This window comes from Telmatherina bonti (assembly GCF_933228915.1).
Source record: "Telmatherina bonti genome assembly, chromosome: 6".
Taxonomy (NCBI): domain Eukaryota; kingdom Metazoa; phylum Chordata; class Actinopteri; order Atheriniformes; family Telmatherinidae; genus Telmatherina; species Telmatherina bonti.
The window spans coordinates 17,353,148-17,425,236 of record NC_136624.1 but is presented as its reverse complement, the minus strand read 5'-3'; the positions used below and the strand labels follow the sequence as shown (position 1 = coordinate 17,425,236).

Here is a 72,089-nt window from a genome sequence, read left to right as displayed (position 1 = left end):
CTAACTTTGACTCTAAAATTGGTGAACTTCAGTCAACATTAATTACCATAAATGGGTCAATAAGTACTCTCAGTGAGCAGGTTTCCCTCATTGAACACAGAATCAGCACTAATGAAGATAACCTCACTAACTTGGATTCACGAGTCAAGCTCCTGGAGAAGGAGAATAGCTTCCTTCGTGACAAAGTTGATGAGCTCGAAAACAGAAGCCGTTCATCAAACCTTCATTTTCTGCGGATTCCGTAGTGGGCGGAAGGCCGTGACACAGTGGATTTCATTCAGCGGCTGATTCTCCTGCTCCTCGGGGCGGATAAATTTCCAGTGCCGCCAGTCATTGAACGTGCTCATCGCAGTCCCAGATCAATGTCACCGAACTCCGAAAACGGGCCCAGGCCAATACTGGTCAAACTCTTAAATGCCCAGGATAAAGCGAAGGTCCTTTGACTGGCCCGTGAAAAGGGAGAGCTCCTGTTTGAGGGAGTGAAAGTTTTCATCTACCCGGACTACAGTGCTGCTCTTCTGGAGAAACGTCGCCAGTTTGATGCCATCAAGCATCAACTCTGTGAGAGGAATCTTCAATATTCCCTGCGTATTCCTGCCGTGCTCAGGGTCAACATTGATGGAAAGTCCACTTCATTCCGCTGTCCAAAAGACGTAGAAGTCTTTCTCCAAAGCCTCCCAGTGTGAACTGGGTACTTGGGTGATTATTCTGACTTTCTCTTTTTTCTTTGCTTTGATGATATTACCCTGATTTAATCTTCACATCAGCTCATTTGATTTTTTTGTTGATGTTTTTAAGATTAGGTGTTTGTTTTGAGTTTTGAGAAGTCTGTCATGAATACGATCCACTGCTTCCGCTTTGTTTATATTTCCCGTACTGAGTGTTGTTACAGTAACGCAGCTTTGCGCTGTTGCGCCATAGGCTGGCGGTGTTGTAAAAATGTGACGTCTAATGCTGGGCGGACACTGTGCGATTTTGAGGGGATTTCACCACGATTTTGCTGTCGCAGACGACGCTGCGTCATCGTGGAAACATCATAGCGTCGGGATGTCGTAAGCCATACAGTGTGAGAACACTCACGAGGAAGGATTAATTGCTGCTACGTTCTAACGATACTGCTGCGACCTCCCGATCAAACTTCTGGCATGTCAAAAATTTTCGCCATCGCTCGTACAGTGTGAGTGGTGTTACGTCACGATTCTACGTCCGCACCTGCGCAGAAGACACCAGTGGAGCTTTAAACAATGGCGGGCAACCCTAACTTCCGACGTGTGCGGTGGACACAGCTGCTAGAGGAGAGATTGGTAGAGCTATGGAGAGAACATGAAAATCTTTTTGATGTGACTTCTGCAGCATACCATGACAGAGGGATGAAGGACAATTCCTGGAATCAAATAGCATCTGCCCTGGAATTACCTGGTACGTATAGTTTTGATTGCAACCGAGGAAGCTAGCTATCGTTACACCTGTCATGTTTCTATGAAGACGTTTGCACAGAACTCAACTTATAATATAATGTTCTAGCCTATCTACCAATAAATGTAATATAGACTATACGGAATATTTCTTGTTATACAGATAGGCCTATAACGTTGCGTTAATAATGAGTTGAGTTCTGCTTTTCTGTGCATGTGTGCATAAATCTTTCCTAGAAGCATAATACTATGCTTTTGTGTAGCTACCTCGATTGCAAGATCACGTCTAGGATAAGTAGGGATTACATACGTTAACTTTAGAACTTCTCTGCTTATTTTATTTCAGTCAGTGAGGTGCAAATGAGAGCGGCTTCTCTTCGCACTCAGTTCGGCAAATTATTAAAAACACAACCAAGTGACAGCGGTTACAGAGGTCAAACATCAAGGCAGATATGGATCATAAACCATCTTGACTTTTTAAAACAACATGTTGTCCATCGACATTCTGAAACTAGTTTGAGAGTAAATATATACATTTTACATAATATGTTCTTATCTATATCTTTTTTATATACTGCAGTGTATTGTGTCTGTACACATCAGAACCTTTCTACAGTAATTGTGCTTTTATGTAGGCCATGTCAACAGAAGATCAACCAGAAACATCACAGACAGACACAGAAACAGAGCTTGACAGGGAGGTTGAAGAATGTACAAATATTACTTCACCTGATCCTGGCACTAGTAGGGGTGAGACAAGAATATTTTACAGAGTAGTGTATATTTCTTTTTCTGCTTTGGTATGATGAAAGTGTAGTAACATGGCAAGTTTAAGAGGGCAGGATACATTGAGAATGTGCCACCTCACTGATGTGTTGATTGTTGTGTTGTAATAAATGAGCATTGTATTGTGACATGTGTATTGTCTCACCACCAGACACAAGTGATCTGCAGTCTCAAGAGGAAACTTCCTCTAATGTCTCCAGAGCAGGCACACCCCGTCCCTCAAGCTCTGCAGAAGTGACTTCAGTCAACCTGAATGCCTCACGGGAGAAGGAGAGTGAGCAGAGAAGGAGCCAGGGACTCCAGCGTCAAGGAAAGAGGAAGGGGCCTGAGTGTAATGTAGAGTTACAAAAACTAGCTATATTAAAAGAAATGTCTTCTACTTTAAAATTAGTAGATGATGAAAAAGCTTTTGGTGAGCAGGTTGCTGCAGAATTGCAACAAATTCAAGAGCCGGTGTTCAAAATAAGGGTTAAAAGACAAATAATGGGCATATTGTATGATGCCCAGGAGTCACAACACACCAGAGATTTTACACTCTATGCAGCAGGAGGCCCAGCTCTTCATCCAGTATATGGGCACACTACACCAACACCTCACACATCCCACATGCCCCCTCAGAGTTATAACTCCCAAAGCTTCATGGGGATGCTCAATGACGACACCAGCAACACAAGTTTTTAAAAACCTGGGTCTGTAGTCCACTACAGTTTACATTGTGTAATGTTTACAAGTTTGTGATGTTAATGCAGTTCTTTGTATTGTTTATTATACTGTTTGTGTTCAGTATTTCACTGCTGTGTGTTAAAGCTTTTCTTATCAGAAGGCAATAGAGGACACACAATTTGATGTTTTAGTTATTACATTTATATTTCTCTGAAAATGTTTAAGTTTTTTAATACAGATGGAACCACACTGATGTAGGCTAGTTTAATAAAAACAACAGAATTTCAATAAAATAAAACTGGATGCCTTTTTCCTCACATTTGTCAATGTTACACAACTCAAAACATATTTACATATGACTCAAGGTAGATACAGACTGCGCTCATCTAGATGTGATCTTCCTGCCAAGACACACTGCCAGCAGGAGAAATGAAGTAGTCCCTCAGCTGCTCTCGTTGCTGCTTGGCTGCAATGGGGGGATTCCTGGCCCGTTCCATCTCTGCAGACTGCAACATTCCCTCCTGCCTCCATGTCCCATTGACCAGTCGGTGGTCCTCATCCTCCCAGTCCACATATGCAGGAAGCAGGTATGCATCAGATCTCCTTTCCCGCAGAAAGTTGTGGAGGCACAAGGATGCCATTGTGATCTTCACAACTTTCTCTGGTTCCAGGCAGATGGTTGAGTGGAAGACTCTCCAGCGGTTTGCCAGGATCCCAAAAGCATTCTCCACAGTGCGGCGTGCTCTTGACAGGTGGTAGTTAAACAGCCTCTACTCACTGTTGAGCTGACAGTGAAGGTAGGGCTTCATCAGGTCCACTCTCAGGGGTTAGGCTTCATCGACAATGAACATGTAGGGCATCTGCACATCAGTGTTCGGCAGCAGTTCAACAGAGGGGATATTGAGAAGGTTGCTGTCCATGGCGCTTCTGAGGTTAGACTCAGTGAACACACCGGCATCTGACACCCTGCCCTGGACACCTACATTCACATAAGTGAATTTGTAATGGGCGTCCACCACTGCCATAAGCAGGATGGAGAACCTGCTCTTATAGTTGTGGAACAGGCTTCCTGACTTCTTTGGTGGCTGGGTGTATATGTGTTTTCCATTGAGTGCTCCAAGGCAGTTTGGGAACTGCCACTTCTCCCAGTATTCGTGGGCTATCGCATGCCACTTTGCCTCTGATGTTGGTGTCTGAAAGACAGGATTATCACACTTTGAATATATTGAAATAGTATGTTTTCTTGTGATTGTTTAGTGGGGAGATGTAAGGATTTGTGTTGATCACCAATTCTCTTGAATGCCTATAAGTCTCTTTTGATAAAACGTCTTTTGAAATGACTAATAATTGATGGAATTGTACATACCTCCAGAAAGTTGTTTGTTAGGACCGAATGCAGGGCTTCACACGTCTCCACAACAATCCGGCTCAGTGTTGTGCTACCGATCCGGGACTGGAAACTTAAGGAGTTGAATGTCTCCCCTGAAAAATATGTTTTACATAAGTGGAAAACATTTTATAACATCACAAGCTTGTTCAATTTTTTTTATATAGGAATTAACTAATTAAAATAACTTCAGTATAGTTTCTTTTTATGATATTCAGCCATTACATGGGGCTGCACCCATGTAAAACGATAACCAAAAAACTGATTTGAAAATACATGATTAAGTTAATTAGCTGCTCAGACCTGCCTGCATACTGTATGGCTAATGCATCCTTAAAATGTATTAACTATGATTACAGAAATACATAATATCACAAAATGTCAAGTGTAGGCTATACCACAGTCAATATATGTAAGACGAGACAAAAACCTTCCTTTTTGATGCTGCGTTTGGCCAGTGAGCCCAATGTTTAGTGTTTTTGTACTTTGCTTGTACTTTCGTACTTCTTTTTACCTGTACTTGTCAGGTTTTTTTTTTTTCGGTTTTTTTTCTTTTCTCATAAAAAAAAAACAACAGAAAAACGTTTGTTGCGGTATTGGGCTATACAAAAATAAAGTGATTGATTGATTAATACCTGTTGCCAGAAACCGTAGGGTAACAGATAGTCTCTCCTTTGCAGGAATGGCCCTTCTTAGGTGGGTGTCCTGCTTGGTGATGAGTGGAGCTACTTTGTGCAGGATTATATGGAATTCTTCTACAAACATTCTTGTGAAGTCGCTGAAGTCCTTCGAATCATCATTCTAAAATCAAAAAAGAAACTCACATGACCAAAACATTACATACTGTAAAACTACAATATTCCAAATTGTTCTGTACAGCACAGCAGGCATAAAAAACTAGTCAATTAAAAAATATACAAACTATGTCCTAAAAAGCAATAGAGATTCAAGATAGTTTACACTTTTTGTAGTGATAATTAACTTGTTGTAATACCTGGTACAATAACTTAAATAACATTTTGCCATACTACAATTTTACACTGTCTTGAATCTGTATGTATGTTTAGGGTATAGTTAATGGTTTGTTTTGTTGTATATCTTTATTTATGCCAGCAGTGCTTGGTACAAACCAGTTTGAAATCTTTTTTTTTTTTTTTTTTTTTTTTTTGTCTTGTCTTGTCCAGCATTTAAGCAAGCAGACTGATGTTCTGGATGCTGTGTTCTGCTGAGCAAATTTATTTTGCCAAGGGGAACTTTTGTAGATGTAATGATCCCCTTGTATTTCTTGATTCTTATTTTATTTTTCAATTTGTTTTGGATAATAGCTTGTATTACAGAGTTTATGCTGCTGGACCCGACCGGAAAGGACAGGAAAGGGGCAGAAAGAGAACAGAAAAGAGAACATAAAAAAACAAAAAAAAACCAAAAGAAAGAGATCAATGCATACATGTATATGCACATACATACCCACCTACATATATATGTATATACACTCGCACATACATTATATATATACATATATACATACATACATACATACACATGCATACACACACATGTACACATACATGCATACATAAAGATAGATATACATACATACATATACACATACATACACACACATATATATATATATATATATATACATATATACACATATACATACTCACATACATACACATACATATACACATACACATACATACACATACACTCACACATATGCATACATATATACATATCCATACACATACATACATACACATACACATACACATAAGTACACACACATACCCACCCACACACATAAATATATACACCCACACAAGCCAACTTTAGATTCGTGGAGAACAAAACCGTTGACAATCATGAGGACCAGAAACTAGCAAGTTAAGTCAAAAAGACAGAAAGAGAGGTACCTGCTGTTAGTGAATAAACTTGCTGGATGACTCAGTGACTGTGACACATGCAGAACATTCATGCAGAACATTCAGAGTGGAACGTGTTTAGAGAAGAGTGATCATGCCAATGTGACCCCGCCCGCCTACAGCTAGAGGAAGGCCAGGAGAACCCAGAGACCCGGGTAACCGACAGTCACCCCCAGGTACAGATCCCAACCCCCCCACTCCAGAGCCAGCCATGCATCTGCCCAGGAGGTGGCGAAGGAGGTGCCCAACCAGAGTCCCCCGCAGTCAGGGGGAACAGGCCCCAGCAGGCCCAGGCCGGCAAGGGCCGATCCCGCCGGGCACCGGCCACCTAGGGCAGACAGAGCGCAGGCCCCAGGGCCCCAAGAGCCCGTGAGCAGCCCCCCGCCCCCGCAGGCAGAGGGCACAGCCCACACCGACGGAGGACCAGGATCCCCAGACCGCCACCCAGCGGCAGCCAGGTCGCACCCCAGCGCACCAGCTGCGCCCCCGGGTACAGGACACCACCCCCCCACCACCAAACCACACACACATATACATGCATACCCCCCAACCCCCAACACGCACTCCCTCACACATATACATGCATACCCCCCCCCCCCCAAACACGCACTCCCCTCTCAACCCCCATCCACACAACCCTCTGCAATCCATGCACATCATCCATCACATATACAACCCCACCCCACCTCTACTCACTCACCCATACCAAGTCACACGAACCCCAATCGCCCCCGCCCCCACACACGCTCACCCCCCCACACACACGCTCACACCCCGCCACCCCATCCCTCTACTTCTACCCAACCACACATGCCCCACCAAACACCCCTCCACCACCCATAGCCCCCCTCCAAACTTCACCCTCACTCACACATCCCATTCCGCATATACACCCCCCCCTACACACACACACACACACACACACACACACACATACCCTCACTCCTCCAACACAGGCACACCCCAATACAACCCACGCGCCAACATACCCCTCCACACACACATCTACTCATCCTCACACATCCCTATCCCCTACCCACCTATATCCCCAACCCTAATCCCCCCCCCCAGCCATCCCACCATCCATCTGTAAGCCCATACACCCACTCCCACACATCCTCACCTCACCCCTCCATCATGTCCCATGTGAGATACCTCAGAGGGGGCAGAGGACAGGATGGCCCCGATCAGGGCCCCCATAATTACCGCCCACCACTCCCAACGTCCCCCCCACCACCCCACAGATGCAGCCGACCCAGCACCCCCCCAGGGCCGGCGACAACCCTCCTACAGCCAGGCCAGCCCAGACTTAGGCCTAATGGACGGCACTCTTCCCCCACCCGTACCCCCCCCCAGTAAAGCCCCGAGAGCAGGGGCATGAGAAGACCCTATCGTCCCTGCCTCCCCCCCGCTTATGACTGATTGTGAAGTATGTATTAGTTGCAATTAAAACTGAGGGAAGTGCCACGCGGTGTTGGGAGAGGGACCACCTAAGCAGCCCCGCCCACCATACACTGCATGCTCTTCCCCCTAATCATGTGAGTCGTCAGTGTTTTGGTGTTTGGTGTCTAAGTGTAATTAACACTGGGAGGTGAGCCACCTTGATGGCCTTTCTCACCACCCAGCGCCACGTGCACACCTCCCAATACCCTGCCTGTGTGTGATGGGGAGCGGGGAGGAAGAGGGGTTGAGGGATTTAAGTCTGGAGGAAAGTGAGCTTTCCTCCAGAAGGTGAGCCGCCCGCAGCACTGGGCATGCCCCCTACTCCCAGGGCCCCCTAAGGACCAGGACAAGCCGGGGACAGCCATCCCCGTAACCAGAGCCTTCGGCGACTCTAACCAGAGAGTCATCACCGACCCAAGAGGGGACCAACTCACCACATGCAGAAGGGGGGCACGAGGACAAAGAGGAGGCGGGGCGGCAGAAGGGGAATCCCAGACCGATTGTCCACCGCCCCCTCACTCACAGAGGACACCCCCACCTGGGGACATGAAGTCCCCCCTTGTCCACACATCGGCACTTCACACTGTCTCAGCACACACCTACAGCCACACACACACACACACTTCCGGACACATTCAGGTCCACCCAGCCACCCGTTCAGCCCACCCTTAAAACCATCCTCCTGACCCCCACGTCACATCCAAATCTCCCCCACTCCCATCCATCATATCTACACTTATCCACCAACCTACCACACACATGCACCACCCACTCCCCCATACATACACCCCTGCCCCCCCCCCCCCCCACACACACACAGACAGCACGCCCCCCCCTCCCCCCCCACACACACACCCGTATACATGCACCACCGCCACTCCCCACATACACGCATCACCCCACTCCCCTACACACACGGCACTACCCCCCCCCCCACAGACACCACGACACCCCCCCCCCACACACGCATCATCACACTTCCCCACCCACACACATCCACATACCTATGTACCGCCACCAGTCCTCAACGCACACCCCCTACACACATCCCTCCATACACACTCACATCCCATCCACACTATCAAACACCCCCCACTCAACAAGTCCCAGGGTCGCAACCAGGCACCAGAGCACGTACCTGCCCGCCGCCGCAGCGGCAGGTCCAGGTCAGCCCAGCCCCCCCCCGGCACAAGCCGACCCCCCACCCCCAAGAGACAGGGGACAACCCCGGGCACCGGAGCCCGGGACCCCGCCCAGCCCACCCCACGGCGGCACAGGCGCCCGTTACGGAGTCACGCCCGCCAACCCATCCCCCGCCAGCGACCTCGCCCCGCCGCTGCGCGGCAACTCCAGCCGCTGGCCCATCCAGGTCCACAGTAGGGCTAGAAACCTAGCCACTCCAGCAATGGAGCAGTCAAAATCCCCCCCCAGGAGCCCACCACAGACCCACAGCCCCCAGAGAACCCCAACCGGCCACCAACCCCGAGCGCAATAAGGTCACATTCTCCCCCCATACTAAGTGATGGAGCTGATCACAGGGGACCAGAGGGAATAAAGTTCAGCTGACTGATCTCTTGAGGAGGCAGACATCATCTCGACACTGATGTGATCTAATAAGAGATTTCTGAACTGCTGGATACACAGACTTTGTTTGCTTTTCCAGTTTAGAAGGATAGTTTTCTTTGCGATACATAAACTGGTGAGGATTAAGTTTGCAGAATTAAATTCTATGTTAATTTCACCCAAGTAACCCAGTAGGCCCAGTTTGGGGTTTGTAGGGATGTTACATTTGAAGCAATTTGACAGATCTTTGCATACCTGAAACCAGAATTCCTGGACAGGTGGGCAAGACCACAAAGCATGGTAGTAGCTGTCAGTCGTGTTGCCAGTGCAGTGTGGACAGATGTTTGATTGTGACAGACCCATCCTGAACATCCTGTGTCCTGTATAATGAGTTCTATGCAGAATTTTAAATTGTATTAGTTGCATGTTTGAATTCTTAGTCATTGTAAATGTATTTGAACAGATTTGTGACCATTCATTTTGGTCAAAGTTACTGGATAAGTCTGCTTCCCATTTAGAAGTTGGGAGACATATGGAATCGTCTAGCTTTGATAGTAATCTATATATTTTGGATAACAGTTTTGGGGCATTGAGATTTAAGAATTCTGCAGCCCTGATAGGTAGCTGCAAGTTTAATTGATCAGGGGTGTATTTCTTACCTATAATAGATTTAAGTTGGTGGTATTCTAAGAATTTTGTGCTGCTGATTTCATATCGTGAAGTAATTGTATCAAAAGGGAGAAAGTTCCCATTTTCTATTAAATGTTCTAACTGTTTTATTCCTTTATTCTTCCACTGAGGGAAGTTTATCATTTTCCGGTTTTGCTGGATGTCGGGATTGTTCCAAATAGGTGTAAGTTTGCATGGAATAAGCAAGGATTTGGTTAGTTTAAGAAATTCCCACCAGGCCATTAGTGAGGAGCTGATATTAATGCTTTTAAAGCATTTTTGGCGTTTGACAGCTGTGCTGATAAATGGCAGGTCTGAAATTGCCATATCCTCACACATAGCTTCTTCTATATTAAGCCATGGTTCATCTAGATAGCTAGGTTTAAGCCATTTAGAGATGTATTGTAGTCTATTGCTTATAAAGTAATTTTGGAAATTAGGCAAGTCTAAGCCACCGCTATCTTTAGTCTTCTGGAGTGTTTTTAGACTAATCCGTGGTGGTTTGTCTTTCCAGAGAAATCTAGTAACATTAGAGTCCAGCGATTTAAACAGTTTGAAATCTTTTAAGGCTACAGCCATATCATATTGTCTGTTTGCACTGACTGTCGTGAAAGGAGTCGGAATTTTATTCTCCGTCTTTATCTCTATTTACTACTTAATACTAGATGTTACTTTTGGCACCACGGGGAGCTCTTTGAAATTTGCTGTGTATCTGCACTAGTATACTGGCAAGATCAATCATTCATTCATTCATTCATTAGTAACTATGTTCATCATAACGTTATCGGCTACAGATGAGGAATTCGCCAGGGCAGTATGATGTTTAACGTTACCTCTAGCTCCTGATGAAGGATGGACATCCCACACCAACCACATATCCTCAGCCATTCACGTTCATGTTCTGGGCAATTTCAATAATAACTGGCTCCGCCGTTCCTCCAATGAAAGAAATCTTCTGAATAGTGTCAATCTTACTCAACTCATAACTGAACCCACCAGAGTAGATCAGCGCTCCTCTTCTCTTTTAGACTGGATACTAGTGTCACACCCAGAAAGGATTTCTCTTTCTGGAGTTATGTCTGACTGCTTTAGTGATCACTCTGTTGTGTTTATGTTTGGAAAATTAAACTCACGAAAGTTCCTCCCAATTATATTAGCATTTGGCAAATTAAACATATGAATACTGCATTATTTATTAATGATCTTGTTAATATAAACTGGGACAGATTTCAACTCATCCCTTATGCAGAAGATGCATGGAATTTTTGTTACTCAGAAGTTGCCTATATTATTAATAAGCATGCTCCTATTAAAACTATTTTTGTGAAAGTCAGACATCTGCCCTGGGTCAACTCGCTTTGCTTGACCTATATAGAAAAAGGGACCAGGCCTGGAAAAATACAACTCTTGTAAATATCCAGTTGACTGGGAAACTTATAAATCACTTAGAAATTTTTGTAAAACGCAGACAAGGAATGCTAAATCCTACTATTATAAAGAGGGCTTTGCTCAAAATCTAAATAACCCAAAAAGATTCTGGTCCAAACTTGATCAAGTTCTAAATAAGTCTAAAAGTAAAACTAGTTATGTTGTTGTAAATAATTAATTATCTCTGATCAATCTAAAATTTCCAATGCATTTAATCATCATTTTTCCTCAATTAGTAGCAATGTTGATTCTAATTATGTGTCTGGAGGTGTATCAAACAAGCAGCTCTCTGGTCCCTCTTTCTCCTTTTCCAAAGTTCTACCTTTTGATGTTTACAATGCTTTATTAGACTTGAAAGCCAACTGTAGTGCTGGTCCTGACGGCCTTGAGACTAAATTTCTTAAAATTGCAGCACATATTCTGATGTTTCCTTTTGCTCATTTATTTAATTTGTCACTTAGTACAACATTTCCTTCCATTTGGAAGATAGCCAGAGTTACTCCACTTTTCAAAGGAGGAGAACCCCCTGATATGAATAATTATCGTCTGATTTCTAATATTTGTGCGGTAGCTAAGATCTTTGAAAAGATGAAATTCAGTCAGTTATTCAATTATTTAAATGCATTCAATATCTTATCCCGTTTTCAGTCTGGCTTTCGTTCTGGTTTCTCAACCACCACTGCCCTCCTCAAATTTACAAATGACCTGTTCACCTCATTTGATGAAAACCAATATGTGGGATCAATATTTCTAGATTTGTCTAAAGCCTTTGATCTTATGGAACATTATCTTCTTCTCGACAAACTTTATGCCATAGGTCTTGATACTAAAGCAAATCTGTGGTTCGATTCCTATTTTCATTGCAGATCACAATATGTTGTTTCTAATGGTGTACAGTCTGACAAATGTATAATTGAAAAGGTGTGCCTCAAGGGTCCATTCTCGGCCCCCTTTTGTTCAGCATATTTATTAATGATGTTCAATGTGTTATCTCAAACTGTTCTATAAATATTTAAGCTGATGATACTGTTATTTACAACTCAAACTCCGATCTTTCTGTTGTAGAAAATCAGTTGCAATTTGACTTTAATTTGGTCCAAAAATGGCTGCATGACAATCAATTAATTTTAAACATGAAAAAATCATGCTGTATACTTTTTGGTACTCATCATAAATTAAATAACTCTCCTAATCTTCAAATTAACTTCAGTGATGGATCCTTGATGCACAAAACTGATTCTATTAAGTATCTTGGTCTCTGGCTTGACTCTGAACTTAACTTCAAACCACACATTGATTATATAATCAAAAGAACATAAGCTACCTTAAGTCCTTTATATCGCTCTTTTAACTGCTTTACTTTAGACGTTAGGAAAAGAATAGTCACTTAACTAATTTTACCTATTCTTGATTATGCAGACACAATTTATCAAAACACATACGATTCATGTCTTAAATGACTTAATGTTCTTTTTAACTCTCTTTGTAGATTTATTCTTAAATGTCCATATCTAACTCATCATTGTGTGTTATTTGAAAAACTCAACTAGTTACATCCATCTAAGAGACGTGAATTTCACTGGACCCTGTTCATCTTTAAATTTATTTATTTTTACTGTCCATCTATAAAGATGTTGAAGATCATTTCAGTTCAAAGTTCCTTCAGACTGGAACCCACAACCTTAAGATCGCTTAACATGGTTTGGTTTATTTAAGTCATCTTTATCTGTTCATCTTAAAACTCCTTGTCAATGTGTCTAGTTTTATTACATTATTCTGTGTGAGATTGAATAACATACTCCTTTTTGAACTTTCATTTATTTATTATTGTATTTATTTATTTTTTGTTATCATTATTGTAATGCTGTTCATCTGTAATCCCTAGGAATGTCATTACTTTGTGTAGTGGGGAATCCAATGTAAGTAAACAAGAAGAAAGGAGAAGAAAAGGGAAGACAAAATATTAATTAATAAAAATAATAATAATAATTACTAAAAATAATGAGTAAACATAATTTATTCTTATATTGCTCTTTACATTATTGCCTTTTTTTTCTTTTTCAATTCTGTGACATGTTCAATAATCACTAATTCTGACATCCCCTGTTGTGTAATTTTTTGGCAGGAGTGTGGAGAGGTGTAGGAGTGAGTAAGTTTGTCTTGTCTTGTTTTTTCTGTATCTAATGTATTTTTTTGCGTATAATTTGTGTAATTGTTGATTATGATATATTGTTTTATGTTTTTGGACCCCCTAGAAACAGGTACATCTAAAGGGGCATTCCATAAAATAAATTTCTCAAATTATTAAAAAGCATTCACATTCATTGTTTCATCAATAGCAAATAGATGAAAACAGACTTGTGACATAAACTACAAACATTAAAAATGAACAGACTGTATTAAACCTCCCCAAACGGTTACAATGTGAGAAAAGTTCCTTCCCTGCTTCTGGCATTATGCAAGCATATTTTAATATTTACGTGTCAGCATTGTAAATACCAGTATTTCATGTTCAATATACCAGATGCATTCCTAACAGAAAGTGTTGCTAAGAAGAAAATAGAGTCATTAAAGTGCAGATATACTACTAGACAAAATGGTACAGAAGATCTATTACAAGGAATAAAATGTCTGAATCATTGTCATGAGGTTTTTAGAACATTTAACATTGGAACAGACAAGGCCATTGTTTTGACTGGTATAAAGTTTGTATATTCAATAACTTTGTCAAATAAAACCATAAAGCCCTGTTGGTTTTCTTTACTTTTTCTAAAATTGTGAATTTTCATTTAAATTAATTTTAATATTAAGTATATGAAAGACAAAAGAAGCTGCTTTAGAGAACTGGCATCAGATGTTAAAGTCCATGCTGCATAAATGCTGCACTAATATAGATAAAGACTGGGATGAAGGCCTTCCATTTGTTCTGCTTGCTGCTCAGTAGTCCACTCAAGTTTTAATGAAATCAACATACTCTGAGCTTCTTCCAAAGAGTGCAAATGGCTGTATCAGGTGCTTCACAATTGAAGGACATCAAATTTGCAAAGAGGAAAGAGAGCTGGAGTGCACTGAAAGATTTCCAGCTTTCATGTGCAATCCAAAAGGCTAACATTTCAACACTAGTTATGTCTTCATCAGTCTGTTCTGTGCTCAAACATTGCTGGGATTTAGTCTGGCAGAATTAATATTTGGACATGCATGCCGTGATCTGTTTAAGATTGCCAAAAAAAGCTTTTAGGTTACGCCACATCTTCTGAAGAAAATGTGCCACATTGTATTTATCAGTTCCACAAGCTTTTGTACTATTTATATGCATTTACCATAGTGTTCTTACATGGCTCTTAACCCTTTATGGGGCAAGTGACTATTTTTGATCATTTCGTTTTCTTTCCTATTCAGCATGAAACTTTTTTTTCTTTTGTAAATATATCAACAGAATGGAGGTCTTGGTACATACCAGAAGGACAATTTTAGGGTAAAATCTCTAATCTCAAGGTATTTCATTGAGTGCCCTATACAGGGTTCAAGGTCCAGGAAGCACCACTGTGATCGTTCTGCTGGTTTTTACCAATTCCAGATTGGTTTTGGATCTGATACCAATACCTGGTTCAGCACTGACGGCCAAACTCGCAGGTCCATATAAAATTGATAAATATCTTAGTGACACTGATTACGTGACAGATACTCCTGAAAGGAAAACTTGTGTTTAACACATCATGTTTAAACCTTATTATACCCAAGGTGTTTCCCCTCATGCTGCAAACTTATTCAAGCCATTGACATGTCATACCAGCAACTCTGCACTTACAATGACTAATGGCCCTTAATTCAATTTGGATGATAGTTTGACTTTGCGATCTGCATCCCAACAAACTCAACTGGCAAACTGAAAAGACAAAAACCCTGTCCTTGACATTTAATCATTTGACCAAACAACAGAAAACTGGAATTGTGTATTTGGTAAACAAATTCCTTGTTTAATGATGTTCCAAGTCACACCACTGCCATCCAACATGACGTTGATGTGGATTATGCAAGACCCATTAAACAGCACCTCTATAAATTGCATGATATAAAAAGGGCTTGGTGGAACATTGATTTGCAAAACTTAGCTGTCATCCTTGGAATTCCCTGTATCTCCTAGAGCACATACACATTAGCCTTTTCTAAATTTGATTTCTAGTCCGTTTGCTTCAAAAATATATTTAGTAAAACATGAATGCGCCAAACCAATTCTGATTTGGATCAAAGAAGCGGACTTGGTCGCCTGCAAATGTGTTATACCCCTGAATTGTGGTGAAAAGAATCACATTATTGATTACTACTGCTTCCCTCATGCAGTGGGTTTATTGCAATCCAAAATATTTAAAAAAAATGCAAGTGAAGTCATGAACAAACAGTAGTCAACTGCTATGTTTCCTGAAGCAAGGCATGTATTGAGGTAAAACCATTAAATCACAAAACAGCATAAAACCTCAATTTGACTTCACAAAACTAACATTATTATGTTTAAACTCTGTAAGCACCATGAAAACATTCATGTTATTCACCACTACCGCAATTAGGGTGGAAACAATTACACTAGTTATTACTACTGCTTCCCTCATGCAATGGATTTATTGCAATGAGGATACATTGCGCGATCCCCCTAGTGGTAACCAAGCGATCCCAGAGCGACAAGATTTAAGGCTTTTTAGCAGCTCACATGTGCATAATGGGTTATATTGAACAAGATGACAACAGTCCTATGAACAATATATTCATTCATTCATTTTCCTAACCGCTTCATCCGATAAAGGGTCGCGGGGAAGCTGGAGCCTATCCCAGCAGTTTTTTAGGCGAAAGGCAGGGTAGACCCTGAACAGCTCGCCAGTCCATTGCAGGGCTGAACAATATATGAAATGAGTAAATCTTTTAGCTATATCTAACTCTTAACTGAACTTACATGAACCACAACAGTGTTTTACTATTTATGACTAACCTTGTCACTTCGAAATAACTATAGAGTTACATCTTCGACTGTGGTTATGGGGAGAAAAGTAAGCCTATGTTATCTCAACCATTACAAATGCAGGTCTTGGTCCATATCAAGTGGACCAAATACAGGAAGCAGATTACAAATTTGTCACTTTCTGCATTTGACAAAGTATTGCGTTGCACACTTGACAAGGATGACTCGACTAGTGTGGGTTTTCAATGTACTTTTAGTGAAACAATGCACAGCTGTAAGCAGACATAGCACAGAGTTACATGTCTGTCTGGGTGTATATGTCCTCTAACTCACCCAGGCAGTTTACAGCGTTTTATCAGTCGTAATAACATCAAGAATCATCAACAAATAACATGTACTGTCACTTCCAACTCATATCCCCATGATAACAGATAAGCATGAATGCAACACATTCCTTATTGCGCCACAATATCCCTGTACGGTCTCTACGTTAGGTTTAGCGGCTAACCGTTAGCAATGCAGCTAATTTACACGACAACCATCATTAAACAACAGAAACAAACTAAGTATGAGTAAGCGGCCAACTCCCACATTTCTCTTGGATGTTGTGACTAATATATCACACTTAAGTGTTGCTTACGATACACGGCTTACCTGTAAGTAGACATAGCAAAGAGTTGCATGTCTGTCAGGGTGTATACATCCTCTAACTCACCCAGGCAGTTTACAGCGTTTTAACCAGCTCACCTCAGGAAACACTCCCTCTGCTGGTGAGGCATTGAAACAACGTGTGCTTGTCAGTGCTGTCTATGGGGCTGGGATTACATTTTTGAACTAACGTGTATTACAAAGAAACACAGTCACAGACCAATAAAATATTAAGTGCACCCTTAGAAACAAAGTCTGATGGCTCACCTTTGCTTAACTGACTTTGGTAAAATTAACACAGTTACAACCATTGACGCCATGCATCCAAGATTTTGTGGATCCAATTGGCACTGCAGAGAACTTCAGAAGTTTGACCTGCTAAAGGGGTACTGCCAGCTATCTCTTACTGAATAAATTTAAGAAATATCAGCCTTTGTTACCGCAGACAATTTTTTCCAGTACACAGTCATAGCTTTTGGTATGTGCAATGTGCCTGGCAGCATTCAGCATCTCATCAACTCTTTTCTAGGAAATGTCCCACAATAATGCATACCAGGATGACCTTATTGTCTACAGCTCCTCATGGGGAGAACACATCACTTACCTTAAATCTAGCAAAGTGTGACTTGGAAAGATAATGGTCACCTGCTTGGGTAGACAGAAAGATAAGCGACAAACGCATCCCGTTAAAACAAATGTTGCTGCCATCTCTGCTTTCCCTGTTCCTTTAGCCAGGAGAATTAAGCAATTGAAATTTGCACATTTTCTTGGAATGAAGTTATTATCTAAATTTCTGCTGCACATTTCCCACTGTCCCATTGTTTTATGCTATTCTGATGATCAGCTCTATTTAAAGACACACTACAGAACTTTTGCCATTTTCCTTGGACCTTCTAATCTACGGCTAATTCAGCATCCATCTTGCATCCTACCTGACCAGTTAGCTCTCTCCAGCCAACAAAAGATAATCTTACAATGACTCTTCCAGTTCCTTTTTATACAATGAAGCAAAATTTAACTGCAACGTCACATCATGTCCTGGATGTAAAAGTTGTTTAGTCCTTGTAAAGTTGTATATTCAGCCTTGGGATACTACTGGGTAGTAGCGGCTATAGAAATGGATATGATAGATGTCACTGCGTCATCCAACAATTCCAGAACGCCGAGTTTTAAGGTCAGAAAGTTATGTAATGTGTCTTTAAGCCCCATGGTTCAGCATGGTCAAGATGTTAAAATGTGAAGATAAACTACGAGTCAAAAGTTTGGACACACTTACCTATTACATCCAGTGGTAAAGTGCGTCTAAAGTTTTGACTGGTAATGTATTCATTTTCTCTTCTATTTAATAAAAACTGAGTTTATTGTAACTTCTCCATGGTGAATAATTAAGCGCAAAGCTGACATCTGCTACCTTCCTGCGAAAGAACATAAAAGCCTGTATCAAGGAAGCTTAGCGTTGGCAGACACCATGTGTGTTTTCATCTCCTCGTGCTTTGAACATTGTCTTAACTTTCTGTCTTGTTTCAACCTAAAGTCCATTAATCAGTTCCAGATACGGTCAGAGTTTAAACAGAGATTAAAGGAAGTTAGCACATTCCCTGTTATAGCCACCCTGCACTAACTCCCGGTGAATTGACTCGATTTTTACGATCTTCATGTCCCTTTGTAGCTTCTCCCTTTCCTATTTATTCTTGATACCATATGAGCTGAGCTCTAGAATGAGATTCAGAGAATTTGCAATAAACCCTCCTGAAATGCTGAATGAGCTGCCAGAGGAGATCAAGATGGTGGAGTCAGTGGCATCTTTTAAATCTCTCCTCAAAGGATGCTTTGACAGGAGAGTCATTCCTGATTTCACTCAGTTGTTGACCAAGTACTTCAGTGTTTGATTGAACCGCTGCCATGCTACTTTAAGGCATGCAGCATTAGTTTGCCTGAAATCAGATTGTCTACTTGATTTTTGCTTGTGTTTTCTCTGTTTCTCGTGTAAAATATTTTTATGTGTTAAGGAAAACACAGACATAAAGAAGAAACCAAAGAATTCAGGCCTGCATACCTATCTACCTACCTACCTAACATTTATTTGTTTTATTTCACAGCTCTTTTTTTTTTTTTTTTTTTTAGGTGGACTTTGTTCTCTTGTCATTGTTTTATAGTGGATACACCAAATCCTTTGCAGTCACTCATATGCTCACATTCTCCACCATTGTTCTGAGCCTCCATCACACTTCTACCTCCATCATAGTTCTTGGAGCTGTCAGTGCCCTCCACATCTTTTATATCTCCGTGCTCGTCCTCCCCTGTATTCAGCTCGGGCTCATCTCCGTTTTCTTCAACTCCCATGTAATATCTCCTCTTTAACCCTCTACACATCTTTTATTCTTTTTTTTTTTTTTTTATCCCATCCCTGTCATTTTCCCTGCACTTTCTACGCATAGCAGCATCTGTTTGTCGAAAATCATTCACTTTGCTTTTCATTTTCCGCCCTGTTTTCCCATCTGTCACTCCTCCTCTCCTTTGGCCTTCATCATTTTCCATCTTATTGGATCTTCTCAACCAGATTGACTATGTGGATTGAAGGAAGGTATTGCTGTGAGACAAGGACAAAGATCACTGTGCTGTTTGGTTTGCAAATCCTGCTGTGAAGGAGGCTGCATCACTGATAAAGCAGCAGTTGTTGGGTCTGCAACAGCATGATCACAGCATACTTGTTGCTATTATTAGTTTTCTTTTCTTCTTGCTCTAACGTGAAGAGCATACTCAGATTTGACTACAACTGATATTTCCCTTTCAATTAAGGGTTTTCTTGGAGTAATAAGATGAGTTGTAAGAAGTTGCAGTGTTGTTAGTCTCAATATTTCCTCCTGTTTCACAAAAAATCTTTTAATAAGGAGCGAGTGCGGCTATGGTACTTCAGTAAGTCTATCCACTGCCATTTTCTTTGTTAAATTTGTTTTATGTTGATTAAAAAATGTGGATTTTTGGTTGTGATGCCTTCACATGCTGCAGATTATTTGGCATTTGTTCTTTGAAACAGTATGCAAACTACAATGTGTGTAAAATGTAAACAAGCTGCTGGTTTTAGTGACTGTGGTTTGATAATCTTGGAATGAATTTGCTATGTTTAGCTGTAATGTGTGTCATGATTCAAAGCAAATGAAAAACACACACTAATTCCTTAACTCATTCTGGTAGCATGCATGAGTCGCGATCGTCCAGCTAATCTTTTGCCAAATAGCAGCTGTCTGTTCCCTCTCATAACTCAATCTTTTCATACAGTGAGCTTCATGTGGTCAGCAGAATAATATTTTAGCTGTTACTTTGTTCCTTTATGTATCATCTGTAACCATGAATTATAACTTTCATGTTTACACTCTCTGCCCAAAGATACAGGCAGTTATTTCTCAGTTTTACTAAGTGCACTTTATTAAATGCTGAGATATAGTGAATGCAGTTGGAGACCTCAATTAAATGAAGATATGCAAATCACAATTATTTGTATTGGGATAAAAAAGTGTCCAGAATGTCTGTACAGAACTTATGTTTTGGAAACATATGGAATTAAAAAAAGTCTCATGTCTATACATTTTGACATCTATTTATACTGATGAGTATCTTTTAACCTGGTTTTCTAATTCTGGTTCAGTCATGAGAACAAGCCGCATTTGTTACTGAGTTGGTTGATTGCAGCTGTTTTCTGTTCTCATGACTAATGCTAATTAACTTTTTTCTTTTGTTCCCTCCAGATTTCCATCTCTCTGCCGCCTTCATCCATTAGTGTGTCTCCTCCTTCATCAACCTCTCCAGCATGTCACTGAAGGTCCAGACCAGTAATGTGACAAACAAAACAGACCCAAAGTCCATCAACTCCCGGGTGTTTATTGGAAATCTGAATACAGCAGTCGTGAAGAAATCTGATGTTGAGAGCATTTTCTCCAAATATGGCCGAGTACTTGGTTGCTCTGTGCACAAAGGCTACGCTTTTGTTCAGTATGCCAGTGAAAGACATGCCCGGGGGGCCGTGATTGGTGAGAATGGCAGGGTTTTGGCTGGACAAACACTGGGTAAGTAAGTTTGATACTGCACGATTTAAATCTTTAATATTTTGTTTTTATTGTTATAACCGTTTAAAACTTATCAAAGAACTCTTTTGCTCCAAATGCTTGATGGACAATGCTCTGCTCAGGTAAATTTTAGACATGAATTTATAACTCATATGATGTTGAAAACTGTAATAATGAAGGTTTCATGTAGTTAAATTCCATCATTCAACTTCCAATTAATATCTTTACAATAACATATCAGAGGGGCAATAACAGTTTAGTTAAGTAGGTTTTAAAGCAACAAGAGAGTTTTCTTCTGTCTCTCTGATGCTCCAGAAAAGTTTGAAGAGAAGAGGCATTAGTAAGTAGACGTGAGGAAGCTGCTTCATGTCCAGTCAGAGAAAAGCTGAAATTCACTAACTATCTGTAAATATGTAAGAAAAATGACATCTTAGAATTCCTGTCTGAAAGGTGATACTTCATTATTAACTCCTGCCAACATTACCAAAAAACTAAAAAAAACAAAACAAACATATATATAAAATCACAAGCATTACCAGTGCATTGCAAGATTAGGTGACACTTTGCTGCTGGCTCTTTATGTGTGAGTGTATGTTCTCTCTCTCTCTCTCTATATATATATATATATATATATATATATATATATATATATATATATATATATATATATATATATATATATATATATAACATCCATTTTCTTTTTATGAACCACTGAACAGCTCTCTCTTCTAATGTGTTCCTCTGTGCTTGTTATCTTTACCATTTTGGGTGATTTCAGACCATTTACTTTTCTAAGGTAATACAGACATTTGCATTTTGAGACCTCGTGAAGACTTTTTCATCTCACAACACTTCCACTTTTTTGTTCTCAAACAGTAAATACAACCATTCTACCCAAAAGAAAGATAAAAACAAATATGAAATTAAAAAAAAAAAAAAAGTCCTAAATCTAACTGATACGGGTAGATGATAAGGTTTTTTTCTTTTTTTTTAAAGACAAAGTGACTTTGCAAGCCTTGAATTTAAAGCAAAAGAATTCAGATATTTTGATTCATTTTAAAATAATTGATTACTGATAAAGATCATTCGTTTGGACATTTGACTGATTAGTCATGATATAAGATGTTATCAGTATTGAAGCATGCTTTCTGCTGTGTTTTCGCGTGTAACTGTTGTAGCTGCAGGTGATAAAAGCATTTTAATAGAAATATGTATGTGCCGTTCCATCTGACAAGTCACCAACTACTGTAACTCTGACAGGATTAAATATTTTTTAGGTGAAGTAAGTGAAGTAAGGTAGAGTCAACCAACTGGACAATATCACATAGTAAAAAGAAATGTTGGTTATGCTGCGATAAGCCTGTAAAAACACAGTTTGGTAGGTAAAAATATAGATAAAATATTATGCTTGCAGATTTTTATTAGTTATATAATATCAGTGTGGACAAATTGCAGAACTTTTATTTTCTTTCTCCTTCTTATCGTTCTCATTTTTGTGGACAGTATTAAGGCTTTATTGATCAGGCGGCGGAGTGACATTTATAGTGAAGCCCGGCAGGAGTATTTCCAAATTTGTGCTTATTGTGAGGAAAGTTCTCGCATCCCACACAGCACTGCCAGTGAGATATTTTTCTGCTACTGGTTCTATGATTCAGGATCGCAGAACACAGCTGAAAGAAGGAATGTTGAATAATATCTGGTTTATGTGCCATTCTCCCAACCAAAGGAATAGAGCCCCCCAAGTAGCACTATAGGGGATGTCGTCCAGCATTTCAGTGTAATATTATACAAGTTCAAAAATTTTAAGAGCAGGTTTTGTTTGAAATAAACCATCAAATATATTTACTGAGCTGTTGTCATTTCCTTTTTTACTGAAAATGAAAAAAAACAAAAAACAATATTAATCACATAAAATATAAGAACAAATAAAGAAAAGCAATGTCAAGAAAGAGGGATGTGGGTGTATTTGCAATTACTTTCTATTCAAATGTGCGGGACGGGTGCTGGATTATACATTAACAGTCTGGGCAGATCCATATTTTGATCGGAGATGTTAGCAGGTCAGGTTTGGTCACCATCATGGATTTGGGTGGGATTGGGTCAGTAAAACTGAACTTGCTGTGCTATGCAGAACATTTGTTTTACTGAACACATTCTGTTGGCTTTGTTTTTCCTCCTACCCAAACAATAATCTACATCACTTCCTTCTTCTTAATGCTTTATTGCAGTTGGGATACGCAACTTTGTGTTTGGTTGCTGGATAGTCCATTTGCAAGTGAAGTAAGACCCCTGCCTTACAGGTGACCCATTGGCTTGTTTGGTCCACATCAGAGTGTGTTTGGTGTTCCTACTGCACAAAACAAATTGTGCAATCCTTGGAAGTGGACCGTGAGCCATTTAAAGCAAACCAAACAGCAGCAGTGTGAATGTGTCCAAAAACTAAATGTATAGTGTTGTCAATTAGATGTAGTGGAACAGAATTATATAGAAACGTGGAAGTAAAGAATAAAAACCTAAAACCTCTGTTTAAGGACAGTACTTGAATAAAGTTAATTAGGGACTTTTATAATGTCTGCAAAAAAAAAAAAAAAAAATAGGTGTTACACAAACCAGGGTGAGATTTGCATTCATTGTCTTTTTTGCAAATTTATTTTTGGATTTAAAAAAAAAAAAAAAAAAAAAAAAAAATGTCCTTAATCTAACTGCTATAGGTACATGATAAATATTTTTTTTTAATAAGACAATAAAGGATACATTTCTGTGAGGTTTTTCTAAAGATTTTGCAATCTCTGCTGTTTCGGTACAAAGTCTCCAAACTTGTTCACAGTGTGTGTTTGACTTTCAAACTTTGTCAGTTCCTGTCTCCAGTCCTGCTTTTGGTGTTCATGGACAGATTTACAAGTTGCTGTCTGGAAGAGGAAGGTGTTGGGTTTGGGAACCTTAGGGTTGTAGCCCTGGTTTTTGCAAATCATGTGTTTCTGTTGGCCTCCTCTTACCAAAGTCTTTGACAGTGTATAAGAGAAAGTTGACCCAAAACAGGCCCATCTATGTAACAGACCTAAACTGTGGTTACAGGACTTGGCTAGTTAAGGCTAGAATGAGATTTTAGAAATAAGCTTCCTTAAGAAAACTTCTATAAAGCATCATCTTCATGTACAGCTCTTTGCTTAGTTTGAGCTTAATACAACTGAGGTTTTAGATCCAGTGGTGCTGCCCGACAGTCATTTCAAATTGTGTCAGATGATCATATCTGTACAATCTTTGCTAACTCCAGTCATCTACCATAGAAACATGCCTGCAGGTCATTGCATGCCATTTTATAAAGGAGTTAAGTAGTCGGTCATATATTCGCTTGTTTACGCTTCTGATGTAAGTATCAGCTGTTGTGCTACCCTGGACTTCCAGTTTACCTGGAGATCTTTCAGGCTTTAAGTTATTGCAAGGTAATATGGCTGGTGTACAAGTTTTTTGTTTTTTGTTTTTTTTATGCACCCAAAATAAGATTATCTTTAAAGCACACTTTATGTGAATAATTGATAATAAGTGTAAATAAAAGTGTAATTTTGATTCATGTAACCTGTTACGGTTTAGGAAGCTGGAACCCAAAACTTAGCCAATAAGGAAGTTTAAACAGATTTATTGAAATAACAATGGTGTTGAAGGTGAGCTCGCTTAGTGTGATCGTCAGAAAGTCTGGAACACTAAAAATAGAGGCGAGCCAAAAACAGGGGTGAAATAATACCAGAGAGGCCTAGAAATGAATGTTTACCAGGAGATGGGAAATAGGCAGCCTCAGAGTAGGGAAATCTCCACAATCCAGACTCTCAAGGTCCAAAATCAGTCAGGGCTCCAAAAGACATGAACAAGCAGAAGAAATCCAAGGAGCAAGCAAGAGGCACTGTCAGAATCAGGATGGGTTCAGCAACAGGTGATCAGTTCATACCAATAAGGCCGTAGCGAAGACAGTGGTCAGGGACAGGTAGGGTCAAACCAGGTTTTCTCTCTGATTCAGGTACAGGAAAAGGCCTGATTGCTGTGGAAAAGAGAGATGATCTCACACCAAGTAGATCCAGGGCAGGTGTTTAAATAGAGAGCCGCACAGGTGAGGACAATCCGCAGTCAGACAAGGGAAAAATGCAGCTCAGTAAGGGCAAAGCAGAAATCATGACATTATCATTATTTCAGTTGATTTGGCATTTTTATATCTTTAAATCGTATATTGTGGTTATTTATGTGACAGAACTGTTTATTACAGTTTCATTATCTTAATGTTTCTGGTTTGCCCAGTCAAACCAAAAACAACAATACATCTTATTTTGGAAAATGCTGTGTGACTGAGAAACTGATGAGGTCAACTGTTTATATTATTTCTCCTTGAGCGAATGTTCTTATGTCTTCACTAGCAAGAGGTAAAAGTAAAGAATGAGACTAGAAATGATAATGGACATGAGACAGGATCATTCAGCGTACCTGCTAACAATGAAAGATGTATGTATAATGTAATGTAAGATGAATGTAAGAAACAGTGAAGTCAAATTACCTTTTTGTACCAAATGTCTTTTTAGCTGGGGCCATACAAGATATATGGCTCCATCAGTTTGTGTCAGACTTTCTGGCTCATAGCTATAGTTTAAGTATCCGTATTACAGGTACATCTAAAAAAAGTTAGAATATTGCGAAAAAGTTCAATATTTTTTGTCACTCATTTTAGAATGTAACACCCATATATTATATAGATTCATTACACATAGAGTGAAACATTTCAAACATTCATTTCTTGAAATTTTGATGATTGTGGCTTATAGATAATGAAAACTCAAAATGCAAGGTCTCAGAAAATTAGAATATTGTTAAAAATTTCAATTTTGGAGAGTCATGGTGTCACACCCTAATCAACTAATTAACTCAAACCACCTCCAAAGGTATCCTAAACCTTTAAATGTTCTCTCAGTCTGGGTCAGATGGCTACACAGTCATGGTGAAGACGGCTGACTTTCACAGAGTGCTGTATCTAAGCATATCAATGGAAAGTTAAGTGGAAGGAAAATGTCTGGTAGGAAAAGGTGCACCAACACCAGTGGACTGAAGCTGGACTCAGCGCATCAAGAGCCACTACGCACAGACGAATCCCAGACATGGGCTACAAATTCCTCGTGTCGAGCCACTCCTGAACCAGAGACAACGACAGAAGCATCTCACCTGGGCTAAGGAGAAAAAGGACTGGACTGTTTCTCAGATGAAAGCAAATTTTGCATGTCATTTGGAAATCAAGGTCCCAGAGTCAGGAGGAAGAGTGGAGAGGCACAGAATCCATGTTGCTGGAAGTCCAGTGTGAAGTTTCCACAGTCAGTGATGATTTGGGAGCCATGTCGTCTACTGGTGTTGGTCCACTGTGTTTTCTGAAGTACACAGTCAACACAGCCATCTACCAGGAAATTTTAGAGTGCTCCATGCTTCCCTCTGCTGGCAAGCTTTATGGAGATGCCGATTTAATTTTCCAGCAGGACTTGGCACCTGCCTACACTGCCAAAGATACCAAAAGCTGCTTCAATGACCATGGTGTGACTGTGCTTGATTGGCCAACAAACTCACCTGATCCGAACCCCAAAGAGAATCTGTGGGGTATTGTCAAGAGGAAGATGAGAGTTTTGCCATTCAATGTTCTCTTAATCTTATATAGTTGAGGATAGTAGCTAATCCTGGCGAAAGGAAAAGGTGAAATGCTGGAATTATTTCCTCAAACTTTCTTTGTTAGACTGAACATAAGTAAGTCTATTGAAGTTAATCTGAAATGGAGGGGCTGTAATGGATTCTCTACAATGCTCCCTACGAGTCAAAGGGTGCAAAGGGAAATAATGTCAATACATCCTTAAAGTCACTGTGCACATGACCTTTAGACTTTTTGCTCGAGGTGAAAACAGATCTATACAGCACCAGTGACACCTGAGTCCATCAAGACAATGTCGGCAGAGAAATGGATCACTGGTTTATTAACCGCCAACATGATCGCTTGTAATTAGAACTTCTTAACCAGAGAATAGATTAATTGTTTTTTGGACTGACTAAACAGAGTTTCCACGATGGAAGAATCAATGAAGTATTTCTTGTGTTTGTAGGTATGCTCTCTAAATAGCAGGACCCTGCAGGTAAAGTCAATGAGCCATATGAGCAGCAGGTGGCCACTGTGTGTGTGTGTGTGTGTGTGTGTTTGCACTTTTTCCTCTAGGTCATAAGGAGGAGGGTCAATAATTTTTGGTTCAATGAAGATGTGAATGTGTGTGTCCATGCAAACCAATGCACCTCTGCCATTTTAACAACCTGCCATTATTGATCTGGATCACTGCCCAAAACACACACATGCACAATCACACACCTAAACTCCTTCACAAAGAAGTTTATAGGCTGGGATCCTCAATCTGTAGTTCAAATTGTACTCATCTTTCCATCACTCCCTTTTTATTATCCACACATCTCCCAACACAAAGCGTACCTAGTGTCTGCAGGTAAACTGGAAAGTGTGATGAACTAATAGACTGTTATAAGAGTTCCTTTTTTTTTTTAAAGCCAATACAGGCTAACATTGGTTAAAGTACCCCAGGGACCATAAACCAGACCAAAAAAATTGAGGGATGGTGAGATATTTGTGAGCTTTGTTTTTTTTTTTTTTTTTTTTCCCTGGGGATAGGGCCGCCATTACCCACCCACACACACTGGGTGGAAACAAAAATGCAAGCGAACCCACATAATCTGCTGACATAAAGACCACAAAGTAAGAATCAAATCTCAGTTGTGTCTGGGGTTTATTTTAAACATTCCTGTGAGCTTTTAGCAGTGCTACAGTGTTATAAACTGCAACAATTCCCTTCGTGATTATACCAATACAATTTTTATGATGATACAAAACAACAAATTAGTCATTCTCTTCCATTTATTTCTGGCTTGAACCTTTCTATCCTAAAAGCAAACATTTGTCTTCATGTGGGATTTAGTTTCATCATAAATACTTAATTGTTTTTTGTTTTGTTTTTTTTATGTTGCCGTGTTTTCACTGTGAAAGGCACGGCAGAACGACTGCTGCTTGTATGTGTTTCTGACTTTTTTTTCAAAGCTTTGTTTTACACTACCAGCAACATGAACTGGAACTACGACTTCGTTTGCAACAACCACCTCTGTAACTAATGTGGGATGTTAATCGCCCTACACTTATGTCTCCTAACTTTGGTTAATAAGTTTTGAATTACTTGTTTAATCCCATCGAATAAAAGAGGAAATAAAAACCTCAGATGTGAACAGATGAGATCAGAGGCAGCAGTTTGTGCACTGCTATAATAAACAAAAAATCTCTCACAGATCTCAGACAACAAGCTATTGCATATAAAGGCAGGGTTTACTGCGCGTGGCTTCAATCAGTGAAGCAAGGTTTATGCGAGACCTTTGATCTTGACACCAACATATCTGAGGTGCATACATCTCTTCCCCCTCACTGACACCAGGCTGTCTAATCACAGCATGGTTCCTACGTCCTACCAGCAGTAGGAAGCTATCAGTCAGGTCAGTAGTGTGTAAGCCCATACTGGTATGTTTGGCTCTCAGCTCATCGTAGATTACCGCATGGATGTCGACTGTTATGCATCTTCAGTTCTGAAAAATACAGTAAACAAACATCAACACTGCAGTGTTTTTTTTTCTGTTTTTTTTTTTTTTTTTTAATCAAAAGCCCTGAAAGGCCATATAGGTCTCTCTACTGTTAAAGACATGCAACACTGATTTAAGATCAGCTGATCAACCAGACACACTTTTCGCTTTATATGTGAAGGAGGATTAGCGCAGATAAAGCCGCTTGCCCTGATGCATTGAGGTATTGGGCGCTCAGGACTGGATAAAACCTCCGACTGCCCTTCCAGTTGGCTGAAACAACTGCACTTAATTGAAAACTTCAGGCAGCAAATATACCTCCCTCTACACTGGTGGGATAAAGGTTCAGTCTCTCTTCAAATTTAATTGTCTTTGTGTCCACATCTCTGAGGATCTTGAGCATTTAACACTTCACCTGTGGTCAGAAATGCATACCTTAATCTTTTTCATACTGATGAGGCGCAAGGTTTGTCTGTCTCCCTAGACACCGACAGACTCCACCTATATTCTTACTAAACACCACAGTTCTTCCCACAGCTATTCTCAGTACAGTTACTGCTAAGTGAAAACAAAACTAATGTGTTGTTTTGAGACAGTTTTGCTCCCATACCGAGTCTTATAACTTGTCATGCTCTACACAAGTAGTGTGTTTCATAAAGAAGTGATGCAAGCAGGTCTGCTTCTGTGGGCATCTGTACAATCAGTCAGAACTAAAGATCATAAAATGATTGCAAATATTATAAAAGCAAAATAAAGTGATTTGCTATCTTTAGTATAAACACACACACAAAAAAAAAATCCTCTAATGTTATTCCTGCAGCATAGCTGTGCCATTTCCTCAGTAGTGACACCAGCTCTCCAGGAGGAAGACTGCTGAACGTCTAACCAGTCTTAAGCAGCAGTATGAATAGTTATGGCGCTGTGCTAACATCACAATTGGCTCAGGCAATAACCGAAGTGTCAAACATAATCAGCCCATCAGGAGATGCTTTCTCTTCTTGGCTGCCAGTTTGCTAAACTCTGCACCATGTTTATAACTCCCCATTAGTGCTGTATAAACTGGAAGTGCTGCTGCTTTCTCCCTCACTTATTTCTGCCTTTTGTAGGAAATATATATGCAATGTTCACACCTTATTTACACTCCATCCAGTATGATTCCCACATACATTAAACTAAAGTAATACATACATTTCTCATCTGTTCTATAGTTTATATTAATGGTAATATTAAACTATTCATTAGCGAGACAGATTTGAGATCAGACTTGTTGAGTAAGGACTGAAGAGAAGGATGGTTGGTCAGGCTGGCCAACTTCATTGCTGCTTGAAACTGATTTTTTTGCTGAGACTTGTGCTGAACTTTGACATCTTTGACACCTTAGATCATTTATGAATTGCAGATTGACATGTTGTGATGACTGATGTGGTGGGACCTAGAAGGCTGTAACAGCAGCCACACAGAGTGGATTGTAAGATGTTTACAAATGGCCCAACAGCATCCTCTAGTGGACATATGGAGAAAACACATTTAAGTGACCTCCTCATGTTGTCTTTGTCAACGCCAGGATGGATCCATTTTGACCTTTTATTAAATGAAAAACTAATGAACGCTTATTGGTTGCATTGCTTTATTTGTATATTTACTTTTCTTATTGGTTAATTTAAAGAGAGATTGACTTGTCTTCTGTTATTTTTCTTAGATATCAACATGGCAGGAGAACCAAGACCAAATAGACCCAAAGGCCTGAAGAGATCAGCAGCTTCTCTCTACAGGTATATACAAGCATTTATTGAACTGATTCCTCGATTGATCAGCTTGACACTCAGTTTGCTGCTCGTTGCCAGGAGTTGGTTCATTAAACACATCAATACATCAATAGTTGAGACTGAGACCAACAGGTTTTATTCCACTGCCTAATCTTCTTCAGATTACATGTATTACTCTATAATTCCAGAATATTTCACTTCTTCATTTTGGAAAAATTAAAGTTTTAATTCATCATCCGTCTGTCCTGGGAAGCACTTTTAAATCAAAATGTCTACATTGGCCAAATGTGACAAAACGGTTTGATCTTTCACACTTGAGATTATATCCAACAATTTAAAAAAAAAAAAAAAAAAAAGAAAGAGATTATATCCAACTCCTCTGTCCCATCATCGACAAACACAAGTGACCTGTTGCCACGGCAGGCCAAGAATGTCAACTACATCACCCAGGTTTTTTTTTTTTTTTAGTGTAAAGCCATAAGCTTTGGAGTGTTATTTACCTCCTATTAGTCACACTGTTTGATTTACGTTTAATCTCAGTTTTTCCCTTCACCATGAAAATGATCCATTGATCATTGTCTTATATTCACAGATGCCTCTGTTGCAGTCTATGTTTTGCCTCTGCAGCTATATTGTCGCCTATTTCCCTTCCTTTGACTACATGTTATGTGTTCACAATAACAAAGCAGAAATAGAATCAGTTGTCTAAGATGTTTTTTTGCTGCTGGAAAGATGATGTGTGAGAATCAGCATCTGAAGGGCATATTTGTTATCCATCTTTTACAGTTATTTTCTTTTGCAGGTGTAAAATGCTGTAGAGATGCTGTAGAGACTGCTTTTCTCAGCTGAAGATGGTATAGCAGGAAAAACTGTGATTTCAATGCAATTGAGGTTGCAAAAAAGTACAGTATACTCTTAAATTCCTCCAGGAATGTTGAGGCAATGGGTTCAAATTTAAATAAATTTTTAAGTAAACCACAGTTAATTTCTGCCTTAAAGATAAAGGGCTTAAAGTAAAGCAAATTAAAGCAAAGCAAGCCCGCTATTCATACAGCACAATTTCTGTACAAGGCAACTTAAAATGCTTTACTCAAAACATTAAAAGCAAGATTAAAGAAAAAAGCATTGAAAAGTGCATTAATATAAGATTTAAAACCAGCTTAAAATAAAATTAATTAAAGAAAAGTTGGTTGTATATGATACCAACAAAATTCAAAGCAAAAGCATCATCACCATCACTATAAATATACTTTGAGGAGGACATGAGGAAAGGATAAAAATAAAGAAAGTCTCCTATAAAAATAAAAAGTTAATGGAAATTAAAGCAGTTTCAGACCCGACTTTAAAAAAACTGTAAGGTGTGGAGTGATTCAGCTGAGATTCAGCTTACTTCTCACAAACTGGGATCTTCGTGGATGTGGACTTTAGATTGCATTCAGGTGGAACCTTTTCAACCAGTTCTGTGACTTCTGAAGGCAGGATATCATATTTAGGGGCTTCATAGCAAAGAGGTATACACAGGCATCCCTTTTTTTTTTCTTTTTTTTTTTTTTTTTTTGCCTTGTTTTGTTTTTATAGAATTATTTTATTTACATAAAACAATAAGAAAAATGCAAGAGGGAGTGGGTTGGGTAGGGGTATTTTGAAAGCCACTGTAAATAAAAGCATTGGGGCGGGCATAATTTACATTTGCTTTACTGTGTTATGCTTAGATCTTTTATTTAAACAGCTGTTTTGACCTCATTGTTTCCTCCCTCCCCAAGATTTTGTAACTAAACTCTTGTTTACACTAAATAAATGCATGACTGTATTCTAGACACATGTTCCTGAAAGTCTTTGCATGCCATCTTTAATCTTAAAAAAATGTGTCAGTTAACGTTACTCATACTGTACATCATTCTCCAGCATTTCAATGCTTGTTGCCAGGTTTTCTGTTGTTTTTGTGATTTCCATGTCTCACTCTTTGTCTCTTAAGGGGGGGGTGAGAAGTATGTTGTGGTTTTTTGTCTCTCCCACACACATTGTAATTATTGCCTTTATTACAAATTCGTATATTTTCATTTGTAGACTCTGTGGAAAGCCTGAAAAGCTTTTGTTCCCATGTGATGTTTTAAATGTGGTTTCATGCTCAGATTATGAAAAACATTGAATCAAATGGTTGTGGTCAGTCACTGTGTTCTATTGTGTTTTTCCCTCCAGTGGATATGAGTTCGACTATGATTACTACAGGGAAGACTTCTATGACAGGTAAGAGGGAGGACGGCGCATAAAGAGCCAACAAAGCTGTACTGTAGAGTATGAACATATAGTCTCTTGGCTGTTTTGATTTTCAGTACCAGAAGAAGGTTGATAACATCTCGGAGTCCCAGGGCAGGATATTGTTCAGCCCAATATAAGTTCAACCTGTCTCCATCCAGCAATAATAACAGAACAAATATGGTTTTAAGGCACTTCCATGGCTTGTTATTGCAGAATGTAGACATGGAAAGAAAAACAGATTTGACCAGGGCAAAAATGTGAAAAGCATCTTTAACAGAAACCAAATATGATTGATGTGATGCAAACAAGCCTTACAGAGTTCAAGGGAGCAATCTCTACTTCGACTCCAGCCTGACATGTAAATGTCAAAATGGTTTTTCTTTCTTTCTTTCTGTTATTTTGACAATTAATAAGAACAATGATTCATAATAACTGTAGAGTAAATCTTAAAAAAGACTTTAAAAAAATCCTCAGAAGAGTTTTGAACCTCCCATCAGTGTGATGGGGGCGGGGAGGGGTGGAGGGAAAAGAATGGGGAGGCATTGATATTTGCATATTGATCAACAGCGACTGAATTGAATAGAATCAAACTTTTATCATGGTGGAATTTTTCTTTTCAGCAAACAAACTGGATCATTATTGATTGAATTGACATAATTTATTAATTATTTTTTAGTATATAATTGACATGATATTATATTGCAATCAAAGTTTTTTTTTTTTTTTAATTTAACATTCATTCATTTATTCATTCATTTTCTAAACCGCTTTATCCATTAATTTAACATATTTATTTCATTTTCTAACACTATTAGAAGACAGCGGTTCAATACCACTTCAGGGAAACTGCTCGGCACATGGCGCTGTACAGGAATTTTCCACTGGCTGAAACAAGTCTAAAGTTTAAACAAGTTTAAATGTCTTTTTTTATTTCTACAACTATAGATAGAGAGGATTCATCTATTTTATTCATCAGAATGTCCTTTAAAGGATACTTTTAAAAAAAAATCCATTTAATATGAGATACTTTTTTTTGCTCCATGTGGTGCTGGATTTTAAAGCAAAGCTAAGGATGTTTGCCAGATGTTGGCTTTAGTGCCAACAGGTGGAGCACGTAGGCTTACATGGGATGTGTGTTTTTTTTAAATATACCAACAGTTTTCCTGCTTTGTTTTGTGACACACATCTGTGTTGCTTGGGCTCTAAGGGTTAAGATGTGAAACTAAATTTTTTTGTTTTTGTTTTTTTTTAGATTCATGAACACACATTGTATATTATGACACTTTCCTACACAGTGGACAACTTTTCCATTCATCTACGCAATATTCAACCAAAAGATGAAGGCTTCATGCTAAATTAATGACCCTAATAAATGAGCAGCAGTGCAGTCCAGTCACACTGACCCCTGATGTCATACTGCCATGTGGTAACTATTAGTGTGCTGGCAAGGCCGGCAGAATGTCATCATCAAAGACATCGCAGCCGTGAAGGTAAAGGGAGGAGGCTGAATCTACGGTGCTGGCATTCCTCATACTTCAAGCAAAGCTTTGGACTCACATGAAAGTCTCAGCTGATTTTACTGAGCACTCAAGTTGTTTTCTTTTTCTTTTTAACCAACATATTTATGACCATAGTAGAGAAAAACATGTGAATGGTAACGGAGAGGCATGTTGTGCTTTTAAAAGGTGTAAATAATGGCAGCAGAAAAGCAGAAGTCAGCGATGGCCTACAGAGATGAGATGATAAATCCAGGTCACCCCAAATGTGAAGTCAGAACATTATCTGTCTCCAATCTCAGGAAAAGAACTTTGATAGCTAAAATAACAAAACTAATTATTATTCATTGTCATATGCAGAGGTTTTGAAATTTTTTAGGGTTTATATTTCATGAAAGACGGGTGTGCTTGTGGAAGAAAGACAACTCTCACAAAGCTTCACTCCTGTCAAAATGCACTTATTCTGTTCTGAAATCAAACAGCCAGATGCAGTGGAAATGGGTGCTTGTGGTTTCTCCCTCTTCCAGATAAAAGGAGTTGTCATGTCACTTAATTCTCTGAATTATACACCAGCATTCCAGCTATCTGGCCTGTAGTTACTCAGAACAAAACACAAGCTGTCATGGGGGTTGTTTAACACATGGCTGCTTATTTAGAGCCAATATGTGGCTTTCATGTCCTGAGGTGGATTCTGTAACCACAGCATTTCTTTTCTGTCTCCGCTCAGGCATCTGTCCCCTGCTTTCACTCCAAAACCACACGTGTAACGTTATGCTGGACTATTTTTTTTTTTTTAAAAGATGGCGTGACTTTGCTTTCATAAAAGTTCACAAAATTTAACCCATGAATTTTGTAAAGTGGTGCTTGTGTTTGTGGCACAAGTTAAAACAAACAAACAAAAAAAAGCCAAACATTTTTTTTCTAAGCACCATTGGTGCGATGAAGGATAAAAGTTGTTTTTCCAGCAGGGATACAATCCAGTCAGTGGCCACTTTACAACTAGTATATGTGTATGTGTGTTTGGATGTAATATGTGTGTTTGTGTGTATTCTGTATGTGTGAGTACGCAAATTCCAAATGTACACACAATGACCCATTTGAGTTTACTTGAAATATTATCATTGCAACCCATGTTGGTTTTATACAGTTTTATTGTTATTACATTTTATTATAATTGTGTATTATTGGCAGTGTTATCTGTTTTCTGTCACTGTAGATGGAAATTTAGCTAAGTTCAGCATATTTACAGCAATTTTTGCCTATTCATCAATATGCACTCATTGCAAGGTCCATTTGTTCAGCTGCTTGTTAGCAGTTACCACTAATCAGTCAATTACATAAGAGCAACTCGATGCATTTAATAAATCCCCCATAAAAATCCAGATATGCAGAATATCATCAATGAACAAAATAGATCAGCTCTTGAAGCAGGTGGGTTACAAAAGCAGAAGATCACTGTCAGCTAAGACCAGGAAGCTGAGAAAATAATTCACACAATATTATCAGAACTAGACAAAACAGGATTTTAAAAATGATGAAGTGCCAAACATGGCAACTGTATTATAAACAAATAACTCTTATGCTTATTTGAAGTTTAAAGCTGTGAACTTCAACAGTATATTGTGAGTGCCACGCAAACTTTTACATTTTAATTGCCATTGTTCTTGGTCAAAAAAATATGCATCTTTAAATGAACATACACATTCACAAATTTATTTAAGTTGATGTTAAAAGCCCAGGGTTTAGATTAAACATGGGTTTGTCAGTGGGACATATCTTCATTAGAGGTGAGATTCAATTAAATGTCTACATATATTGTGTTAAAAAGCTTCAGAATGCACCAATAAAAAAGGCAATGCGTTTGGTTCATATCTGAAGTGGAAAATGTTTACTTAGTGAAGTCATTTTTAAGTACAGACTGTTGTGTGAAAGAGCAGAAGCCCTTAAATGGTCCGAGAGGGAGCAGGCGGACCTGACATTTGACAGAAAACAGATTAGGATTGTGTGTGTGCAGACTGTGTGTGTGTGTTATAAATACACCCTGTTTTCAGTAACAAGAGGTCTTTCTCTGTTTTCCCCTTAGAATGTATTTTCTATTATCTATTAAGTCCACGTTAATCATCCAACCCGGGTCCATCATCTTTTGCTGGAGTGACAGCGCACTGAAGCTTGATCTTTGACATCATCTCGATCCTTATATACTATATATATATATATATATATATATATATATATATATATATATGTGTATGTAAATATATATATATATATATATATATATATATATGTGTATGTAAATATATATATATATATATATATATATATGTGTATGTAAATATATATATATATATATATATATATATATATATATATATATATTTACACATACACACACACACACACACACACACACACACATATATATATATATATATATATATATATATATATATATATATATATATATATATATATATATGTATATGTATATTGTTATGAAGTGGTCCTTTTCGTTACATGAGTTTTGTTTCACTTTATTTCTTTTCTTTTAGGCACGCTCTGGCCTCTGCAGCTGCTGATTGACTCCAGAGCTGATTATTCACCTGTGTCATATGCCTCACCTGCAGCTCGTTCCCTCATTGACCACCTGCATTTAAACCTCCTACATGCTCACTGCTGGTGCAAGCTCTTCAGTTCTCCTCTCTTCACTCAGCTCTGGAATCTACCTGCGGCTGCAGAGCCTCGGAAATTATTTGCTATTGTCTTGTTTTTTTTTTTACAATCTTCTGCGGCTTTCTGCCACAGCCTTTTTTGGTTCTCCTTATCAAGGAATAAAATCATTTAACGTGAGTCCTGCGTTTGGATCCGTTCCTGTATCCGGCGACCAGCCATAACAGAAGAGCTTGCGTCGGGGATAATCCGGCCATCATCCTCCCCTCTCGGTGCAGGCTTCTTCTTTGTGGAAAAGAAAGATAAGTCATTACAGCCCTGCATTGACTATCGGGGCCTTAACCGCATTACTGTGTGCAACAAATATCCGCTGCCTCTTCTAAATTATGCGTTTGAACTACTCCAAGGAGCATGCGTTTTTACAAGACTTGACCTACGAAACGCGTACCATTTGGTCCGGATACGGGAAGGTGACGAGTGGAAAACTGCCTTCAACACCCATATGGGCCATTACGAGTATCTGGTTATGCCATTCGGTCTCACCAATGCACCCGCAGTGTTTCAAGCCCTAATCAATGATGTCCTCCGTGACTTTCTGAATCGTTTTGTTTTCGTCTATCTCGATGACATACTTATTTACTCACCTTCCCTGGAGGCTCATTTTTCCCATGTCAGAGCTGTGCTGCAGCATCTCTTGGAGAATAAGCTCTTTGTCAAGGCTGAGAAATGCCAGTTTCATTCAGAGTCCATTAGATTTCTGGGTTACTGCATCAGTCCTGGCCGTATTGTCCCTGACCCAGAAAATGTACGGGCAGTCAAGGAGTGGCCCACGCCCACCTCTAGACGCAAACTCCAACAGTTTCTGGGGTTTGCCAATTTTTATAGGCGTTTTATTTGTGACTACAGCCACTTGGCTGCCCCACTAACTCACTTCCCCCAGTGTACCCTTCTCCTGGTCCCTTGAAGCAGAGTCTGCCTTCTTTACCTTGAAAGATCGGTTTTCTAGTGCCCCCATCCTGATTCAGCCTGATCCTTCGAGACAGTTTATTGTGGAGGTCGATGCCTCTGACTCTGGGGTGGGTGCAGTCCTGTCCCAGCGCTCGGATGATGGGAAGCTCCATCCGTGTGCCTTCTTCTCTCGCAAACTTTCTCCAGCAGAAAAACATTATGATGTGGGCAACAGGGAGCTGCTCGCAGTCAAAGTAGCCCTAGAAACATGGAGGCACTGGCTGGAGGGTGCTGAGCATCAGTTTCTGGTTTGGACTGATCACAAGAACTTGACTTATATTCAGAATGCCAAGAGACTCAACTCCCGCCAGGCTCGCTGGCAGTTATTTTTCACGCGGTTTAATTTTATAATAACTCACAGATCTGGTTCTCAGAACACCAAGCCTGACTCACTCTCTCGCCAGCACTCATTCAACGACCCTCCTGCCGGACCTGAGGAAATCGTTCCTCCCTGCCGAGTGGTAGCAGCCCTCACCTGGGAGATTGACTCCTTGATCCAAAGGTCCCTTCCATTGGATCCAGACCCAGGTAATGGTCCTCCTAACTGCTCCTATGTCCCTCAGGCAGCTCGCTCAAAGGTCCTACAGTGGGCTCACTCCTCCCGTTGGGCCTGCCATCCTGGGGTGGCTCGTACTCTGGCCTTACTACGAAGGCGTTTCTGGTGGCCTTCACTTGACAAGGATGTTCGTAGCTTCGTGGCTGCCTGTTCTGTTTTTGCCCAGGGAAAGTCTTCTCACCGCCTCCCCGCAGGACTAATGCACCGATTACCTGTGCCTTCCAGACCCTGGTCGCACATTGCTTTGGACTTCATCACTGGCCTGCCTCCATCTAGTGGTAACACAGTCATTCTCTCCATTGTTGACCGATTTTCTAAAGCTGTTCATTTTGTTCCGCTCCCTAAAGTCCCCACGTCTGCAGAAACGGCTCAGCTCTTGGTCCAGCATGTGTTTCGACTCCATGGCATCCCCCATGATGTGGTCTCTGATCGTGGTCCTCAGTTCACATCACGGGTCTGGAGCGCCTTCTGCAGAGCCCTCGGGGCATCAGTAAGCCTCTCCTCTGGATATCACCCCCAGACCAATGGACAGACTGAGCGGGCCAATCAGCACCTCGAATCCACACTGCGATGTGTGGTTGCCACTGATCCTTCTTCCTGGAGCTCTCACCTGCCGTGGGTGGAATACGCCCACAATGCCCAAACCTGTGCTGCAACTGGTCTCTCCCCCTTCGAGGCCTCTTTGGGGTACCAGCCGCCCTTGTTTCCCCCGGAAGAGGAGGAGATTGCTGTACCCTCTGTCCAACAACATCTCCGACGCTGCCGCAGAGTATGGAGGGCAGTCAGACATGCACTATTACGGTCCACTCAGCAAAATATGAAGTACGCCAATCGCCGTCGAATCTCAGCACCCCAGTATCAAGAGGGGCAGTCAGTCTGGTTGTCCACCAAGAACAAAGCCCTACGAATGGAGTCCCGGAAACTCTGTCCCCGGTTCATTGGTCCCTTCTCCATCCTGAGAGTAGTCAACCCAGTCACTGTCAAGCTGGCACTTCCCGCTACCATGAGGATCCACCCAGTGTTCCATGTCTCCTAGGTCAAGCCCTATGTGGAGGATCCCCTGCGGCCCGCCCGGCTCGTTGATGATGAGCCTGCTTACACTGTGCGCCGCATTCTTGATGTGCGTCGGCGGGGGCGAGGGTTCCAGTACCTGGTGGATTGGGCCGGCTATGGCCCGGAGGACCGCTCTTGGGAACCCACTTCCACCATTTTGGATCCGGGCCTGTTAAGGGACTTCCATGCAGCGCATCCTGATAGGCCTGGTCGGCCGCCGAGGGTCGGCCGTTGAGGGGGGGGTACTGTTATGAAGTGGTCCTTTTCGTTACATGAGTTTTGTTTCACTTTATTTCTTTTCTTTTAGGCACGCTCTGGCATCTGCAGCTGCTGATTGACTCCAGAGCTGATTATTTACCTGTGTCATATGCCTCACCTGCAGCTCGTTCCCTCATTGACCACCTGCATTTAAACCTCCTACATGCTAACTGCTGGTGCAAGCTCTTCAGTTCTCCTCTCTTCACTCAGCTCTGGACTCTACCTGCGGCTGCAGAGCCTCGGAAATTATTTGCTAGTGTCTTGGTTTTTTTACAATCTTCTGCGGCTTTCTGCCACAGCCTTTTTTGGTTCTCCTTATCAAGGAATAAAATCATTTAACGTGAGTCCTGCGTTTGGATCCGTTCCTGTATCCGGCGACCAGCCATAACATATATATATATATATATATATATATATATATATATATATATATATATGTATATATATATATATATATATATATATATGTATATATATATATATATATATATATGTATATATATATATATGTATATATATATATGTATATATATATATGTATATATATATATATGTATATATATATATATATATATATATATATATATATATATATATATATGTATATATGTATATATATATATATATGTATATATGTATATATATATATATATGTATATATGTATATATATATATATGTATATATGTATATATATATATATATGTATATATGTATATATATATATATGTATATATGTATATATATATATATATGTATATATGTATATATATGTATATATGTATATATGTATATATATATATATATGTATATATGTATATATGTATATATATATATATATGTATATATGTATATATATATATATATATATGTATATATGTATATATATATATATATATATATATGTATATATATATATATATATATATGTATATATGTATATATATGTATATATATATATATATATGTATATATATATATATATGTATATATATATATATATGTATATATATATATATATGTATATATATATATATATATGTATATATGTATATATATGTATATATATATATATATATATATATATGTATATATATATATATATGTATATGTATATATATATATATATATGTATATATATATATATATATGTATATATATGTATATATATGTATATATGTATATATATGTATATATATGTATATATATATATATATGTATATATATATGTATATATATATATATGTATATATATATATATATGTATATATATGTATATATATATATATATATGTATATATATGTATATATATATATATATGTATATATATATGTATATATATATATATATGTATATATATATGTATATATATATATATGTATATATATATGTATATATATATATATATGTATATATATATATATATATGTATATATGTATATATATATATATATATGTATATATGTATATATATATATATATATGTATATATATATATATATATATATATATATATGTATATATATATATATAAGTTATTTACTTACTACTAAATAACAGCTATAGTCCACATCAGGGGTGGCCGAGTTCAGTCCTCAAAACCTACCATCCTGCAACTTCTAGATGCATCTCTTCTCCAACACACTTGACTCAAATGGCTGATTTCCCTCAACCACGTGGCATTCAGCTCTACAGAGGTCTGGTAATGAGACATTCATTTGTGTGTTCAGGTGTGTTGGACGAGGGTTGCATCTGAAAGTTGCAGGATGTTAGATCATAAGGACTGAACTTCAGCACCTCTGATCTATGTTACAGTACTTTTAACTAATTAAAAGTACATTTTTAAATGTTTTCTTACACACTCTTCATGAAAAGACATTAATATCTGATAGTTAATCAGACTATGTTGAGGCCTCAGGCTGGTCATGCAGCAGAGGTGATCATCTCCTGCTGACTGCAGCTTGAAGCTGCGTGAGGACCCGGCTACTAGTGTGTTGTTCTGGACGGACGGATGAGGGGCTCACAGCTACCACTATATATGCTATATACGTAAACTACATATGCTTCAATTACACCAGATAAAGTTGCTAAACTTGTTGTCTGAAAAATCCTTAAATATTGCCTCAAAGTGCTCCGCTGAAAGAGTAGGCAATAACATTTCATGACATTTATAATTTCTTAAATATTTATAACATTTTTTGACCTATACCTGATTTAGACTGTAACCATCACTGATAACTTGAAATAACTGGAAGTGATTATTATTATTATCTCAGAGGTTTCTCCGAAAAATAATCTTTGAATCTAAGGTTAGGTGATGTAATAAAAGTTAATAGAAAGCCTTTTCACAAACCAACCATCTAATTCTCTAAACCAAATGTGTCATAAGTTAGAAGTTAAGGTCATTAAAACTCATGCTGTTTTGATAAAGCAATGTGTAAAATGTTGGTTTAATGAAAACATTTTGGCATTAATGCTCTCCCTGGATGTACTGCTTTGTTTAATGAAAATTGTTCCCTTCAGCCTGTCGTTTTTACCTTCCATTTAATCAGTCAGCTCAAATTTATGGACGTTCGTGACTAAATAAAGCCAAGAGTCTTATAGTCACTGCAGTTTTTGCCCAGATGGCTTAATGTTTTGTGCCTGTACATAAAAAAAAAAACTAACAATAAAACATACGGGTCAACATGACCGCTTAATACAGTCATTAAAAAAAAAAAGAAGGAAAACTTTTTTTTTTTCTCTTCTAATAATGTGCACAGAAAAGTTCTGTGATCCTTCAATTTATTGTAAGGATTAAATTGAAGGAGACAGATTCATTAAAATTTCTGCCATCAGGTCAAATTGACATTTTCAAATATTTATTTCAAGAAATAAAAAAGGGAAGAAAAACACCCCAAAACACACTGTGTTGATAAACACATATCTAAGCTGAGATCTGTACATTTAGAATCATCTGAAGACCACAGCAGAACGCGTTCACTACATTTACAGGCTAGAAATGGATTCTCCCAAAGATTAAGATTTAAGAGTTCAAGATCTAATCAGCACTCATTATGTTGATGCAACTGTTAAGACAACATGTTGAACACTAAAGTATATAGAAAGAGTCTAAAATCTGCTATTAAGACTGAGTTAAGGTATTGGAAATGCACCGACCAAGAAATCTAGTGGTCAGTTACTTCTGCTAATGGTAGAGACATTAAGTATCTGAGACAAGTACTGAGAAGTGCCGACCTTCCTTCAAATAGAATAGTTTGGGCCTGTAATGTAAATGCCGTCTTGTGAAATGAAGACGACTCCCACCCCCACCCTCACAATATTTAAATTATTGACTTGCTCCACATCCTTGCCATTCCTGCTTACTAGCATGAACCAGTTCCCCCTTATATTATATTCCTAAAAAACTACATTTCTTCCACCCAGTTTTTTCTCAGGGCTTAATGTGAGAGGTGTTTAAAGTTTTTTTGGTATCCTAGTAACTATCACAACCAAAACGCATTAATTTTAGAGTTGGTGGCCAGAGGTGATACTGGCTTGCTGATGAAGAGCCAAAAAGGCTTGGCTGTTGGGAAGCAGACGGGGCAGGTATAATGCCACACGCTACTAGCTAACAAAGTGGGTTGGACACATTTGCACCCAGTGAAGGAAAGATCCCAGAGCAGAGAGGAAAAAAGTGTCTTAAAAGAGATAAAAATGAATAAATGGATAATAAAAATAAATGAATAGAACGACAAAGACCGCTTCCTTGTTTCAGTGCAGCAGTTCTGGTTCCTGTAATGAAGCAAATGCACAAACACACACACACTGTAAGAAGTGAGGAGAAAAACCAGAAGTGAAAACAGGCTGGCCCAGCATAAGATCAGATGTTCCTGTCGATGAAGTTAAAGCGCATCCAGTTCACAGTCATTGTGCCAAATCCGGTCCGATGTGATCCGTGATGACGTTTCTGCTGTTGTTGCAGTCAGACTGATTTCATTCAAAGATGGTAAATAGTCTGTATGGGGTTCATCTTGGATGTATTTCAGCAATGGAAGCTTAGAGAGGACAAGTTCTTAAATCATATTAACAGGATGGCTTGATGTTAAAAAAAAGAAAAAAAATGTTTTTTTCTGTCATGTTTGGGGTAATATCATGTTTATTTCCACTTTTCAGTTTCTTTTTTACCCTTCACCTATCCCTGAACTTAATTCTAAAATCATGCCTTCATCTCCCCTTTTTGTCTTCTTTCTTTCTTTGTTTCTTTTTTTTTTCTTCTCTCTCTCTCTCTCAGGTTGTTTGAGTACCGTGGCAGAGTATCTCCTGTCCCTCGGGTGGTGCCAGTCAAACGCCCTCGGGTGGCGATACCTCTGGTACGACGGGTCAAATCTCTGCCAGTCAAACTGCTAGCGCGCAACGCCTCCGTCCTTCCCACCACCAACGGCAACAAACAGAGATGTGAGTTCCTTTCATTAGGAATTAAAAAGTCATTTTAAAATGTCTGAAAATGTCAGCATGTTCCTCCTTCACTCTTATTTATTATTAGCTTTTATTTAAATTTCCAACAACTAACCCCACCCTGGAGACCCGACGCCACCCCTTCATCTGCCTCCAAGGTCTTTTGTTTACACATCTGACAGTGAAGGGTTCAGACATCAGCACCACTTGTCACTTTAGTTTTGCATCCTGCTCTTTAATCATTCATATTAAACCATGTGGATCAGAGGAGATGCTAGTGCTCTTGCAGCTCTTTGCACGTTTGATTTGCCTTTTAAGCAGCAGGGTTGTTTATATTTTTCTCTCTTTTTTCCACTCAACACATAGAGCAGTTTTAATGCCAGTTTTAGAATCTCTTTTTATGTTCCCACTGAAATAGCTCACTAAATGATTATGAGCCATTATAAAAAAAAAAAGGGATCATCAAAATATACATGGCTCTTTTTTTTCAACACTCACAGCTGACATTTGTATCCTGACTATTCATCAAGTCTCACTTCATAATCATCAACCGTGTCACTCCACAGTCAGTTCACATTGTTGTGACACAGGTGACCAAAAAAGCAGAGGATTTAATGACAACTTTACAGCTGATAAGGTTGAGACTTTCACCTCTGAATCAATCAGCCTTCATTCGGTTTTGTCTTGTCTTGAACTGCACAAGCTGTTGGAACAAAGGTCTTTATTTGTTGTTATGTTTTCACCAGAGATGCAATCTTTAAAATGTCCAGTAACCTAAATAAGACTAGGTTACGCTCCAAATGGCCACTATATCTTCGCGTTTTTGTCAACACAAATAGCTCGTGAATCACATGGCAGCAACCATTCATGAAACATGGTCAGCAAGACTTGTTGAAGTTCAAGCTAAGCATCAAAATGAGGAAGTAAGAGGGTTTTAAGGGACCATGATCATGGCATGGTAGTGGGTGCCAGATGAATTGGTCTGAGTATCTCAGAAACTGCTGATATACAGAGATTTTCACACACAACCATCTGAAGGGTTTAGAGAGAGAGATGGCAGCAGATGTCTGGTCCAAAAGGTCTGGTTGATGTCAGAGGTCAGAGGAGAATAGCCAGACTGGTTGAAGATGATAGAAAGGCAAGAATTACTATAATAACCACAAATATGCAACCATAGAACAGATGGGCAACAGAAGAAAATCCCACTGTATGCCACTTCTGCCAGCCAAAAACAGGAAACAAAATCTAAAATTCACACAGACCCACCAAAACAGAACAGAAAAAGATAGGAAGACATTATGAGTCTCAGTTTTAGCTGTAACATTTAGATAGCAGGATGAGACTTTGGAGGACACAGCAAGAAAGCAGGGATTTATCTTGCTTTGTATCCGTAGTTCTGCCTGCTGGTGGTAATAGGATGGGAGATGTTATTGTGCCACATTTTGGGCACTTAGTACTAAATCATAATCATTTAAATACCACGGCCTACCTGAGTATTGTTGCTAAATCATAGCCTTTCCAAATTTTTGCTGTATTTTTGACACTTTTCATTCATGTTTTTAACATTTTTTCTGTCTTGACTGAATTTTTTTTTTTTTTTTTAAGATTTCAATGTTAAAAAGCAAAATTGCTAAAATTGTATTCCCGATAGAAACTGACAATTAGTTGTTTTCAGAGGGCAGAATTGTTTCTTAAAGATGACCATAAGAAGATTTGACATTTTTTTGAAACAGTAGGAAAGCATTAATGATCACTAAAACACATGTAGCTCTCAGATGATTTGTTTTTCTTTTACTAATGCAGAGGAGAAGTGAAAAAAATGTAAGGAGTTACAAAGACACAAAAACTGAAGTAGAAGAGAATGTGAAATGACAAGAACTCAGTAGAGGATGATGTGGTGAGAGAGAGGGGTCAGGATGAGACGCAAGGAGGCAAAACACAAGTTATTAGAAATAGGGGGAAAAAAAGGGCAACAAGCAGGAAGAACTAAAATAATAGGACAGTGAATAAGATGAACCAGAAATATCAAGGGGACAAGAAAGTCAAGAAGAATGGTAAAAAAAAAAAATGTGTAAATTGTTAGAAAAAGTTCAATTAGATGAGTGAAAGAAATAAAGAAAAAAGAAAGACTGAAATGGTTCTGAACAAGATTTATTGGGCAACTACAAGAAGAAACAAGACAACAACTAAAAAGATAGACAGGCAGGAAAAGATGGAGGTTAGGAAGGATGAATGTGTATAAGTACTGAAGTTTGTGAAATGTGGTAATTAGAACTTTGTTGCATGGAAAAACCAACCAGCTGAATAACCAGATGCCATATCCATTTAGTTGGAATACACTGTTTTATTTTGCTGGTGATTCAGTTAAGTGTTGACGAGGATTTAGATTTTTGTAAAACAGAATACACAAACCTTCATATACCTTACAGAATAAACATTTTTATGTATTTGTAAATATATTCAGTTATATGCTCCATGCAGATTTCATGCAGTTTAATGTTCAGATCTGGAATTGTGAATGGACTCATTACTAAATGGTGGGGAAAAAACCCGGCCGTCATTGGCACAAAGTCCTCCAACACAGGAAGGAAAAGAAATGTTTCAAAAGTAGATCAGAAAGTTCTGTAACACTGCCAAAGCATACACTGTCAAACATGGATGCAGCTATTCGTGCACCACAGGTAGTGTAATGACATTAACATTAACCAGATAAAACATCTATTAAAGCACTTATGTTGGCTTTGTGAAAATGTCTTTATCTCATCATGAATTCTGTTTCACTTGAATATTCTTGTCCCTCTCACTGTATGAGGCAGAAATTCATAAATTGTGCATGAGGTTCACATATTCTCATTTACATTTATAATCATCATTCTGTGCAGAAAAGGAACAGCAGAGGAATGTTTTGTCTCCATATACACAGTTTTGTCCACAAACCACATCTGGTGAAACCAGACTGCATTTAGCTGGGAATTGGGAATTGTTGAGCTACTCTTCATATGAAGTGTCTTGACACTTTGTTGTGAAATGTTTGCACATAAATTAAAATAGTTTTGTGTTTTCCCCAAGTCGTATGTATTTCTTTCAGTTTTGAATGCTCTACATTTTGGTCTGCTTTGGGATTTTCAGCTTTTTTTGGATTCACTGCATTTCTTCTGATAATTAGTTTCTGGTTCTTTATTATATAAACAATTTGCAACATTTAACCGAATGTTACACAAGTATAATCAATGCTCATCTAAAATTAATATTTTTTAAAAAAGTAATGTAACCATACCTGAACAGTAAAGATGCTAAGAATTCTGTTGAAGATACAAATAAGCAACCTTCACATGTAATGGTCATCAGAAATAAACGTTACCTTTATACACTCATTTATTATCTGAACCACCTAATCCGTCCGAGGGTCGCTGGATAAACAATTTTATAAAATACAGTTGAGCTAATTAGCAGCACAGAAATTTACTGATGGAAATCTGTAAAGAATCTGTAAATTTGGGAATGTTTTCTCTACACTGTCCAGTCAACACGATCTATTAGAAAAAAGAGACCATAATATTTAAAACACAAACATTTTCCAAACTGGCTTCAGATGTTCCTGTGACAGTCGGTATGTTTAACAGCCAGAACTTTCAGCTCAGAAAGTAAAAGTATAAGTTTGACTTTTACAAGAACCTACAAATGAATTAATAATGTGGGAACATGCTGATTAAAGGCATTTAGCAAAAAGAAAAGAAAAAAAAAAGATCATTTTAAGTGTGTGAGGTGATGGTGGCTGATTGCAGTGGCAAAATAAAAAGATGACCACTTGAAGTGAAAAACTACATGTAACATTAGAATATTATAGTTTTGCATATGTAGTCACATATTGCACAAAGAAGTATCTATTTATCCATGTACACATTTAACCCGTCCAATAAAAAACACGTTAGATTTATTCATACTGTTTGTAAATTTGCAACTTCAGGTAAACTCATGAAACCTAGCAGAACATTTAGGTGTAAATTGAGGATTAGAAAAGGGTAAATCCCAATGCATTAGCAAAGCTTGGACACATTAACTGCAAGGGAGTGTCAAGGTTTGGACTTTTCGTGTCTTAGTATTCCTATTTTATTTTGTAGTTTTTCCTGTTTAGCTCCCTTATGTCTTGTTTAGCTTTTGTTCCTGTTGATTTAGTTCACCTCGGTTCATTTAGTTCATTTGTTTCACCTGTGTCTTGTAGTATTTTTACCCTCGGTTTCAGTTCTATGTTGTGGATTCATTGTGTTAGTTATGCCCTTGTATGCCCAGTGTCCTGGTTTCCTGCGGCTCAACGATAAAACCAGCCTTGACTTTGTATTTCTGTCTGCGTCTCTGCAATTGAGTCCACACCTCACCTCCACCAGCCGTGACAGGGAGAGCCTAAAAACAAAGCAGGAGTGCAAATACTTTCAGAATTCTGAAAATAATTCACATTATGTGCTTTTTTCCAGATAAATGTAGATCTAAAATTACAACACAACCAAAAAAGATGTTGCAAACAGCAAGGAAGTCTAATCAGAAAACACACGGAGCTCTCTGAATGACTTCTCCGTGTGATTATTATCTGAGCTTGGAGTTGTTTTGGAGTTTCATTTGTATGTTTTAGTGTTTAACCTTACTTTCTAGCCTTTGTTTAATAAAGTACCCATCATGAAAATCCATCACTTCTTTAATGGACCTGCAAGGAGAGTTTGTGGAATTCTGAAATAGTTGAATATGCACATTTACTTTGCTGTCTGGAGACTTATTACTCAGAGCGTGAAGATCTTTCTCCTTCTGTCTGTGTCTCTGTCTGAACCGACCAGCAGTACGAGGCACAGAGCTCCAGGCGATCAAGTCAGAGTTGACCCAGATTAAAACCAACATCGAAGCTTTGCTGGGCAGACTGGAGCAGATTACAGAAGACCCACATATTACTACTACAGGTGACACACCTACACACACAACTAAGGACTGCATCATGAATGATTTAGATAAAGTTCATGTTCATGTAAAACATATATTCCAACTACAACACGTGAAAAATACCCTGTCATAAGCCTTTGTGTCAATTTTAATGCACCCGATGCCCTTAAACACAACAGCCACCATCCATTCACAGCTGGATGTGACGTTTGAAGTAACTGCTATTCTCACTTTTGTCACTAGATGTCAGTAGTTCTTACACACTGTACCTTTAAGCCATGAAAATTTATTCAAATATTAATAAATATGCATTAGATTTCAAATATTTGAAAGCAAACTTGTGCTTCTTAACTGTTCATTTATTTATTTGTTTTTCTTTACTGAATAAAAGATAACATTTCAGGTTCATCAGACAAAAATCCTCCAAGTTATTGAAAACTTCTTTGAAATAAATTCATTCATCAGCTGTGTGATTTAGCTCAGTTTACATCCAACACTTAGCAGAGAGAACAGACTCACTGACTGACACTTCCACAGCTGGTCTGTTGGGAACAGTAGGAGTAAATCCTAGTGGGCTGTAATGTTAAATGCTTTGTTGAATTTCAGTGACTGAATTTTTTCTTTTTTGTTTTATTCTTCATTTCTAATAGATGAGTTTAGCAATAACAGTTATTGTGGCTAAATAAAGAGGCTGAGAGAATATATTTTGCAATAACAATAAAGATTAATGTCCATTTAAGGCCCCTTCACCCCTTGGAAAGTTGTAAAAAAAATCATTTAGTCGACACCGACATGCCATACCAGGCAGTTTATCTGAGTCATGTTCATACGACGTACAGCCAGGAGAGTAAGCTATGCCTCCTCTTAAGAAGGCCAAATCTGGATACCAGAAGAGGGAAGGAAGATGGGAGAGGGAGGCAAAATGAAGTGAGGGGATACAACTTAAAGAGAGAAGCAGCACATTTACACTAACGCTGCAACAGTAACAATTAACACACAGTTTAACTTGTCTTAAACTGAAAGAGGCACAGGGTAAATTTAATTCAGCTGCATTACAGATTAAATCATCCCAGTTTCATCAGATTTATTGTCGACAATCATTAACCATGTTTACAACATCAACTAATAACTGGAAATCATCAAAGTTATTATTAATAATGTGATGTCACAGACCTCGTGGCTAAAACAGTTCAGCTTTATATCAAAAGTCCAGCTAATTCCTGATGAGCAACCATGCAAACTGTAATATCATGAACACGGTAAACGATGATTTTGAAAGTAATCAATTTAATCAGGAGAGGATATTTTGCCAGCTTCAATATCATAATAAGAATAAATAAAGCATTATTTGATCATCATACTGTCTAATGTTGGCAAATTTGGGTCAAATCAAATCACCTTAAAAAAATGTAATTGGAGATGTTTGTAAATCACATCAAATCAAACTATTTTTACAGCAATTTTCATAAAAAAGCAGCAAAGTGCTTAAAACTATAAACTCAAAATTTATATATATATATATATATATATATATATATATATATATATATATATATATATATATATATATATATATATATATATCATCAGACTTTCACCTTCCTAAATTTGTCTGCTTATTGAAGTCCAAACGTTCCTGATTCCTGACGTCTGTCCACACATCATACGAGTTCCACATTTTGGAAAACTGGGAAGGAGCCTAATGATATCATTCGCTGCAGTAATTAAAAAAAGCAGCATCTGTTGCCCATCCTGATGGTTTGCGATTCAATATAAGTTCACAGCAAGACTGGAGGCACAAATGCAAATATGACTGTTTTGCCTTTGTTGGTTTTGCTTAGCTTCTCCTCTATTTTATCATTAAAATATACTGTCAACCTTTCAGTACCACGATAACATCACAACATATCAGTATCAGCTAAGTTTAACATTTTTACTGTGGCCGTTGCCAGGGGTGAATGTGCTTCTAACTACATTAAACTGGTGAAAAACTCTTTGAGATCAACGACAGTCCCCAGACTGTCTAGGACTTCTTTCCATCAAAAGCCAAAAGGCTGAGAAACTGGACTTTAAAGACCTCATCAGTCATTTTGCAGACATGAAGACTGATCAGTGGGCATATGTTGGACAAGACTCCACACAGAGATGCCCACCTGAATGGTTGGTACACATGGCCCAGAATTTCGGGCTACACCCCTGTACTAAAACCAGGAGTCAGCGAGTTCAAAGAGTGTCTTAACTCTGAATTTTAAAGGTGATGGTTTGGTAAAGCTGTTGTTTTTTTCTTGTCTTTTGTTTGATTGTTTTGTGTTAGACTTTTCTTCACATGCCACAATGTGAAGTCTTCTCAAGGACATCCAAAGCAAACCACACTAAGCACATAGAAGGACAGCATGCTCCATAGAAACATAGTTTGGATGCTAAACTGGCCTCTAAGCAATCTAAACCTGCCATTCAATGACAACATGTGGTCCATCATGAAGCACAAATCCAACAAAAGAGGCCTTGAACTATCAAGCAGTTGAGATCCATGAAATAAGAATTGGGAAACAATTTACTTTTAAAACTACAGCAGCTGCTCCCCACAGTGACAGCTGTGGAAAACACTCTGTTGAGCATGCCTGTGTCCCAAGCGTTTATTTTAACATGTGGCTGGCCAGAAGAAAAAGACAAAAAGAGAAAAATAAAGTTATTAAAATAAACTTCTCAGTTACAGTTTCTGCTGAGCTGACTCTGCCCAGTATTTTGAATTATTTAGTTTAAATCCTTCGCACACGAACGTTGTTTTCTGTTTCAGTGTACAATCCACCGTGTGTCTCTAGCTGTTATGTTTGAAATGGAGCTGCTATCAGCTGCGGCACCAAGATTTAGTTAGATAACGATTCACACGTTCAGGCTGCTACATTAACTGAACCATACATGTGTGTGTGTGTGTGTGTGTGTGTGTGTGTGTGTGTGTGTTTTTGTGTCTTGGTTGTTTTTCTTTTGTTTTTTTGTTTTTTTTTTTAACTGCAATTAAAATGTTCAACCTTTTTAGTCCTCTTGTCAATGTCAGCAAGAATGATATTTTCTAATCAGCACTTTTGCCATGTTTCCCTCAAATTATCTGCATAACTGAATCCTGTAGATGGATGGAGTTGGTGGTCTAAGTATTTCGGACAAATCAGGCTGTCTTAATGTAATAAAACTACAATCAAAACCCTCTCACCGTCCCTATTGCCTAAAAAAATGCACAGACAAATATTGTCCTACATTTATGATCACAAATGATTATAAACTGAAAATATTGCAATAGAAATTTTGTTTTTAAAAAAGTTTTACAAAGTTTTCTCAGTTTTCTGCTCTGCTTGTGTTGTACAACTTTGTAAAACTAAATAATTTTATGAGAAACTTTTTATTAAGGCCTTATAGGATGGAATAACTGCTACAATAAGAAATGGAAATAAATAAATCAACAGAGTAGCATTGCTCTGAAACCCTTTGCTTTTGTTGAAACTATATAAAATTTGTATGGGTGATGATATTTGTCTCTGATTTTCTCCATCAATTTTAGATGAACAGTTTTAGGAAGTTTCTTACGTGTGAATGTTTCCTCTCCTATGTTTGGAAAATTGAGACTAAATATTCAGAATCAAAAGTAAAATTTTTAATCTGAATTTTCATTTATTTTTAAAGCATTTTTCATACAAAAAATAGAAAATGGTTTACATATTCAAATTAACAAACGGTGAATATTATAAACACATGTCATCATGTCGTTTATCAATTTGAAAAACACACGATCGTAATTTCTCTCACACACCGAGACCCGGTACTGCCCATGACCATAGAGGCAGTGCAGCCCATAAGGCATAACGCCGTACATACCGAGCAATCATCGCTCCTTGTGCTGTTAAAGAGTAAAAACAAAGAGGTATATAGTATAAACAAAGGAGTTTATAAGATCTCTGTACTTTGGCAACAGAAGACAATATAAATAGAATAAATAGCCATATAAAACAGTGTAATTTAAATAAATATATAAGAAAAACATCTATAATTATAAAATAATATAAATGCTATTACTACCACTATTATTACTATATAATGATGATGATGATGATGGTGATAGTATTAGTAATAATGAAATCAATTGAAAACTGACTTCAGGCTTCAGCTTCTCCATGTGAGTTTAGGATAAGTTGTTCACAGGCTAAAAAATATTATGATTCCAAATATTCCTCTTGCAGAAACTGGTCCAGAAAATTCTCAAACAGGAAATTTGAACAGAAAGAAACTAAGTGTTCTGAAGTGGATAAGGAAGGACTAAGCTAAATACTTTGCAAAAAATGCATTAATTAGGTGACCAAACTGCTGGTAATGCAACTATAAAATGTCCTACTAAAATGAATTGAAAGGGTTTTTTTTTATAATAGAATGACTGTCTTCTTCTTTTCAGTCACATTGTATGTCATATGCAGAATGTTATATTTCTAAATCAGTGTGAAGAAGCAAAGACCTATAGATATGTGAAAGAGGACAGTATGATGTAAGGAAAGCAGAAACATGAATATAATATCATTCCTCATTGGATAACTGCTCCCAAAGATCTGCATTTGCTTTTGTGCGTAGGTGGCGCCAGATACTTTCCTTTCTGGGGCCAGTTTGAACCCCAAACCAGATTGTTTTTACTTCTTTGGTTTTGTGTCCCACCCAAATGCTGGAAGCTTAAAAATATCATATACACCAATATGAAATTGTTTACAACAGTGACAGAACGTATGTAAGAGAATGTTAGACAAGAGGCAGGTTATTCCCTGCACATGCTACCAGTACATCGCAGGCCAATCGCAAAGCAAATTATGGTTTTCCATGAATAGTTTCTATTTTTCTTAGAGCTAACAGATCTTTCATGATTCATCCACATTTTTCTTCCTTTATTTAGCTATTCACTGTTAATTCTAACCCACATTTTTATTTTATTTTTTGTGCTCCAAGGCTTCATTAATTAATTTCACCATTAATTTCTTTTCCATGGAAGTGGAAAGTGTTATAATCATGTGCTACTTTAAAATATTCAATAATTTCATGGTTGTAAAATCCCAATTTTTCCATCATTTATTAAAATTTTTGCTGCCCTTTGTTGAAATCCATCACACTTAATAAGTAACAATAAACACTGACATTTTTATTGCTTCTATAAACTTCTCAAGTTCTTACTTTTTTATATATATATATTTGATATTAGATTATTGGTGCAAAATAAGTTCTAGGGAGAACCTGAAGGTTATTGTGGAAATGGACGTAAAAAATGCTTCATCTGGTATTGTGTCTGTTCTAAATAAGGTATTAGCATAGTAATATGAAGACATTGTTGGACAAACACAGATATTAACTTTAGACAGTTTTTAATTGATCTGTCAAAAATTTGTCAAATTAGCTTAAAATGAACTGAATAGCAAACTGTTCCAGTGTGAAAGTGGGACAGTCCCTCAGAGGCACGGTGAAAAGTCATTTCTTTACTCTAATATCAGAAAATGCATACAGTACCAGTCAAAAATTTGGACACACTTCCCCATTGGATTTAATGGGAAAGTACTCTATCACAAGGCTCATTTTAATATTTGATCAATATCCAAAACAATCATGTTTTTTATGTTTGATGAAACAGATGACAGACGATGCAGTTTATGTCAGTTCCCAAACTGAGGTCAGAACAGACACACACTGATTTATTCTGCATGTAAACACGGTAAAGGGAGAAATATACTGCTTTTTACTGATAAAGCTGCACAATAGGAATCATTAGCTGAAACAATGCAGTCTTTCACCTTCCAGCTGATTCAATTCTGTTCAATTCAACTTTATCTGAAAAGCACCAATTCACAATAATGTCATCTCAGGAAACGACGTGTAGATGTGAAAAAAGTGACTCAGTTTCGCTCTTGTGATATAATTCTATTATGAAGAACCACCATAAAAACTTTTTTAGCAATATTTGAGTTATTGTCTTTTAAATGTTTCCATGACCAGGTTCTAACTCATTTAGATTATTTAAATTATGTTGCTATTATTAAACTAACTAACTAACTAACTTATTAAATTACATGAGTAGTGAAAATGCTGCCATATGGTCTATTCAGGAGGAAGGAAACAAAGTATTTGTCTGTCAATGAAAAGTTTTGTACTCAGACTGGCAATACACACACATAGATCCAGCCAGCTGCACCATTAATACAATAAGGAAGAAAAAGTAGTTTCAGAAATGTTGCACCTTACCTCCAACCACAGGTGGATCTTAAAGTGTCACTCTTAATTAAATTTAAAATGTAGGTTATTGAGTAATTATGCACAGAGACATTAACTTGTGGAATCCGAGCTTTATGTTATTTATAATAATTCAGTAAAAGAGGTATCCAGTTTTGCGCGTGATATGTTTGTTACATTTTGTGTCTCTCTATCCCTTGTGGTCATGCAGACTTGATTAAAGCAGAGGAGTGTCAGAGCGAGGAGGCGTGGCAAGATGGAGAGGATTCCAGTTCAGACCTAGAAGATGAGGAGGAGCAGAGACAGAACAGTGAAGTCGAAGAGGAAGAGGAGGACGATGAAGAAGAGGAAGAGGGAGAACATAGGCAGGATGACACCCACAATCACATGGTATGTTTCTTTACAGTAAACTTGTGTTTTTTTGACATGATCTGCCAATACAGAACACACACACCCTCATATTTCTTTGTGTTTATATTTGTTAACCCAAACCCTAACCCATTTCCCCCACAGAGGTTTACTTCACCATAACGCAAAGATTGACTGTCGCCTTGAGCCCAAGACTCCTGATAAAATGCCCCATTAACTTACTGGAGGGTTTGCATTGTCTCTCATAAAAGTGTGTTAACTAAAGGAGAATAAAAATGTTCAGCTGATGGACAGAAGATGAAAATGGCCCCATTTCTCTCACACATGATTACAGTCCAAAGAACTGCTTAACAGTAGACCTCTTTATTGTCAATAACAGTTAAAAATAAAGAAAATGAAGCTGGCCACAATATTATAAGCAGTAATTATATATGCAAATAAAAACGGAGAAATATATGACAGATTCAATCTCGCCTTATTTGTAAAAAAAAAAAAAAAGCCACAGAATGCACTTTTGTCCACTGTCCACAACGAAGTCACATCAAGGTACTTTAACACAGGGATCCCCAACCCTGGTCCTCAAGAACCGCTGTTCTGCAGGTTTTCCAAATGTTCCTGAAACACACCAGAGCATCTCAAATCTCCTCAGTGGGGTCTAGACTCAGTCTAATGATCCCAGAACTACTTTTTCTGTTTGACTCCAACCTGAATGTACTGACTGATCAGGTTTTCCTGCTCACGTGGGGAACAGCTGCTCAGCTACAGTACTCCATGTGGCATTGTGCATTATGTCATTATTAGTCATTTCTGTGACTTCTACTGTAGATTTTCATTAATTTATTCATTCATTTACTTCCATCACTTGCTTCATATAGGAGCTTGTCCAAACTGAAACATACCATCACGTGAGAGAACGTCCACCCTGAACAGCTCACCGGTCCATCACATGGTTGAATTGATTTCGTCAAACATATCATTGTTTTTTGGATCTGATTATTGTTGATGTTCTTCAGAAAACAGTTTTGAATGAATAAAAAAAACGGTTGTTCTTAAATGTTTTAAGCCTTTTTGGACAGTTCCCCAGCAGTTTTCTTAATAAAGCACATCTCTGTTTGTTGTGTCTTCCATCTGGAGGAATGATTTAACCGCTTTGTAACAAAGCAACATCATTTCACAACATTTATTCTGTCATGTCTGGTTTCTCACCAATGTTCACAGCATAAGTTGGTAGGAAGGTGCCAGCTCAAACATATAAATCATTACCGTTATATTTTGTCAGGCAGTGTATGTGCACGTACAAGGACTGAGAAACAACATACAGCCTAGTGGAAAACAGTTTGAAACACACACACACACACACTCGATGTAAACAACAAATGTTCTGTCTTTGTTTCTGTGTTTGGATCTGATCATCCAGATCAGACTTTGTAGTGAGGAGGTGGCTGAATAAAGTCTGCACAATGTCCCATCTGACTAACTCTGACATTTTTCTTCTTGCATGTTTTGTCCTGCAGGCTTTCCTGGAAAAATCCAGGGCTGCAGTATCACCATGAAAACAGCTACATTCGTGTTTGCTGACTGGTTTGTTGTTGTGTTGTTTTGTTCAGGAAAACAGTTGCCTGTCATCAGAGATGGATCCCATTCATCCCTGAGAGGTAAGCTTTTCATCATGAAATTTAGTTTAATGTCACACACAATAAAAAAAAAAGTTACTGCAAAGTATTTGTGACTGAAAAAGGTAGAACATCAGATCTGTGAGTGCATGAATGGAGCTTGAAGGTATCATGTTGTAAGCTGCTCATAAAAATATTTGCTTCCTGTTAGGCTCTTCCACTGTGTATTAGATTATTCTTTAACCAGGCCTAATGAGGACCCCGGCAAGGCATTGGCCTTTAGTTCAAATTCATCAAATGTCTTTATAACTCCCTTGGAGCAAAATGATCATGGCAGAATGTAAAATTCCTTCCTTTAGCAGACCTTCTGCTCTGAAGATTTAATTGTTTGGTGATTCATGCACAGTAATTCTTTGAAGGGGAAAATTAGGCATGAACCAGTCTGGAGTTTCTTTCATTTAAAACTGGCTTTAGTGATGAAGAAATTATATAACAACTGGTTTAATATAATTTTTTTTTTTTTTTTTTTTAATTTGTTGGAAAATATCCCTAAGAACCAGGCTTTCTCCTTCAGGGGCACATTTGCACAGTCTAGTAGTTTTATTGGATAAATTTGTGGTTGAAGGCCATGATTGACAGCAACTCAGTGGCAGAAAAAAAGTTGTTTTTTTCATACAACTCACTTATTAATCCAGTCAGCCTGATCTAGAAACTATTCCATATATGACTTGTAATTTTTCTGCACATCAGTCATTCACTGAACTTTGAATAGGAAGCTGGTAAAGTTGTTTTGCACTGGGTCATATCCTTCAGGTGATCCAGCTTGTTTTGAATCCAAAATGAAAGTGAATAGGCGTCATAAGTTTCACTGACTCAAACATCTTCGTCCTGTCCAAGCTTGTGAAATCAACCCAAATCAATTCTAAATAGGTGGGAAATCGGAACAATATGTGGAAATGATCTGTTTTTGATGAGAAAAGGAAATTTGCAATTTGTGCAGGCTTGGGGCAAAAAGTTATCAAAATAAAACGCACCACTATGCATACATCCACATTCTCACACACTCAGATCCAACTAGATTTATCCACAATTCCCTGCATGCCTCAGTAAATATACATGAAACAGAAAATTATCCATGGTTCAACAGCAGAAAGGGAAAGGTCTGGTGTTGATAGAGGTCCTGTCTTCGCAACTTAACCATGCAAATACAGATTTTGTGTCTTTCTGCTTTTTTTTACTCAAATTTTCAAATGCTTTGAAAATGGCTGGGAAGCAAAGAAACTTTTATTTAATTTCATTCAGCATGTATATATTTATATATATAATTTTTTGTCTTATCCACCTGATTGGAACTGATCAGCTGCATTGACTAAGTTAACCACCACATATAGAACCTCACATCACTGAAACAGCTGCAGGAAGGATTCCTGTCTTCTGCCAATTAAACCGAATTCTTTTTTTAACGTTTGAAGTTGGTTTTACATGCAAACTGTCTCTACAGTTCCAAAGCATTGACATATCTGTTAAATCAGTTTGCAGCTTAGTGTTTGACGACTACTTCCTTTTCACTTGATGAAAAGGAAAAAAAAAGTGCTGTTGTTAGAGAAATACTGTGAAAGTATTTGTTTCCATCAAGTCAGTTCCGAAGATTAGTGAAAATTACTGGTTTGTCTTGTCTTTACATAATGTTGAGAATACAAGCTTTGATGCATATTATCTTGTCCAGCTTGTGTTTGATAATATCCACAGAACTTGGTGAAAAGACTGCTGGGACTTTTCTGGGTAAGCCTTTGTATGATCATTTGAAGTAAACAAAAGAATTTTTGGCATGAAGACCAAGAGAGAAAACCTGTTGCATAACATGCCAAGCTCCTAATGTGAAGAAAGCCCATCTTGTTTTCATACGGAGCAGTTTCAGACCGTTCTGTCCAATCACTAAGCAGTCTGCTGGGTTTTTTTTTTTTTTGAGTGAGACTTTGTAGCTTTCCTGAGCTCATGACGTTTAAAACCTGAGGAAGTTAACAATAAGAAATGCTTTATTTAGTGACTAATTAGTTCAAAAGTCACAGAGGAGGCTGCTGTTAGTAAAAATGTGTGACAAACGCTTTTAACCTCTTATACCCCAAAAGTCTTTTAAAGGTTTTAGCTTAGAAATGACATATACAAATAGAATAACATATTTCTCTGTGATTCTAAATCCTACCTAAACCATCTTGGTATTATATTAAAGCTAATACTTGTGGGATTTTATCTGAAGTGAAATCATTACCACAGATACCACAGTAACTGAAGATGAAACATGAGAGCATTTTCATATTTTTATTCACCGAGATATTTTTTGCATTTCATAGTATTGTTACTGTAGACAAAACCATGCAGAAAACCATGACTCAGCATGTGGACAGTACCTGGGCAAAATTCCATGCAGCTGAAGCAAAACACCACAAGGTTACAGATTTTATTAAAGAGGTGACCAGGAGGTTTTCAGTTTGATACAGTTTGGCACATTATGTGTGAAAACTGAGATTGTATTTAGGTGTTGAAAGGCAGAAATGGCCTAACTTCATTTGCAGGTCTGAAAAGTTGGTTTCTGCATCTTTTTTTAAAGGAATAACTCTATCTATCACCCTATTCATATAAAACTTTAAGAACATATTTACCAGAAACATGCTTACTAGGAAACACTATTTACAAAAGAACAAAATAAAGCTAGGTTTCTGGTAAACATTTTGTTTGATGACAAACAGAACATATTTGTTCAGGACTCATGTCTTCGACATCTCTGCTGTGTTATTCCTGTTTTGAAGACCCAGGTTTTCTTGTGGCCAGCCCCAGTTTAGGCTTTCCCTGATTTTGTTCAGGTGACTCATCTTGAGAGCTCACGGTCATTATTCTGCTATTTTCATTTCTTTGTTTGGATCAATGAATGCAATTATAACACAAACCATACCACAGACCTGACATCTGCTTCTAAGCAGTGCCAATAAATACGGTTTGCACCCAGTTTATCATGTAAAAAGTTGTTGAAACTACTCAAGACCAAGTTGTGTGTGAGTTGTGAAATTTGAACAGTTTAGCACCAGATTGTGTGCAAAATTAAAATAACTCTTCCACTTTCCTACAAAATACTCAGTACTAAAACAGAAATTACATACTGGTCATATTCAGCATCCCAGTTTCCCCTATCGGTCTGGAGGAGGCTTCATTTTCAGATGCGGAATCTTGCACACACAACTTGATCCCACTGACTTTTGAATCCTTTACAGAACTTTTTCTACAGTGCAGTGTGTCTTTTAGAGTGCCATTGTTGGATTGTTTTTCTTGTTTTGTTTTGTTTTGACACTGACTCCCATGGTGGGTGTGCAATGGGTGGGTGCTTAATGTGCTTTGCAAGTGCGCACAGGTTGTGTATTTCTGTGTGTAACCGTTACACCATGCTATACCTTTGGCTTTGATTGGCCGATCAGTATTACCAACCCCTCATTTTAATTTGTGATACGGTAGAATCAGACTGATGCTATCATGTTTGCATCAACATCAAACCAGGAAACGTTTGTGACGCAGAATGACTGACACCTGTCAGTGTCTAATCGAACTGATGTAACCAGGCAGAAAGTGGGGATTTTGTATGGCTAATTACTCCCAAAGTACAATTGGAAACATAGTTGTTTACTAAATGCAGTTTTATCCTGGTGGAATAAAGTTTTGGAGGCAAAAAAAAGCAAAAGTAAGACAGAATATGTAATGATGTTTTTCAAATGTAAAGCGTAAAGTCATCCTTCGTATGACTCTGGTTGAGTAAATCTTGGTCATTGCGAGTTTAAACTGATATCTTTGAAATCTGTGAGATGCGTGCTTTCAGTAGAGCTGTTGTTTGTCCACTTGCATGCCGCTGGATGGACACAAGGGTCCATTATTTTTGTTTACATATTTCTGTTGACTTTGTTTACTTGGTGTTTTGTTTATTGTCCAAACAATTAGCGATTTTGGCCAAGAGTCTGAACTTTTAGTGGACAAAGGGGGCAAATTCTGGTCCAGAAAGTAAAAGTCCTGTCTTGCAGCTGTTCCAACCAGTCACTAAATGAGCTGAATTTAATGGGTTTCAAATTAAATCTTTGAATACACATGTTGTGTTAGAGTTTAACAATGGCTAATTTAATCTGGAATTGCCCCTTTTTTCTTTGATTACAAGTTTAAACTCTCGATTACCATCCATCTATCCATTCATCCATCCACCCATCCATCCATCCAGCCATCTATCCATCCATCCATCCATCAACCCATCCATTCATCCACCCACCCATCCAGCCATTTTATTGCTGCTTTTTTTAGGTTGGGTCCCACGGGCAGTTTCTAAAGCAAGGAAGCCCAGGTTTCCATCTTTCTAGCCACATTTACTAGCCCATCTGGAGGAGCTCAAGGTTTTCTCAAGGCATTCCTAGGCCAGCCAAGAGATACAGTCCCATTAGCATGTTCTGGGTCTTCCCAGGGTATCCTCCAGGTGTGGGAGGCATCCAGGTAGGATCATAACCAGATGGCCAAGCCACCACATCAATGGCTCCTCTTGATGCAGAGGAGCAGTGACTCGGCTCAAAGCCTTTCTTGGTTGACAAACCTCTCACCCTCTCATCTTTAAGGGAGAGCCCAACCATCCCACAGAGGAAATTAACAGTTGACAGGAGTCACATACCAATAACTGTAACTGTCTCTTTCTCAGTTGCCTTTTTTTTCCGAAAGATTTTTCAACAAGCTCACGTGGAGTTAAGAACCACTGAAATGTCATGAACTCTGGCACTGGCACACTGTACATATACTGTCCACAAAACTATACAAAACAACAACCACCAAAAAAAAGCTAAACAAAGACAAGAGACAAACACAGAGAGACATAGTTTGTGTAGCAAGAAGCTTTTTTAAATCGTGCTTACAGCTTTGAGTCAAGGCCATCTTCTGTCCCACCATATCCTCATATGACCTTGTTTCCCAATCCTGGTCCTCAGGGACCGCTGCCCTGCATGTTTCCTAGGTGTCATACATAAAAACAGCTGCTTCAAAACAATGGCAGGCGTGCATGGTTGAAAGTACAGCCATCCTCCATCCTTTTTCTTAAGAGCTTGTGGCTTCCTAATTAATAGATTTGACATTGACGTCAGCTGCTGATGTGGAAACACATAAGTTGTATGGGCAGTACTTTACAAGTAGAGATGATGATGATGTATCCAAGAGCACAAACAAATAATAGATGTGACTGATTCAGTTGAAAGATTCTTTGCTCTACCTTTGCAGACACAGACCTCTGTTATGTCCTGACAACTGTATCTGTTTCTGATTTTGCTGTGCTTCTGTATTTTTTGGTGTATTCTCGGTTTAAATTGAGGGATTTCAAGGTTTCATCCTCTGGTATTTAATGTGAGACACAGAAATGCCCTGACAGTCTGTGTCTGCTTCTTTTTCACAAACTTGACGTCCACACTCCCTCACTATTTATTTCCCAGAATTTCCCTCATGACATATCCACAGAAAAAAATGAACTTTTCTAAATCCTTACCGAACAAGCTGTTTGCTTGATTCCTTCCAGGAAAAGAGGCCCAAAGCAGTTTACGAAATAAGCACTTGCTTCCTTACAGAAAAAATAAATTTTGAAAAAGAATTTTTAGTGCCAAAAAGGGGTTTTAAGACATAACGAACTCCGTAAAGTATTCCCTCTGTCTGTGTTTTTGTAAGGAGACATGAACTCTTACATAACAAAGCAGGTTTGTTATATAAAGGTCAAGGCAAAGGAGAATCCATTAAATTTCTGTGTTTTTTTTTTTAACTATTTACTGGGATAAGAACTGTACAATATGTGAAAGTGTGACTTGAAAAAAATGAACCCTCCCAGCAACAGCCTGCAATCAGAAAATGAATAAATAAATAAATGAATAAATGAATAAACTTTATTGTCATTGTACAACAAAATGAAAAAGTGCAATCCTTCACTGTTTACAACAGACAACAGATTCACTCAGACTGTCACAAACTACACAATAAAAGATTAAACAGCAACTATGCCTCATTCAAGGTTTCTGTTAGTCTGTGCTCTTCTGCATCTGTTCGGTCCACCTGGCGGAAGCGGCTCGAACAGACGGTGGCCAGATTGGGAGTGGTCCCTGATAAGTGTTTTTGAGGCTCAGGAGTCATGGAGTTCCTCCAGTGTGGGAAGAGTACAGCCAATGATTTTTTGAGCTGTGTTGATGACCCTCCGAAGGGCCTTCTTTTGAGCGGATGTGCTTCTACTGAACCAGATGGGTATACAGTATGTTAGGATGCCCTCAATCGAGCAGTGGTGAAAGGACACCAACAGCCTTCATGGGATGTCATTCTTCCTTAGAACGCTCATGAAGTAAAGTCTGCTGGGCATTTTTAGTAGTGGCGCTGGACGAAACTATTGATGGATGAAACTTTTGCAGTTTCAACCTGACCTGAATGAAAATGATATTGATTTTTTGAAGAAAGTTCATTGATCTCACAACACCATCAATGTCTATGGCATTGAAAGGATGAGGTTGGACTTCATTCAGATGAATATAAGGAAGATGCCATATAAATAACCATATATTTCTCTAAGGAGCGAAAAACTCAATATATGGAGAAGTGGCCCAACTGGTTCAGTTGTCAAGGACAAATTATGCTATTTGACATGTTTGAAAACCAAATCTGAATAAAATCATTTTCTTCATTTTTATAATTACCTGTTTTACTTCTTTCCCAATTGGAAGCGGAAATCTGTGGGTTTTTTTTTAGGCTGGTCAAGATGCTAAGGCTCGACCTCCAGAGACTTGTTGGCAAGCTGCCCTTCTGGCTTGACTCCAGGAAGGCGAGATGTGTCTTTTACTTCTGTGTCAGTCCATTCAAATCTTGACCAGGATGTTGCTCAGTAGTGATGAGAAATTAAAGTAAAGATTAACAAAAAGATGGTAGTTTTGTCAGCAGAAATGAAGTTTTGCATCAGTCTGTTGTGAAGAGGGATCTGAGCTGGAAGGGAAACTTTCAGTTTACTGGTCCATCTTCATTCCAGTCTGCACCTGTTTGGCCATGAGGTTTGGGTAGCGATCAAAATAATTACTTTGGAGGGTTGCAGGCACAACCTTCAAACTATGGTAAGGACCTTGAACATCTGGGGGGGGAACTGGGGATGTGTGTGTGTGTGTGTTTGTGTGGGTGTGCATGTGTGTCAGCAGGTATCTTTAAATTGTAATGAGTTCTGTTTCCAGATAAAGATAAACACTAGTAAATTTAATCACTCAGGTTAAAAAATAAGAAAATGTGGCATTTTTTTTAATGTAAAGCTTAAGTTGATGCTGCACACGTCATAAAAATTAATCTAAATAAAAAAGAATTCCATAGATTTTTATCAAGAGTGGGATTCAGGTTGTGGCACTGGAAGTAAATACCTCAGGCTAAGCACCATAAAAAAAAAGTTTAAAAAAAATCAGACAGAAAAAAAAGAAGAAAGAATTCCAGTTGAAGAGATTGATTGTCCCTCTGCATGAAAAGGAAACAGAAAATCTTTTGGTATCTGGTTTTTTGGTATTTGGTTAGTTAAGCATTCAAAGTAAATCAAATCAATAAATTAAATGTTGCAAAATTGATATCAGATAGCCTCATCTTAATCAACAAACAAACAAAAATCCTCACACACCATGTGTCCAACTGGACTCCCAGCAATCTGACCAGCACTTATCTATGCTGGAACCTCATGTTTGACTTATTGCTTGTTTTGTGTATGTCATGTCTGTTAAATGACAGTAGTAGTTGAGATAATAATCATATTGATAAATCTTTGCATAAACAACTGCAAACATGAAATACAACTTAGAACAAAACTGCAACTGTTGATTTAATCAGTAATGTAGCCTAGTTTAGTCTGGTCTACTCTGTCCCTCGCAGCCTCAAACACCCCGTCCTGGAGCAACACACACATACAAGAACCACCATCCTAATCAATACATAAACACCCACAAAGCTGAGATCATGAAAGACTGGTTTTCTATTCCAAATATATTGGAAAGCAACATAAGATGTAAATCCATCTTTAACAGCTGGACTTTAACTGCTGGACAGCCAGAGACCTGCAGGTTAACAATTGAGTAAATAACATTATAATAAAGCTGTTTGTTTTCTATCTACATTTGAACTAAAGCTGTATCTAAAAACAAACCTTCCAACACTGATACTAAAGCTGTTTTAATCTACAACAACACGATGCACATACATGCACACATACGCGCACACACACACACACACACACACACACACACACACACACACACACACACACACGCACACACACACACACACACACATGCACACTCACAGCAGCACCTAGTTCTTAGTGGTTTTGGGAAATTCGGGACGTTTTCCAGAGTCTCACGTAGATTTCATCACTGGATTTAACGAAAATGTGTAGAACAGAAAAAGACTAAGCTAACAGTTTAACATAACTAGCTTAACTTTCAAATCAAGTACTGTCACGAATGATCTGCCTCATGTTCATGCCATTTTGAAGACATATCGGTTTGAATTACTTGTTTGTTCACCTGTTTTATGTGTTGCCCAGAAACTCGCTGTTCACTGGCAGCCAAGAGTGTTGCATTCAATGAAGCCAGGAAATTACAGAGCTACCTTCTTATTTAATGTCATAAAGGTGGCTCAGTTAATGTAAGATTCTTTATCCCTGGGCTGAAAGATCGTTCGGGGCTCGAGCTGAGAATGTGCAGGCCAGGAGATGCCACTGGTCTTTACTGGGAAGTAGCTTGTGGTGTTACATTCTGTATTCCTACACTTCTATGGCTGAAAATAACACCAGATTTTGTGGCAATTATGTTCATCTTTCTGATTAGAGTTAACCTGTAAGATATTTTCATGATGTTTCAAAGACGGTTAATGTCTATAAACCCAGAATCAGGACAGGACTTACACAGTGAGGCTACAGTGACTATTAACAAAAGTCGCTGATGAAAAGAACAGTGCTGCATTCTGTTAAAGTTCACATAGACAACATTCAAGACAGATGGCAAAATGAGTTTTGGGTGAATACGGCAAAATAAAACAGCTTAATGTTAGAGGTTAATGTGAATATGTCAGGTCTGGAGGTGGACACACATGCTGGACAGGGGATTAGCTCCAAACCGGATCCTGACAGAATAGAGAAAATATTATCTTCTTGCATGAGATGGACAGCCTTATCCCTTCTGTGAACCATGAAACTGGTAGAATGATGGTTGAATCTTGTTTTGCTGCATTCAAGCCTGAACTGATTAACATTAGGGATCATTTATTTTTTTTGTTTCCTTACAGTAGTTGGTATCTACCTGCTAGGATAACCTGGCCGTGTAGTGTGTTTGCGATTGTTTGACTGTCCCCTGTACTCTCACCATCAACTGGTCGAGGACTAAGGCCTCTGTCCTCGAGTCTGTTCTGCTGAACGTCTCCTTCTGTTAAGTGAGAGTTGAAAGCCTGATGTGATCTGCTGCATTACTTAAAAATGTTTCCTCAGTGGGGACCACCTGCACTGGGGGCTGTAGTTGGTTCTGGACAGGATGTGTCTGTGTTGTGGTGGGCAGTGCTTCACCGCTGTGGGCCCCTCATTGACCAGTAACAAGGTGGCCTTCCGGGTAGAGTTGTCCTCTTATGAGGGTGTTCCCTGACCTGGCACCTCTTAGCAGGTTTTTAAAGATTTTGTATACAATATCAAAGGGACATTAAACAATAAAAATAGAGTTATAAATTAACAAGACTTTAATCTGTGTTTATTGGTCTAAATTCAATTTAGACTTGATTGAAATTATTGTTATGTTTGAAAAGAGTCCTTCAATGACTGGCTGCGAACTGGCACTACGAAAATAAACTGAATAGATCTGCATGAGATCAAATCAGACTGAATGAAACTATATGGAATTATAACATCTGTTAACTGACAATGTGAGCTGAATCTTAAGAGGAGGCGGATCAAGCTGCAAGACACCACAAACATACAGTTTTTATGTTTGGTGTGTCGTTTGACCATAAAATGCTAATAAGGAATAAACATCCATGTTTTCCTATTAGATAGTGAAAGCATACTGTTAACACTCACAAATATAGAAATTTATCATCTATCAAAGAAAGAAATACCACTTGCACTAATTTGTAGATTTTTTTCTCTTTTTTTTGTACTTTGCTTTCTGTCTCTATTTTCATTGCTTATGCAAAAGCTGATTGCGTTGTTAGGACACGTTGGTACTGGATTATTAAGTGTTCACAAATTTTTTCAAGCACCAGCAGTTTCTTCATTTTTCTCAGCAGCTTCTTATCTAAGTTTATATTTGAACATGGTAACAAGTCAAAGTCTGTAACATTATATTCTCATTACATGTCTCATTATGTTCTAAGTTGAAAAGTCTTAGTATCGTATACTCCTGTTTAAGCAGGCAAAACAGAACCACAAAATACAATAAATGTAACTCCACTTTAATGGATACTTAGTTTAGTGGAAACCATCCTGATGCAAGACAGCTCCACAAATGAGATTATATGTTGCACAGATTCTTGGCTACAGACAAGCCATCCTCCTTTGAAGCTGCTTTTATCATAAAAAGAAATCTCACACACCTCATAAAGTCTGAAACGGCAAACATGTCGAGAAGCACTTGCCATTTAAAGTAATGTTTGATGTCTCAGCCTCCAAATCCCCCAGCGTTATCAAAGTGCACTTAGTGGTACAGTTTCCTTAGTCTTACTATTAATCAAAGAACTCCTAATCTCAGATGATCATTGCACCTCTGCCTTTCAGCGCAGAGGGGTAGCAACTCCTCCAACGCTTCCCCTGATACTTGAGTGTGATATCCAATCCCTGGGCCCTGCAACCTTCCAAAGGATGTGCATTTCAGCTGCTTAGATACCTGATCATATTCTTTTGACTGGAGCAAAAGCTCAACTAGTAAATTTAAAAAAAGTAATCTCAACGACAATCAAAAGAATTCCAAACAATATGTTTGACATTGTTTAAAGGAATGTTTTAGGCCAAACAATAATATCTAATCATTTTTTTATCATAACAAAAACATTTTATTCCATGAAGTCAACCTGAATGTAAGTTTTTTTTTGTTTTTGTTTTTTTTTGTTATTCTAATGAACACAACAGTAAAGTAAAAAAGTAATTTAATATAATAACTATATGTCGCTGTGTTCTGGGATGAACTCTGACCCGTGCCCTGGTTTCCAAAAAGACTTAGGCCACTCTGTTGTGCCCTACCCACAACTTCACTTTGCACTTCCAAAGACGACCAACCAGCAGCACAAATCACATTTTAGGCATCAAAAGGGCGCCTTGACATGGATGGAAGTAAGCCAGTATGTCAGAAAATTGTTCAAATATTTCAAGCTCAGCAGGTTTGATTTACAGTACACATGTGCTGATCCTGCAGAGCATCATGTCCAATGGAACAATAGTTAATCTAAGGGGCATTCTTTGAATGTTTGAGCAAGTCTCAACCCTACTTTCCCAAGCTCTCCAACATCCCCACAGTGATTTTTCATGTCTTTTACATCTATGATTGTGCAAAATAAAGAAGTTATCCTTCACTTTCATAGAGGCCCAGGCTGTTTTTGGAAAACTCTCCTACAATAATTACTAACAGCATGGATATTGATCTATTCATTCATGTGACCAAGATTTAATAAACTCCATCAGAAGTGATAGTTTTATTTTTTATCTAATCATATCCTATTACAGCAAATAAAGTTATAATGCTAAAAGTTTTCAAATTAGTTGAAATTAAACTGATGGCACTTGTTAGATCCACAGTAATGTTTCTTTAACAAAGAATTTTTTGGTTAATTTTATGAAAAATGCTTTCAAAGGAAGCGTGGACGCTTCAAGAACAAAAGCTGAGTGCAACTTAATTGAAACGTTTTCTTGTTTTTAGTCATTTTTTAACATTATCTCAAAATAACAAATACAAATGAGAACTGATATTAAGTACACATTTGCAAGCTCACCCTGATCACCCAGTGAGTTCAAGTAAAGAAAAATATTTTATAAGTCTGCAGGTTGTTAATATGAGAAAAAAGCTTCTTAAGATAGAAAGGAAATGTCACTTTTCATCCTGTGAGAACTAACTTTCTGATGTCTGTAACAAAACAACTGACCAATGTTTCAGGATGAAGGCATTAGGTATAAATAACTGCTGGCATGGCTACTCTTGCTTCCAAGAAAATATAAGTGGAATCATTGAACTGTAAGGCTGTTTACTTCTGACCAACCAGTGAGGTGTGGACAACATGCATAGAGTTAAAATTAAGTTTAAAAAAGGTTGGTTTATATGACTAAAAAACTAGTTAAAATGGGGGAATGTCCTCAAGTATAGGTGAGCTTTTAGCCAAGCTGGGGGAGAGTCAGTGAAGGAGGTTGGGTTTCTTCTGTCCTGTTTGTGTGGCAAAGCCCAACAGCAGGCCAAGCACTGCTTCAGCTTGTGCAAGTTCTGGTCAGATAATATTGGTTTGAAAATATTTTTGTCTTGATTCTGCTTATTGCTTCTTTGATATAAATAAAAATATTGAACAGACATATTATAACAAGCTTATTACAAGCTTCACCTCTTTACTCCATCCCTAGGTTTCTGTTCGGGATCCATCCCAAATCCACACAAACAAACAAACATTTTCCTTTTAGCAATAAAAGAATAAAAACCATACCAGATATTATTCATTCATTATCCAAACCACTTAGTCTGATTAAGAGTCGCGAGGGAGCTGGAGCCTCTCACAGCAATCATTGGGCGAGAGGTTGGGTACACCCTGGACAGGTCGCCAGTCCATCGCAGGGCTAACACAAAAAAAACAAACATCCATTGACACTGTGTTACGACCCAAGCTCTGCTAAGGCAACTGAGCCATACAAAAGAAAGACTTGTGGCAAGGTGTTCACATGGACCACGATAGATTTATTGTCCAGTGGGGAAGACAAGGCAAGAACAGACCAGAAATGGCCAAACCAAAAGGAAAACAAACTCATAAAGTGGTTTTCCAAAGAAAAGCAGCACCAGTTATACCATTCAAAAAAAAAAAAAACTACTAACAGATGTAACACTACTGGTTTTACATCCACAAACAAGATTTAAGAACTACGAAAAAGAACAAAAGAAAACAATGCAGCTCTATCAAAGTCCTCTAGAAATACAATAGTTCAGAGTCCCAATGCCAAAGCAAGCTGAGGGCAGACCACTTCTGAGCCAGTGGTTGCCGTTGAATGAAGGAATCCTGGTGCCTTTTAAGTCCCAGCCATTAGTGGAAGCAGCTGTGATTGGAGCTCCAATTATCCAATGAGCAGGGTGGAGATGAGCATGTGACGGGCAGGACCAATCCCAGCCAGGAGGCAGCAATCAGTTTTGTTTGAGTAGTGATCCCAGGTGAAGGTTATCAGAATTAGTAGTAGGCAGCTGAAGAGCAAGAAAACAGGCAGCCGAAACACGCTCACTACTTGGAACCATTTATATCAACTAATTAACCCAACATGGATGGTGGAAGGAAGCCAGAGTATCTGGAGAGAAAACTCCACACAGAAGCATCACAGTTTGATCATCGCCCCAGCGGATCAAATCAGCAACCTTCTTGCTCTGAGGCCACAGTGCTAACCACTACGCCTCTGTGCAGCCCTACCACGTATCACATGTTTAATTTTGTTTTTTTAAACCACTTGCTAACGAGTTTTTCTTTTGTGTTTTATGGATAAGGAGCTGTTGAGGAGAAGACAGCCCGAGGGGGGAAGATGGAGCGCTATCGACAGACAGAAGTGGATATCAGCACTGACTGGCCATAAAACAGCAGGGAACCATTGATACGCATATGCTCACACACTTCCACAGACAAAACTTTACAAAACACACACGAGACAGACAGACTTGACACTTTGTCCAAGCCACAGGAAGATACTAAAACAGCAGGGTACTGCCAGAAGACATCATTAACAGATGAGTTATGTGAAAACACACGCGCACACACACTCAGATAAAAACAAAGAAAAAACACAGCAAAGGAGACAGACTCAACTCTTTGTTAAAGCCACAGGGAGACGGTAAAAACAGCGGGCTGTTTTCAAAACACATCTTCAACTGATTTCACACACACACATGCACATAGCAACATGGAAGACCTCTGCAGATGACAGCAGCCATGTTTGGGAAAGCCAAATCTCATCAGCTGTTTTCTTCCCCACAGAACTACAAACACAACTGAATGGTCAGCAGATGTTTGGTTAAAAAAAAATCATACAAATTTCAAAATAAATTTTAATATCCACTCCTATACAAATACCAAATGATCACCAACAACATACTGTAGGCCTCAACACTGATTTTTTTAAATTGATTTTTTTTTTTTTTTTTTTGTACCACATGCTTCTAATTAGAATGAGATCAGATGACAGAAAAGTGAAGAAGAAACAGATGAAGAAGGGATTTTAGTTGGTGCACAGCAGCTCAGGTGCGCACTATGATTTATTGGACTACTTTCTAATTTCCAAAATACATTGGGACCCAGTCCCGTTTAAAGTTTAAAATCTCAGCCTGTCGTGCTTTCATGGTATTTATACATCTTATTTCACAGAGGTTTTGTTTGTAGGGTTGTATATACAACTTCAATTCCAATAAAGTTGGGACATTGTATTGTTTTTATTTACATTTTACACAATGATTTGCAAATCCTTTTAAATCTACATTCAGTTAAACACCCTACAAAGACAAGATATTTGATGTTTGAACGAGAAAACTACTGTCTTGTGCAAATATTCACTTGTTTTAAACTTTATGCTTGCAAAACATTCCGAAACAG

General features: G+C 38.4%; 1 protein-coding gene across 1 annotated transcript; it reads left to right on the top strand.

Annotated features, from left to right (window-relative positions):
* Positions 1-20,689: 20,689 nt before the first annotated feature.
* On the top strand, positions 20,690-57,278 carry raly (RALY heterogeneous nuclear ribonucleoprotein; the record flags this gene model as incomplete). Its single annotated transcript, XM_079241806.1, has 7 exons — positions 20,690-20,945; positions 30,283-30,355; positions 32,549-32,596; positions 43,922-44,085; positions 48,912-49,031; positions 55,469-55,647; positions 57,234-57,278. 7 exons carry the CDS (start codon positions 20,690-20,692, stop codon positions 57,276-57,278), a joined length of 885 nt encoding a protein of 294 aa, XP_079097932.1.
* Between the last annotated feature and the right edge of the window lie 14,811 nt (positions 57,279-72,089).